The following is a 71,427-nucleotide window of genomic DNA, read 5'->3' as shown; positions in this document are numbered from 1 at the left end:
CGTGAGTTACTTATCACAGAAGGTGATGAGTGAGGTATCCGTATCCCGGAGGCGTAGGAGTCCCTCGGCTCGGTCGGCCTTGCCTGCGTAAGTGTACTCCATCGTTTTCAGGATCCCACTTTCGAAGTAGTCGAAAAGCACGAAAAATGTTCTGGCAGAAAGACTTTTTCCTAGGAAAATTTTGACGCAGAGGGGGTGCCCCCCTTCTAGCCCCCGAGGGAGGGTCGGGCTTTGCCAAGGCAAGGCTGACCCTTCCTTGATGGTTAGACTTTATTTGCGTATGTAAACGAGGTATATGAACGACTTGAAAACATCTTAAGGGTAGAAGCGACATAGCCGTCGGATGTTCCAAGCGTTGCTGTAGACCTCGCCTTGACTGTTGGCCAGCTTGTATGTTCCGGGCTTCAAAATCTTGGTGATGATAAACGGCCCTTCCCAGGGAGGCGTGAGCTTGTGACGCCCTCGGGCGTCTTGTCGTAGCCGAAGCACCAAGTCGCCCACCTGGAGGTCTCGGGACCAAACCCCTCGGGCGTGGTAGCGTCGCAGGGACTGCTGATACCGCGCCGAGTGTAGTAAGGCTACGTCCCGAGCCTCTTCCAGATGGTCCAGCGAGTCTTCTCGGTTGGTCCGGTTGCTTCGGTCGTTGTACGCCCTCGTCCTCGGGGATCCGTATTCTAAGTCTGTGGGCAGGATAGCCTCGGCCCCATAGACTAGAAAGAACGGCGTGAAGCCCGTGGCTCGGCTTGGCGTCGTTCTCAGACTCCAGACCACTGAGGGGAGTTCCTTCATCCATCGCCTGCCGAATTTGTTGAGGTCGTTGTAGATCCGTGGCTTGAGTCCTTGCAGAATCATGTCGTTGGCACGCTCTACCTGCCCATTCGTCATGGGGTGAGCTACGGCGGCCCAGTCCACCCGGATGTGGTGGTCCTCACAAAAGTCCAGGAACTTTCTATCGGTGAACTGGGTGCCGTTGTCGGTGATGATGGAGTTTGGGACCCCGAAGCGATGGATGATGTTGGTGAAGAATGCCACCGCCTGTTCGGACCTGATGCTGTTTAGGGGTCGGACCTCGATCCACTTGGAGAATTTGTCGATGGCGACCAGCAGATGCGTGTAGCCCCCGGGTGCCTTCTGCAAGGGACCGACGAGGTCCAGACCCCACACAGCAAATGACCAGGTGATGGGTATCGTTTGCAGAGCCTGAGCGGGCAGGTGAGTCTGCTTCGTGTAGAACTGACACCCTTGACAGGTGCGTACAATCCTAGTGGCGTCGGCCACCGTGGTTGGCCAGTAGAAGCCCTGTCGGAAGGCGTTTCCAACAAGGGCCCGAGGTGCTGCGTGATGACCGCAAGCCCCCGAGTGTATTTCTTGCAATAGTTCCTGACCTTCGGCGATGGATATGCATCGCTGGAGGATGCCTGAGGGGCTGCGGTGGTAGAGCTCCTTCCCGTCACCCAGCAAGACGAACGACTTGGCGCGCCGTGCCAGTCGCCGAGCTTCGGCTCTATCGAGGGGTAGCTCTCCTCGGTGGAGATATTGCAGGAACGGGGTCTGCCAGTTTCGATTAGGCGGGACCCCATTCCGCTCTTCCTCGACGCGCAGTGCCTCACCCTCGGGGGCCGAGGGTGCCTCGGGCTGGGCCGAGGGCGCCTCGGGCTGAGCCAAGGGCGCCTCGGGCAGGGCCGAGACCTTCTCGGGCTCAGGCGTGTCGTCGGTCTTGACTGAGGGTTGATGTAGGTCTCGGGAGAAGACGTCCGAAGGGACCGTTGTCCGCCCCGAGGCTATCTTAGCCAGCTCGTTCGCAGTCTCGTTGTATCGTCGGGCGATGTGGTTGAGCTCGAGCCCGTAGAACTTGTCCTCTAGGCGCCGAACCTCATCGCAGTAGGCTTCCATCTTCGGGTCGCGGCAATGGGAGTTCTTCATGACTTGGTCGATGACAAGCTGCGAGTCGCCACGAGCGTCGAGGCGTCGGACCCCTAGCTCGATGGCGATGCGCAACCCGTTAAACCAGAGCCTCGTACTCCGCCACGTTGTTGGACGCCGGGAAATGGAGGCGCAGCACGTAGCGGAGGTGCTTCCCGAGGGGTGAGATGAAGAGCAGGCCCGCGCCCGCTCCTGTTTTCATCAACGACCCGTCAAAAAACATGGTCCAGAGTTCCGGTTGGATCGGAGCTGCTGGAAGTTGGGTGTCGACCCATTCAGCCACAAAGTCCGCCAAGACTTGGGACTTGATGGCCTTCCGAGGGGCGAACGAGATTGTCTCGCCCATGATCTCCACCGCCCACTTTGCAATCCTACCCGAGGCCTCTCGGGACTGGATGATCTCCCCCAGGGGGAAGGATGACACCACAGTCACTGGATGAGACTCGAAGTAGTGTCGCAACTTTCGCCGTGTTAGAATTACCGCGTATAGTAGCTTCTGGATTTGCGAGTAGCGGATTTTGGTCTCGGACAGTACTTCACTGATGAAGTAGACCGGCCTCTAGACGGGTAGTGCGTGCCCCTCTTCTCGTCTCTCGACCACGATCGCGGCGCTAACCACCTGAGTGGTAGCGGCGATGTAGATCAAGAGGGCTTCTCTAGCAGCGGGGGGCACCAAGATGGGCGCGCCTGTAAGGAGCGCCTTTAGGTTCCCGAGGGCTTCCTCGACCTCGGGGGTCCAAGTGAAGCGCTCGGTCTTCCTTAAGAGGCGGTACAGAGGTAGGCCTCTTTCGCCGAGGCGCGAGATGAAACGGCTCAGAGCCGCAAGGCATCCCATGACCCTCTGTACTCCTTTCAAGTCCTTGATGGGCCCCATGTTGGTGATGGCTGCGATTTTCTCCGGGTTGGCCTCGATGCCCCGCTCGGAGACGATGAACCCCAGGAGCATGCCTCGGGGGACTCCAAAGACACACTTCTCGGGATTGAGTTTTACGCCTTTCGCCTTGAGACACTTGAATGTCATTTCAAGGTCGGAGAGGAGGTCGGAGGCTTTCCTCGTCTTGACTACGATGTCATCGACATAAGCCTCGACCGTTCGACCAATGTGCTCTCCGAACACGTGGTTCATGCACCTTTGGTATGTCGCACCCGCATTCCTCAAACCGAATGGCATAGTAACGTAGCAGTACATGCCAAAGGGTGTGATGAAAGAAGTCGCGAGCTGGTCAGACTCTTTCATCCTGATTTGGTGATACCCTGAGTAGGCATCGAGGAAAGACAGGGTTTCGCACCCAGCAGTAGAATCCACGATTTGATCGATGCGAGGCAGAGGGTAGGGAACTTTTGGACATGCTTTGTTTAGACCAGTGTAGTCTACACACATCTGCCATTTCCCTCCTTTCTTTCTCACAAGCACAGGGTTGGCAAGCCATTCGGGATGGAATACCTCTTTGATGAACCCTGCAGCCATTAGCTTGTGGATCTCCTCGCCTATGGCTTTGCGCTTTTCTTCGTGGAATCAGCGCAGAGGCTGCTTCACGGGTCGGGCTCCAGCTCGGATATCCAGCGAGTGCTCAGCGACATCCCTCGGTATGCCAGGCATGTCCGAGGGACTCCACGCAAAAACTTTGGCGTTCGCGTGGAGAAAGTCGATGAGCACTGCTTCCTATTTGGGGTCGAGCTCGAAGCTGATCCGGACTTGCTTGGAGGCGTCGTTGTTGGGGTCGAGAGGGACGAACTTAACCGTCTCAGCTGGCTCGAAGTTGCCGGCGTGGCGCTTCGCATTTGGCGCCTCCTTGGAGAGGTTCTCCAGGTCGGCGATGAGGGCCTCAGATTCGGCGAGGGCCTCGGCGTACTCCACGCACTCCACGTCGCATTCGTACGCGTGTCGGTACGTGGAGCCGACGGTGATGACCCCGTTGGGGCCCGACATCTTGAGCTTGAGGTAGGTGTAGTTGGGGACGGCCATGAACTTGGCGTAGCATGGTCTCCCCAGCACAGCGTGGTAGGTCCCTCGGAACCCGACCACCTCGAACGTGAGGGTTTCCTTTCGAAAGTTGGAGGGAGGCCGAAGAAGACGGGCAGGTCGAGTTGCCCAAGGGGTTGGACGCGTTTCCCGGGGATGATCCCGTGAAAAGGCGCCGCGCCGGCCCGGATCGAGGACAGATCGATCTGCAGGAGCCCGAGGGTCTCGGCGTAGATGATGTTGAGGCTAGGACTGGGCGTTCGGGTTTACCCGAAATTTCGGGTCGGGCTTTTCGGGTTTTTTATATTTCGAGTTTCCAACAGTTGAACCCATACTCGTACCCAAACTTTCGGGTACCCGTAATTTCGGGTACCCGCAAATTCGGGTTTGGGTTTGGATAAAATTCGGGTACCCGCTATTATAAATCATACACAAGTTCACATGCTAAGGCAACTCGACGTCTCGGCGTAGCAGCTGCAGGTCTGCAGCTCAAGGCAGCAAGGCTCCAAGCAGCAAGGCTCCACTCGATCACCTGCCACCTGCTAGGCTAGTACCAGCAGCAAGGTAATAATTAGCACTTCAGCAGGATTAGCTAGCCCGGCTGGCCGGCTGGCGGTTGTGCCTGTCGGCCTGCTGCTTGGGAGGACTGGTTGTGGCTGGTGCGCGACTGTGCTTGTAGCCGCTTGGCCGGCTACGCCTGCCGCCTGGGAGGACTGGCTGGTGCGCCTGTAGCCCAGCCTTGAAGACTTGGAGTTGTAGTGGCGAACTGGCGATGGTTGATGGAGGGGGCGCTGCCGTAGCCTAGCCGCCGCTGGTACCGCGTCAGGTACAGCCGGAGTGCTGGATACTTGGATAGGGATTCACGGTCAGGGAGCTAGGGTTTGGTTGCATAGTAGGCTATCAACTGGGCCGTGGCCCATGGGCTGTGACGCTGTTGGGCTAGTGGCTGGTGCTTGCTGGCGAATTTCGGGTAGAATGGGTACTTTGGGTACCGCGGCTTAATACCCGATTAGACCCGCACTTAGTTCGGGTATTCAGTTTTGTTACCCGTTGAAGCGGTTCGGGTAACGGGCTTCGGGCTAAATGGGTACGGGTTCGGGTATTTTGGGTAACGGGCTTCAGGCTCGGGTTTTATGCCCAGTCCTAGTTGAGGCTGCTGCCTCCGTCCATGAGGACCTTGGTAAGCCTGATGTTGCCGATGACGGGATCGACAACGAGCGGGTACTTTCCTGGGCTCGGCACGCGGTCGGGGTGGTCGCCCTGGTCGAAGGTGATGGGCTCGTCGAACCAGTCTAGGTAGACTGGCGCCGCCACCTTTACCGAGCAGACCTCCCAGCGCTCTTGCTTGCGGTGTCGAGCCGAGGCGTTCGCCAGTTGCCCACCATAGATCATGAAGCAGTCGTGGACCTCGGGGAACTCCTCTGCCTTGTGATCCTCCTTCTTATCGTTGTTGTGGGCTCTGCCACCTTCTGTCGGTGGCCCGGCCTTGTGGAAGTAGCGCCGAAGCATGACGCACTCCTCAAGGGTGTGCTTGACGGGACCCTGATGATAGGGGCATGACTCCTTGAGCATCTTGTCGAATAGGTTGGCGCCTCCGGGAGGCTTCTGAGGGTTCCTGTGCTCGGCGGCGGCGACAAGGTCTGCGTCGGCGGCGTCGCGTTTCGCTTGCGACTTCTTCTTGCCCTTCTTCCTCGCACCGCGCTGGGCGGACGCCTCGGGGACGTCTTCCGGCTGGCGCCCCTGAGGCTGCTTGTCCCTCCGGAAGATGGCCTCGACTGCCTCCTGACCAGAGGCGAACTTGGTGGCGATGTTCATCAGCTCGCTTGCCCTGGTGGAAGTCTTGCGACCCAGCTTGCTCACCAGGTCGCGGCAAGTTATGCCAGCGAGGAACGCGCCGATGACATCCGAGTTGGTGATGTTGGGCAGCTCGGTGTGATGCTTCGAAAATCGCCGGATGTAGTCCCGCAGGGACTCTCCCAGCTGCTGGCGGCAGCCTCGGAGATCCCAGGAGTTCCTAGGGCGCACGTATGTGCCCTGGAAGTTGCCGGCAAAGGCTTTGACCAGGTCGTCCCAGTTGGAGATCTGCGCAGGAGGCAGATGCTCCAGCCAGGCTCGGGCGGCGTCGGAGAGGAACATGGGAAGGTTGCGGATGATGAGGTTGTCATCGTCTGTTCCACCCAGCTGGCAGGCCAGCCGGTAGTCCGCGAGCCACAGTTCCGGTTTTGACTCCCCCGAGTACTTGGTGATAGTAGTCGGGGTTCGGAACCGGGTCAGGAACGGCACCCATCGTATGGCCCGGCTGAAAGCTCGCGGACCGGGTGGTTCAGGCGAGGGGCTCCGATCCTCCCCGCTGTCGTAGCGTACCCCACGCCTAGGGTGGTAGCCTCGGCGCACCTTCTCGTCGAGGTGGGCTCGACGGTCGCGGTGATGGTGCTCGTTGCCGAGGCGACCCGGGGCCGCAGGCGCTGTGTTCTACGTGCGCCCGGTGTGGATCGAGGCTTCCCGTATGAATCGGGAAGTCGCGGCGCGATGCTCCGAGGGGTACCCCTGCCTTCGGGAGGCAGAGCTCTCGGCTCGTCGGAACGCGGCATCTTCCAGGAGATTCTTGAGCTCTCCCTGGATATGCCGCCCCTCGGTGGTGGAGGGTTCCGGCATCGCTCGGAGCAGTATTGCTACTGCGGTCAGGTTCTGGCCGACCCCACTGGAAGCCGGGGGTAGCCTCGCCCTGGCATTGTCGGTGATGCGGTGCTGGACGTCCTGGGCCAGATGACGCGCTTCTCCGGCCGGTGCTCGGCCTGCCCACTCCTGCCCGATATTTTGCCGAAGCTGCACAAGTTGTCCTGCTTCCTCGTCGAGCCTGGCCTGCATCTCGCGGATTTGCTCGAGCTGTGCGTCCTGACCCCCTGCAGGGACTGGGACCACAGCTAGCTCCCGAAAGATGTCAACGCGAGGTGCGGGCCTAGGGGGATCACCGTCCTCTGGCATACCAAGATGGTTGCCTTCGTCGAGACCCCCTAGATCGACGTGGAAGCATTCGCGACTTGGGCCACAGTCCTCGTCGCCGAGGTGTGGCTACTATCGGTGCAATTGGAGAGGCAGTAGTCACATGCGGTCATGAAGTCCCGCATGGCACTGGGGTCACCGAGCCCGGAGAAATCCCAACCAGAGTTGGGCTCGTCATCTTCCTCGGAACCCAGGGGCCCGTAGGTCGAGACGGCCATCAGTCGGTCCTAGGTTGACCGCATATGATACCCCAGAGGGTTTGGACATGCCTTTATGAAAGCGTCCACCGAAGCGGGGTCGCTTGGTGGGTCGCAGCTGAATCTAAAAGGCATGGGATGGGAAACGGACGATACCTCTTGATCGACGGGTGGTGACGAAGTCGCGTCAGGGACGGACTGCACCGTTGTCTGAGGTACGAGGCTAACGCCCAGCAAGTCCTTCGCGAGCGTGCTGGCATCGTCCGTCTGCTTGGGGTTGGCGTGTTGCGGGGAAACGACGCTCGTCTTCATCTCAGACGTGAGGTCAACGCCCGACGTGTCCCCCGTTGGGGCGCCGACGCCGTCGACTCGCTCGACAGCCGACGAGGTGCCGCCTCCTGCTTGGCCATGCCTGCCCCGCCTCCTCCTCCGTCGGCGGGGAAGGTGATGGGACAAACCTAGATGTTGCTCTTCCGCCATGTGGGGAAGATGTCGTCGACTCCGCCGCCATCGGGCGGGCTGACGGCCGCCATTGTCGTTGTCGCGCGGCGGAGGAAGGAGTATCATGTCGTAGCTGCCGTCGAGGGACATGAACTCAAGACTCCCGAAACGGAGCATCATTCCGGGTTGGAGAGGTTGCTGGAGACTACCCATCTGGAGCTTGACGGGAAGCTGTTCGTCAACACGCAGCAGGTCCCTACCTGGCGTGCCAACTGTCGGTGTTTCGACCCCGGGGGGCCCTGGACCGACGAGTAAATTGTCGTTGCGTGTCCCAGCCCAGATGGGTCAGCGCGAGACGGAACACAAAGGGGGGAGAAACAGCATGGGGAAACTGCGTCCTTTGTGTTGTCCTGCGCCCAGGGCGGATGCGCTTGCAGTAGGGGGTTACAAGCGTTCGCGTGGGAGAGAGAGAGAGTGAGAGCCTTGTGCGTCGGCCCGTTCTCCCGCGCGGCCACCTTCTCGTATGAGAGCTCTGGACCTTCCTTTTATAGACGTAAGGAGAGGGCCCAGGTGTACAATGGGGGGTGTAGCAATGTGCTAACGTGTCTAGCAAAGGGGAGCTAGAGCCCTATGTACGTGCCGTCGTGGCTGTCGGAGAGGTTTCGGCGCCCTGTTCATGTGATGTCGTGGCCGTCGGAGGAGCGCTTGAGCCCTGTGGAAGTACAGCTATCGGGGCTGTCGGATCCTTGCTGATGTCTCCTTGCTTCCGTAAGGGGCTGAGAGCCGCCGTCGTCATGGAGCACGCGGGGTGCCATCATTACTTGTTTACCGGGGCGAGCCGGATGGGACGCCGGTCTTGTTCCCCGTAGCCTGAGCTAACTAGGGGTAGGGTAATGATGCCCCCCCCGAGACGTGGTCGGTCCGAGCCCGAGGTCGGGCGAGGCGGAGGCTCCTCTGAGGTCGAGGCTGAGTCCGGGCCCGGGGGTCGGGCGAGGCGGAGACCGTCGTCCGAGGTCGAGGCTGAGTCCGGGCCCGGGGGTCGGGCGAGGCAGAGACCGTCGTCCGAGGTCGAGGCTGAGTCCGGGCCTGTGGGTCGGGCGAGGCGGAGATCGTCGTCCGGAGTCGAGGCTGAGTCCGACCCCAGGGTCGGGCGAGGCGGAGACCGTCGTCTGAGGTCGAGGTTGAGTCCGATCCCTGGGGTCAGGCGAGGCGGAGTCCGTCTTCCGAGGTCGAGGCTGAGTCCGAGCCCTAGGGTCGGGCGAGGCGGAGTCCGTCGCCCGGCGTTGAGGTTGAGCCCGAGCTCTGGGGTCGGGCGAGGTGGAGCTTCCTATGGCGCCCGAGGCTGGACTTAGCTGCTGTCAGCCTCACTTTGTCGAGTGGCACAGCAGTCGGAGCAGGGCAGGCGATGCTGTTTTCCTGTCAGGTCGGTCAGTGGAGCGGCGAAGTGACTGTGGTCACTTCGGCCCTGTCGACTGAGTAGCGCGCGTCAGGATAAGGTGTCAGTGGATCCTAGCATTAAATGCTCCTGTGATACGGTCGGTTGGCGTGGCGATCCGGCCAAGGTTGCTTCTCCGCGAAGCCTACCCAGGCTGGGCCTCGGGCGAGTCGAAGGTGCGTCCGTTGCTTGAGGAGACCCTCGGGCGAGGCGTGAATTTGCCTTGGTCTACTGTTCCTGCCCGAGGCTGGGCTCGGGCGAGGCGAGATCGCGTCCCTTGAGTGGACGGAGCCTTGACCGGAATCGCGCCCATCAGGCCTTTGCGGCTTTGTGCTGATGGGGTTTACCAGCTGAGATTAGGAGTCTTGGGGGTACCCCTAATTATGGTCCCCGACAGTTAGGGAAGTTGAGCAAGCTGTGGAGCAGTCTAGATTTGGGCACCTTTACAGGTTCGTGTAAATATTTGGTGTCTTAGTAACAATAAAAGATTAGGGTGAAGGATCAGGCTCAAGTGTGGAGAAGCTCCATGGAATCTGAACTTTCAAGTGGGAAACTTCCAATTGGATGAAAAGGCACCATCACTTGGTAAATAACACAAAGGTACAAAATGAGGTATTATCACTCTTATTATCAGTATTTCTACCTTGATTCCCTCTGATGTTTTTGTTGCATTTTTTAAATTAGTAAGGGGGAGTAATGTTAGTGTGATTGCATTTCCCTGCTTCAACTCGGTTGTCCCATGACATCAAGCTATGTTCATGTTTGTAATGTGGTTTTGGTGTTTGATGTCAAGTGGGAGAACTGATGCATTAAAGCCTACCTCGACCTGAGAGGAAAGCTTATCTTAAGGGTGAAGGTGTTTTGTGTGCTAAAGGGCTCAAAGCTCAACCTTATGATGAGGATGAGCTCACCTTGTTTAAGGTGGGGTTTCCTTGAGTTCCTTTTGATCTCAAGGGGAGAATACCTTAGTAGTTTTGATAATTCTTATCAGGTGCTTATTGTTGCTTATATGGTGATAATGCATTAATAGTGTTGATTCTATTGCTAATTGATGCTTAATCTTTCAATTGGTATCATCTGGTGTAGCATCGTCTTTTAGTTGTTTTTGATCTGTAGACATTTGGTACCTATGGTGTTATTTGTTTATCCTGTGATAGTGAGAGCACCTAGAGGGGGGTGAATAGGTGATCTTGTAGAATCAAACACTAAATAGCCACAAACTTGATTATTAGAGTGTTAGTACGACTAAGTAGCTTTGAAGCGAGTTCCTGTGAACACAACAATCACCGAGAAAGCAACACAAGAGACACGCGATTTTTATCCCGTGGTTCGACCAAGTAACACTTGCCTACTTCCATGTTGTGGCGTCCCAATGGATGAGAGTTGCACTCAACCCCTTTCAAGTGATCCAATGATCGACTTGAATACCACGACTTTCTTCCTTATAGCCTTTCTCCCGTTTGCGAGGAATCTCCACAATTTGGAGCCTCTCTCCCTTACAATGATGATCACAAAAGAAACACAGAAGTAAGGAAGGATAGCAACACACACAAGACTCAAATGCGCAGCACAACCACGCACACAAGTGAAGACTTAAGCTCAAACGACAAAACAGGGAGTTCACAACTCAAATGGAGCTCAAATCACAAACACAGTGAATCAAATGCGTGGGAGCGAAGTCTGGATGTCTTAGTATGCTCAGAGAATACTTGGTGTCATGCTCCATGCGCCTAGGGGTCCCTTTTATAGCCCCAAGGCAACTAGGAGCCGTTGAAGATCATTTTGGAAGGCATTTCTTGCCTTCTGTCGAGTGGTGCACCGGACAGTCCGGTGCACCACCGGACAGGCCCTGTAGCTGTCCGGTGCGCGATCTCCTTCCATATTGGGCGCATCCGACCATTGCTCCTCTGGGCTGGTTGGCACACTGGACACTGTCCGGTGCACACCGGACAGTCTGGTGCATCCAGCCGACCGTTGGAGCTGGCCACGTGTCGCGCGTTGATCGCACGGACGACCGTTGGCCGCTGGCTCAGTTGGCTCACCGGACAGTCCGGTGCACCACCGGACAATCCGGTGAATTATAGCCACGTCGCCTTTATCATTTCCCGAGACCGACGAGTTCATCGCGGATGACTCACCGGACAGTCCGGTGCACCACCGGACTGTCTGGTGATTTATAGCCATACAACTCTGTTGATTCCCGAGAGCAGGCGTATCAATGTCGGCCAGCCTAGGGCACCGGACACTGTCCGGTGCGCCACCGGATAGTTCGGTGTGCCAAGCCGAGCTGGAGTTGGCAGCACACAACCAACTCTTTCCCATTTCTTTCCTCCTTCTTTTGTCACTGTTTCTGGCACTTATACAAACACATTAGTATTCAAAAACAATGTACTAAGTCTAGAACCATACCTTGTAATATGATTTGTATTTCTCTCTTTGTTTAGCACATAAGAACTTAATCAATCGTGTTTGGCATTTAATCACCAAAACATTATAGAAATGGCCCAAGGGCACATTTCCCTTTCAATCTCCCCCTTTTTGGTGATTCATGCCAACACATCAAAAAGCAACAAAAGAAGTGCAACATCAATGCAAATGAAAACCAAATTCTTTTTATTCAAGATTTGACATATTTGGATCATTCTTTGCCACCACTTGGTTTATTTTTGTAAATCAAATTCTTTTCCCTATCTCTAAATCAAACACACTTGTTTGTACAAATAAAGAGGTATTCCAAGAGTGAAATTGATCAAGTGTCAAAAACTCCCCCATTTTCCCGTAGTCAAAAATTCTCCCCCATAAGAGACAACACTTTGTAATAAGAGTATTTTGACAAAAACAAATTTCTAGCTCTTCTATTTTCAAAAGTCACAAGTGGTTGGCTGATCCATTTGCTTTGGCCTTAATTTCTCCCACTTTGGCATTAAGCACCAAAACGGGATCATTTTTGGCCCTCTAACCCCATTGCCTCACCAAAAATGTCAATTAAGAGCAAAAATGCAATGAGAGCATAAGTATGAACTTGGAATTAAATACACTAATACCAGAGTGCAGTGGAAGTCTTTTCATCGTCCAAGTTCACTTTTCCCTTTCAATGCACCTTTGAGACTACATCAAGTGTACTCAAACAAACAGGTAAGTCTCAAAGGGTCAAGTTGTAGCACACCTCCCCCTTAATATGTGAATCATTTGCATATAGACTTGCGAGGTCCGGGGATCACTTGTACAACTTGAGCACCATAAACAAACAATAATTGATTTTAAATGCACAAAGTAACATGATCAAAGGCATAGACTACATGTATGCTATAGATCAATCCAAGTTACACGAATCTAAGACATTTAGCTCAGTACGCAACCTGCAAAACCTTTTCTCATCTAAAGGCTTGGTGAAGATATCGTTTAGCTGGTTCTTGGTGCTAATGTGGTACACATCGATATCTCCCTTTTGCTGGTGGTCTCTCAGGAAGTGATGCCGGATGTCTATGTGCTTAGTGCGGCTGTGTTCAACGGGATTATCTGCCAAGCGGATTGCACTCTCATTGTCACATAGGAGTGGGACTTTGCTCAGATTGCAGCCAAAATCTCGGAGGGTTTGCCTCATCCAAAGTAGTTGCACGCAACACTGTCCTGCGGAAACATACTCGGCCTCAGCAGTGGATAGGGCAACGAATGTCTGTTTCTTGGAACTCCAGGACACCAGGGACCTTCCTAGAAATTGGCACGTCCCTGATGTACTCTTCCTATCAATCTTGCACCCAGCATAATCGGAGTCTGTGTATCCAATTAAGTCAAAGGTAGACCCCTGTGGATACCAGATCCCGAAGCAAGCCGTAGCAACTAAATATCGAAGAATTCGCTTAACGGCCACAATGCGACATTCCTTGGGGTCGGATTGATATCTAGCACACATGCATACACTAAGCATAATGTCTGGTCTACTAGCACAAAGATAAAGTAATGAACCTATCATGGGCCGTTATGCCTTTTGATGAACGGACTTACCTCCTTTGTTGAGGTCGACATGCCCATCGGTTCCCATTGGTGTCTTCGCGGGCTTGGCGTCCTTCATCCCAAACCTCTTGAGAAGATCCTGAGTGTACTTCATTTGGGAGATGAAGGTGTTGTCTTTGAGTTGCTTCACTTGGAACCCAAGGAAGTAGGTCAACTCACCCATCATCGACATTTCGAACTTTTGTGTCATTACCCTGCTAAACTCTTCACAAGACTTTTGATTAGCAGAACCAAATATTATGTCATCGACATAAATTTGGCAAACAAAGAGATCACCATTGCATGTCTTTGTGAAAAGAGTAGGATCGGCTTTCCCAACCTTGAAAGTGTTCGAAATAAGGAAATCTCTAAGGCATTCATACCATGCTCTTGGGGCTTGCTTAAGTCCATAGAGCGCCTTAGAGAGCTTACATACATGGTCGGGATACCTGTCATCCTCAAAGCCAGGGGGTTGTTCCATGTATACCTCCTCCTTAATTGGCTCGTTGAAGAAAACGCTCTTTACGTCCATTTGAAATAGCCTAAAAGAATGGTGAGCAGCATAAGTTAATAATATTCGAATTGACTCTAGCCTAGCCACAGGAGTAAAAGTCTCCTCAAAATCCAAACCTGTGACTTGGGCATAACCTTTTGCCACAAGTCGAGCCTTGTTTCTAGTCACCACTCCATTCTCGTCTTGCTTGTTGCGGAACACCCACTTGGTTCCCACAACGTTTTGCTTTGGACGTGGCACCAGGCTCCAGACTTCATTCCTTTTGAAGTTGTTTAGCTCTTCCTGCATGGCCAACACCCAGTCCGGATCCTGCAAGGCCTCTTCTACCCTGAAAGGCTCAATAGAAGAGACAAACGAGTAATGCTCAAAAAAATTAGCTAATCGTGAGCGAGTAGTTACTCCCTTGCTGATGTCACCCAAAATCTAGTCGACGGGGTGATGTTTTTGGATCGTCGCTCGAACTTGAGTTGGAGGGACCCGTGGTGCTTCTTCCTCCGTAACTTGTTCGTCCTATGCTCCCCCTTGATCATGTCCCTCTTCTTGAGGTACCTGTACATCGTATTGAGTTGGGGGATGCACCATTGTCGAGGAAGAAGGTTGATCTTGTTCCTGTAGTTCCTGTGGTCGCACATCACCTATCGCCATCGTGCGCATTGCGGCCGTCAGAACTTCTTCATCTATGTCATCAAGATCAGCTTGCTCTCTTGGAGAGCCATTAGTCTCATCAAATACAACGTCGCTAGAGACTTCAACTAATCTCGATGATTTGTTGAAGACCCTATACGCCTTTGTATTTGAGTCATATCCTAGTAAAAACCCTTCTACTGCCTTGGGAGCAAATTTAGAATGTCTACCTTTCTTCACCAGAATGTAGCATTTGCTCCCAAATACACGAAAGTAAGAGACATTGGGTTTGTTATCGGTAAGGAGTTCATAGGAGGTCTTCTTGAGGAGGCGATGTAGATAGAGCCGGTTTATGGCATGGCAGGCTGTGTTCACAACTTCCGACCAAAACCGCTCAGGCGTCTTGTATTCTCCAAGCATCGTTCTTGCCATGTCGATTAGCGTCTTGTTCTTCCTCTCTACCACACTGTTTTGCTATGGTGTGTAGGGAGCGGAGAACTTGTGCTTGATTCCTTCCTCCTCAAGAAACTCTTTGACTTGTAGATTTTTGAACTCTGACTCATTGTCGCTTCTTATCTTTTTGACCTTTAGCTCAAATTCATTTTGAGCCCTCCTTAGAAAGCACTTTAGGGTCCCTTGGGTTTCTGATTTGTCCTGCAAAAAGAACACCCAAGTGAAGCGGGAAAAATTATAAAAAATTACAAGACCATACTTACTTCCCCCGATGCTGAGGTAGGCAACGGGTCCGAAGAGGTCCATGTGAAGAAGCTCCAATGGTCTTGATGTTGTTATCACATTCTTGCTGTGATGAGTGCTTCCCACCTGTTTTCCTGCCTGACATGCTGCACAAGGTATGTCTTTATCAAAACAGACATTGGTTAGTCCTAACACATGATCTCCCTTTAGAAGCTTATGAAGGTTCTTCATCCCAACAAGTGCTAGACGGCGATGCCAAAGCCAGCCCATATTAGTCTTAGCTATTAAGCATGCATCTAGATCGGCATTCTCTTTCGAAAAATCAACTAAGTAGAGTTTGTCGTCTAATACACCCTTAAAAGCTAATGAACCATCACTCCTTCTAAAGACAGATACATCAACATTTGTAAACAGACAATTGTAACCCATGTGACACAATTGACTTACAGACAGAAGGTTGTACCCAAGTGACTCTACTATAAATACATTCGATATTGAGTGCTCGTTAGTGATGGCTATCTTGCCCAAGCCTTTGACCTTGCCTTGGTTCCCATCTCCAAAGATGATCGTATCCTGGGAATCCTTGTTCTTGACGTAGGAGGTGAACATCTTCTTCTCCCCCGTCATGTGGTTTGTGCATCCGCTGTCGATAATCCAGCTAGAGCCCCCGGATGCATAAACCTGCAAGGAATTGAAGCATGGGTTTTAGGTACCCAACTCTTGTTGGGTCCTACAAGGTTAGACACAATAACTTTTGAAACCCAAATACAAGTCTTGTCTCCCTTGCATTTGGATCCCAACTTCCTAGCAACTACTTTTGAATTCTTACATGAAAGTACAAAAGAAGTGTTGCAAGCATGATAAACAGTAGAAGGTCCATTGCACATTCTCCTAGGAGCATGAGACACAACATGTTTTCTCCTAGGCCTACTTCTACCATGAACAAAAGTGGAACTTGATGCAAACATAGCATGAGAAGTATGATAACTAGGTAAAATAGCATGATCATAGCATCTATCATTATAAGCATTCCTAGAAAGTTTCCTACCATAAGTATAGGCATGTTTCTTTTGGGAACTACTAGCCATAGGGGCCTTCCCTTTCTCCTTGTTGAGAACGGGAGTCCTTTGGCTTGTTAAGTTCTTGGTCTCCTTTTGAAAACCAAGTCCATCCTTTATTGAGGGGTGTCTACCAATAGCGTAGGCATCCCTAGCAAATTTTACCTTATCAAAATCAACTTTATAAGTCTTAAGTTGAGCATTAAGACTCGCCACCTCATCGCTTAATTTAGCAACAGAAATAAAATGTTCATCGCAGGCATTAACATCAAAGTCCTTACATCTATTGCAAATAACTACATGTTCTCCACATGATCTAGTTTTATTGACTTCCTCTAGCTTAGCATTTAACTCATCATTTATTTTCTTTAAACTAGAGACAGATTCATGGCAAGAAGATAACTCAGAGGATAGCATTTCATTTCTTTTAGTTTCTAAAGCAAGGGATTTTTGAACACTAACAAACTTGTCATGTTCCTCATATAAAATATCCTCTTGCTTTTCTAGCAGTCTATCCTTTTCATTAAGAGCATCAATTAATTCATTAATTTTCTCTACCTTAGCTCTATCTAAACCCTTAAACAATTCAGAGTAATCTACTTCATCATCAGAAGATTCCTCATCACTAGAAGAAGAGTACTTAGGAGTATCTCGAATACGTACTTTCTTCTCCTTAGCCATAATACATGTATGGCGTTCGTTGGGGAAGAGTGAAGACTTGTCGAAGGCCGAGGCAGCCAGTCCTTCATCATCGGAGTCGGATGAAGAGCAGTTAGAATCCCATTCCTTTCCAAGATGCCCTTGCCCTTCGTCTTCCTGTAATTCTTCTTCTTCTCCTTCTTCCCATGTCTTTCTTGTGCCTGGTCATTTTCATTATCAGGACATTGAGCAATAAAGTGACCAGTCTTACCGCATTTGAAGCAGGAGCACTTTCCCCTTGTTTTATTCTTGTTGGGGATACTCTTTGCGTCCTTTTAGCGCGATCTTGAAACGCTTGATGATGAGTGCCATCTCATCTTCATTTAACTTGGCAGCCTCCACTTGTGCCACCTTGCTTGGTAGCGCCTCCCTGCTGTTGGTTGCTTTGAGAGCAACGGGTTGTGGCTCGTAGACGGGTAGTGGACCGTTTAGTGCATCGTCCACATATCAAGCTTCTTTCACCATCATGCGCCCGCTCACGAATTTTCCAAGGATCTCCTCGGGCGTCATTTTGGTGTACCTGGGATTTTCACGAATAAGGTTGACAAGATGGGGGTCAATGACAGTAAATGACATGAGCATGAGTCGGACGACATCATGATCCATCCATCTTGTGCTTCCGTAGCTTCGGATCTTGTTGACAAGGGTCTTGAGCCTATTGTAGGTTTGTGTTGGCTCCTCTCCCCTGATCATCGTGAACCTTCCCAATTCGCCTTCCACCAGTTCCATCTTGGTGATCATGGTGGCGTCGTTTCCCTGATGAGATATCTTGAGGGTGTTCCATATTTGTTTGGCGTTGTACAAACCGCTCACCTTATTGTATTCATCCCTGCAAAGAGATGCTAGCAAAACAGTAGTGGCTTGGGCATTTTTATGAATTTGTTCATTTATCATCACAGGGTTATCAGTACTATCAAAACTCATCTCATTCTCCACAATTTCCCAAATACTAGGATAGAGAGAAAATAGATGACTACGCATTTTATGGCTCCAAAATGAATAGTCTTCTCCATCAAAGTGTGGAGGTTTTCCAAGGGAAATTGATAGTAAATGCGCATTTGAATTGTATGGCATGCGAGAATAGTAAAAAGAGTAGTTCTAATTGACCGTTTTCTTTTTCGACAAAGAGTCGTCGTTGTTGTCTCTTGGTGAAGAAGAGGAGGCATCGCTGTCGTAGTAGATGATCTTCTTGATGCGCCTCTTCTTCTTCCCGTCCCTCTTCTTGTGACTCAAACCTGAGTCAGTGGGCTTGTCGTCTCTTGGCTCGTTGAAGAGGGACTCCTTCTTGTCGTTGATCACCATCCCCTTTCCCTTAGGATCCATCTCTTCGGGCGGTTAGTCCCTTAGATGAAGAGTACGGCTCCGATGCCAATTGGGAGCACCTAGAGGGGGGGGTGAATAGGTGATCTTGTAGAATCAAACTCTAAATAGCCACAAACTTGATTATTAGAGTGTTAGTACGACTAAGTAGCTTTGAAGCGAGTTCCTGTGAACACAACAATCACCGAGAAAGCAACACAAGAGACACATGATTTTTATCCCGTGGTTCGGCCAAGTAACACTTGCCTACTTCCACGTTGTGGCGTCCCAATGGACGAGAGTTGCACTCAACCCCTTTCAAGTGATCCAATGATCGACTTGAATACCACGGCTTTCTTCCTTATAGTCTTTCTCCCATTTGCGAGGAATCTCCACAATTTGGAGCCTCTCGCCCTTACAATGATGATCACAAAACAAACACAGAAGTAAGGGAGGAGAGCAACACACACAAGACTCAAATGCGTAGCACAACCACGCACACAAGTGAAGACTTGAGCTCAAACGACAACACAGGGAGTTCACAACTCAAATGGAGCTCAAATCACTAACACAGCGAATCAAATGAGTGGGAGCGGAGTCTGGATGTCTTAGTATGCTAAGAGAATACTTGGTGTCATGCTCCATGCGCCTAGGGGTCCCTTTTATAGCCCCAAGGCAGCTAGGAGCCGTTGAAGATCATTTTGGAAGGCATTTCTTGCCTTCTCTCGAGTGGTGCACCGGACAGTCCGGTGCACCACCGGACAGGCCCTGTAGTTGTCCGGTGCGCGATCTCCTTCCATATCGGGCGCATTCGACTGTTGCTCCTCTGGACTAGTTGGCACACCGGACACTGTCCGGTGCACACCGAACAGTCCGGTGCATCCAGCCGACCGTTGGAGCTGGCCACGTGTCGCGCGTTGATTGCGCGGACGACGGTTAGCCGCTGGCTCAGTTGGCTCACCAGACAGTCCGGTGCACCACCGGACAGTCCGGTGAATTATAGCCACGTCACCTTTTTCATTTCCCGTGACCGATGAGTTCGTCGCGGATGACTCACCGGACAGTTCGGTGCACCACCGGACAGTCCAGTGATTTAAAGCCGTACAACTCCGTTGATTCCCGAGAGCAGCCGGTTCAATGTCGGCCAGCCTGGGGCACCGGACACTGTCCGGTGCGCCACCGGACAGTCCGGTGTGCCAGGCCGAGCTGAAGTTGGCAGCACACAACCAACTCTTTCCCATTTCTTTTCTCCTTCTTTTGTCACTGTTTCTGGCACTTATACAAACACATTAGTATTCAAAAACAATGTACTAAGTCTAGAACCATACCTTGTAATATGATTTGTATTTCTCTCTTTGTTTAGCACATAAGAACTTAATCAATCGTGTTGTGCATTTAATCACCAAAACATTATAGAAATGGCCCAAGGGCACATTTCCCTTTCAGATAGATACTTATGTGTTGATTGTCTATATGGTGTTTCAATTGGTACCTTTATGGTGTATAGTGATAGGTTGGTATCCTAGTGATATATCTGTCTATTTGGTATCTATATGCATTAAGACTCGCCACCTCATCGCTTAATTTAGCAATAGAAATAAAATGTTCATCGCAGACATTAACATCAAAGTCCTTACATCTATTGCAAATAACTACATGTTCTACACATGATCTAGTTTTATTGACTTCCTCTAGCTTAGCATTTAACTCATCATTTATTTTCTTTAAACTAGAGACAGATTCATGGCAAGCAGACAACTCAGAGGATAGCATTTCATTTCTTTTAGTTTCTAAAGCAAGGGATTTTTGAACACTAACAAACTTGTCATGTTCCTCATATAAAATATCCTCTTGCTTTTCTAGCAGTCTATCCTTTTCATTAAGAGCATCAATTAATTCATTAATTTTCTCTACCTTAGCTCTATCTAAACCCTTAAACAATTCAGAGTAATCTACTTCATCATCAGAAGATTCCTCATCACTAGAAGAAGAGTACTTAGGAGTATCTCGAATACGTACTTTCTTCTCCTTAGCCATAATACATGTATGGCGTTTGTTGGGGAAGAGTGAAGACTTGTCGAAGGCCGAGGCAGCCAGTCCTTCATCGTCGGAGTCGGATGAAGAGCAGTTAGAATCCCATTCCTTTCCAAGATGCCCTCGCCCTTCGCCTTCCTGTAATTCTTCTTCTTCTCCTTCTTCCCATGTCTTTCTTGTGCCTGGTCATTTTCATTATCAGGACATTGAGCAATAAAGTGACCAGTCTTACCGCATTTGAAGCAGGAGCACTTTCCCCTTGTTTTATTCTTGTTGGGGATACTCTTTGCGTCCTTTGAGCGCGATCTTGAAATGCTTGATGATGAGTGCCATCTCATCTTCATTTAACTCGGCAGCCTCCACTTGCGCCACCTTGCTTGGTAGCGCCTCCCTGCTGTTGGTTGCTTTGAGAGCAATGGGTTGTGGCTCGTAGACGGGTAGTGGACCGTTTAGTGCATCGTCCACGTATCAAGCTTCTTTCACCATCATGCGCCTGCTCACGAATTTTCCAAGGATCTCCTCGGGCGTCATTTTGGTGTACCTAGGATTTTCACGAATAAGGTTGACAAGATGGGGGTCAATGACAGTAAATGACCTGAGCATGAGTCGGACGACATCATGATCCGTCCATCTTGTGCTTCCGTAGCTTCGGATCTTGTTGACAAGGGTCTTGAGCCTGTTGTAGGTTTGTGTTGGCTCCTCTCTCCTGATCATCGTGAACCTTCCCAATTCGCCTTCCACCAGTTCCATCTTGGTGATCATGGTGGCGTCGTTTCCCTCATGAGATATCTTAAGGGTGTTCCATATTTGTTTGGCGTTGTCCAAACCGCTCACCTTATTGTATTCATCCCTGCAAAGAGATGCTAGCAAAACAGTAGTGGCTTGGGCATTTTTATGAATTTGTTCATTTATCATCACAGAGTTATCAGTACTATCAAAACTCATCCCATTCTCCACAATTTCCCAAATACTAGGATGGAGAGAAAATAGATGACTACACATTTTATGGCTCCAAAATGAATAGTCTTCTCCATCAAAGTGTGGAGGTTTTCCAAGGGAAATTGATAGTAAATGCGCATTTGAATTGTATGGCATGCGAGAATAGTAAAAAGAGTAGTTCTAATTGACCGTTTTCTTTTTTGACAAAGAGTCGTCGTTGTTGTCTCTTGGTGAAGAAGAGGAGGCATCGCTGTCGTAGTAGATGATCTTCTTGATGCGCCTCTTCTTCTTCCCGTCCCTCTTCTTGTGACTCAAACCTGAGTCAGTGGGCTTGTCGTCTCTTGGCTCGTTGAAGAGGGACTCCTTCTTGTCGTTGATCACCATCCCCTTTCCCTTAGGATCCATCTCTTCGGGCGGTTAGTCCCTTAGATGAAGAGTACGGCTCCGATGCCAATTGGGAGCACCTAGAGGGGGGGGGGGGGTGAATAGGTGATCTTGTAGAATCAAACTCTAAATAGCCACAAACTTGATTATTAGAGTGTTAGTACGACTAAGTAGCTTTGAAGCGAGTTCCTGTGAACACAACAATCACCGAGAAAGCAACACAAGAGACACACGATTTTTATCCCGTGGTTCGGCCAAGTAACACTTGCCTACTTCCACGTTGTGGCGTCCCAATGGACGAGAGTTGCACTCAACCCCTTTCAAGTGATCCAATGATCGACTTGAATACCACGACTTTCTTCCTTATAGTCTTTCTCCCATTTGAGAGGAATCTCCACAATTTGGAGCCTCTCGCCCTTACAATGATGATCACAAAACAAACACAGAAGTAAGGGAGGAGAGCAACACACACAAGACTCAAATGCGTAGCACAACCACGCACACAAGGGAAGACTTGAGCTCAAACGACAACACAGGGAGTTCACAACTCAAATGGAGCTCAAATCACTAACACAGCGAATCAAATGAGTGGGAGCGGAGTCTGGATGTCTTAGTATGCTAAGAGAATACTTGGTGTCATGCTCCATGCGCCTAGGGGTCCCTTTTATAGCCCCAAGGCAGCTAGGAGCCGTTGAAGATCATTTTGGAAGGCATTTCTTGCCTTCTCTCGAGTGGTGCACCGGACAATCCGGTGCACCACCGGACAGGCCCTGTAGTTGTCCGGTGCGCGATCTCCTTCCATATCGGGCGCATTCGACCGTTGCTCCTCTGGACTAGTTGGCACACCGGACACTGTCCGGTGCACACCGAACAGTCCGGTGCATCCAGCCGACCGTTGGAGCTGGCCACGTGTCGCGCGTTGATTGCGCGGACGACGGTTGGCCGCTGGCTCAGTTGGCTCACCAGACAGTCCGGTGCACCACCAGACAGTCCGGTGAATTATAGCCACGTCACCTTTTTCATTTCCCGTGACCGATGAGTTCGTCGCGGATGACTCACCGAACAGCTCGGTGCACTACCGGACAGTCCGGTTACAACTCCGTTGATTCCCGAGAGCAGCCGGTTCAATGTCGGCCAGCCTGGGGCACCGGACACTGTCCGGTGCGCCACCGGACAGTCCGGTGTGCCAGGCCGAGCTGAAGTTGGCAGCACACAACCAACTCTTTCCCATTTCTTTTCTCCTTCTTTTGTCACTGTTTCTGGCACTTATACAAACACATTAGTATTAAAAAACAATGTACTAAGTCTAGAACCATACCTTGTAATATGATTTGTATTTCTCTCTTTGTTTAGCACATAAGAACTTAATCAATCGTGTTGTGCATTTAATCACCAAAACATTATAGAAATGGCCCAAGGGCACATTTCCCTTTCAGATAGATACTTATGTGTTGATTGTCTATATGGTGTTTCAATTGGTACCTTTATGGTGTATAGTGATAGGTTGGTATCCTAGTGATATATCTGTCTATTTGGTATCTATATGGTGTTTACTCTGGTTGTGTGCATTTGAATGTCATACGCATCACAGTTTGATTCCTGACATAATGCACCCCACGGATGCTAATATGTAGTAATGATTCACACTTAGCTTAAGTATTTAAGATTTGGCATCTGAGGCCAAAGTTGAGATTTTCATATAAGCAAGCATTATATAGCATAGAATTCAAATTTGTGCTTTGATTTTTAATCTTATGTAAGCTTTATTTGTATTGCCATCAATAACCAAGAAGGGGGAGATTGAAATCTCCCTTGTGGGTTTTGGTGGTTTGGTTGACAACCCAATTAAAGGATTGACATGTGTGTTAAGTGTTGTACATGTGCGTAGTGTAAAGCTTGCAGAGTTCAATGCAAGAAATCAAGTGTGATGATCCAAAGGTTGAGATGAATATGGACAATGGACATCACAAGCTAAGTGAAGGTGAACATTGATTATGTGCGACTCTCTATGCATAAACTAGGGACAACTAGTCAAGCCAAGGATGGAGGTAAGACGAACTTCGAGGTATCGAGTGCACGGGAGAAGGTCAAGGAGGGCGAGGTGCCTAAAGTTAGTGTGAAGAAGAAAACTTGCAAAGTCAAGGTTGATCGACGAGAAGAGCTATGGTGCATCGAGGATCGCTACCTAAGGACATGACTTACAACCAATAAGGTAATACCTATAGTTATGTGGTGTAAGTCATAAGGATCAAGATCAAGCTCAAGAAGTAGGACAAGGTCACTAGAAGGAGGAGGAGTGTCAAAACCAGAACCTAGAAACAACCCACAAGAGCTAAGTTCACTCTGACCTTTAGTTAGGGTTGTTCCCGTGTTTGACCTTTAGTTAGGGTTGTTCCCGTGTTTGGATATGTTCTATGTGATCATTACAGGGTGTTGGAGCTCATAGATGATAATCTAGATCAAGTCAAGTCGACTTGATGGTTTGGAGTCCAACATCGACCTCAAACAAGCCAAAAAGGGCAAAACGATGAAGAAGGTTAAATATGCAAGGTTTGAGCATTCAACTAAGTTGCATACACTTTCTACTATGCATATGGCACTTTGATGTTGCTCTTTAACCATGTTTGTAGATAAAGTGTAATTTGGGGCTCTATTTAAGGTGAAACATAAAGGCTAAGAAGAGAATTGAAAGGGGTAACTTTTTGGGACTTATTCAATTGGATTATGCTGTAATCATGTGTGTCTAAGTCACAGGTAAGTCCTGCAAAGAGTTGAGATGATTTGGAGAAGAATTAGAGAAGATAACTCTCAATGTAGCCTGTCTAGACGCACCGGACTGTGAACATTAGTGGTCCGGTGGCGCACCGGATCTGCTAGGCAGTGGGGCTAGATGATGGCTTCGGTAGCCTGGTGCACCGGTCAATGTCCGTGGTGCACTGGATTGCATGTACGGAGGAACAAACTGGTCTCGTGAATTATTTTTATAATTCACCGCACCGTGAATAGTATCGGTCCAATCACTGTGCACCGGACTGCCTGTCCAATGGCTCTCTCCAATGGGATGCGGTGACAAACGACTAGCTTAAATCACCGGACAGTCTGATGGTGCACCGAACCAATCCGATGCCACTCAGCTATGAAAGGTGGCCAATCAGATCCCGGACTCAGGGCAAGTGGACCCGGTTCGGGGGTGCACCGGACCAGTCTGGTGCCCCAAAGCAGATGCAGTTTTCAACCTTTTAAAGAAGGAAGTGGCAACGAAACTGCATCTCCCGCTTGAGGTTGGCCTCGGGCTGTCCAAAGCTGGTCTTGGGCAAGACGAAACTGTGTCTTCCGTCCTCTAAATGGTCTTAGGCGAGATGGAACTACGTCTTCTGCCCAGCGCTGGTATCCAAACATTCAAATCCCGCATCCTATGGGCTACGTTGGAGTTGATCCGAACAACCAATCATGTCCATAGAGATCGGTTCTGGCATGAAAGCCTACCACTTATCTCATTCATCCCGTATATAGAATTGCTACGTAGGAGCAACTCCAGTAGTTCTCTAAAAGACTTCCTAAATCAATAATTTAGGTAGTTAACATGAAAACTATTCTCCAACAGTTCTCTAAATGAACTTTCTAAATTTAACAACTTGTCATCTAACCTCATTTTCTCTCTACATTTGGCAACCATTTAACAACTCCCTAAACAAAAATGTTGACTACATTATATAGTTTTTGTGACTTATTTTTTATGTGGATAAATACAAAATAAAATTACAACCTATATTTAGAGAACTCACATTTTTTTACTCCAAAAGTCATTTAGCAACTTTTTAAATCTGTGATTTAGGGCCTGTTTGGCATGGCTCTAGAGCAAAACTCTAAGGGGGAGCTGGCTAGAGCATGCCAAACACCCTAACTCCAGAGTTGTAAACTCTATGGAGTTTTTGGAGCTGCAGTACAATTTTTTGGAGTACCTCTTTTGCTGCTCTGAAAACTCCAAAAAAACAACCTAGTCATGGAGTTTTGAGTTATTTACCCGCCATTGTCACTGGTTATGAGAAACAATCTAAACTCTGGAGCAGAGCTGCTCCACCCAGAGTTAGAGTAGAGCTGCTCTGGGGTGGAGCAGAGTCATGCCAAACACACCCTTAGAGAGCTAAAATTTACATAACTATTGGAGTTGCTCTAAACAACCTCTAATTTTCTTATTATATTTGCTATAAGCGATATATGGTTAGACCGATCGAACAATCAAACATACAACATGATTTATAGGAACGTAGCCTGACCGGAGATTGGAATTCTCTGCAGTTAAACTGTCGCGTCGAACCGACGGGCACAAAGGCCACACGAGTGACGGCTGCACTCTGCAAACCACTGCAGAAGAAGGTGTCGCCTGACGGACCCTGGTCCGGGCAATTACAGCCCTAGATAGCCCCGCCCGCAAAGACTCAACAATCCTCAACGGCCCTCCGCCGTCTGGGCCCACTGCTATGGCAAGAAGCGCCATCCGCCGTGCCGTGCTCGCCGCCCCCATTTTGAAGCCGTCGCTCTCTCTCGCGGTCTCACACTCTCACCCAAGGCCGGCATCCCGCTCGGTGACTGTGCCGTTCATTTCCGCCGCGGTGAGTTGTCTGCGCCCCTCTTCTACCGTCGAATTTGTGTGCTTCTCCGGCTCCCCCCCCCCCCCCACTCCGGCCGTTCCGTTTTGCCGAAGCTAGAAGGTAGCTCTCCTGGTGAGTGCGAGTCTCCGTCGCCCCCCAAAGCCCAAGCCAACCCATCGCCGCAATGTCCAACACGACGGTCGACGGGTCCGACAGCGACGCCGACGCCCTGCGCTCCGCGTCCGCCGGTCTTGCGCTATTCCCGTCGCCCTCCCCTTCCCTTCCAATCCTGCAGCTCCTGCCTTTCCCTTTCAATCCTGCTTCCTGCCGGCTGCAGCCCCTCCCCTCTCCTTTCGATTTTGCAGTTCCAGGCGAACGAACCTCTAGGTGACGCGTTTGCCGTCGACCGACGTCGCCGGCGGTATGGACGGCCATGGCCTTGTGTGCATGGACGATAAAGCCCATATGGCCACATCCATGCATGGACTCCACGGCTCCACCCCAGGCGCCGACGAGCAACCCCGCTCCGTGCGAAGCTCCACCTTCGCACGTTCGATTTCCCCTTGGTTTGCTGTGTTGTTTTGAGCGGTGAGTTCGGTCGAGACTAGCCCGCTTTGATAGAGGTTTAGCTGTCTTAAAAAAATAGCCTTGGCTCGTGGAATTAGCTTTTTTAAAACCAAAACTATTATCAAAAATCATTTGGCACATGGCTTGTAGGATTTTTCTACAAAATAAATCTTGTCTACTTATCTTTTTATATATTCAATAACGTTACAACCAACCTTGAATTTAACATATTTTGCACACATACTAAAAAGGCGATTACCAATAATTATTTTTGTACATCAATTAAAATAGAAAAACTAATATTGTTAATTCGTTGATGCCAGATGGCTAAAGAAGCCAGACCACGCTTTCCCCCTTCCCTAAGCCATGGCTACACCGCTAGGCATTCCTTCGAGCAGATGGGCGGCGCCCTGTATGAGCAGAGGCGCACAATGTAGGAAGCAGAGAAGGAGCATATCCACACATGGTTTCAAAGGCGTCGCCTAGACGACGCCTAGGCGTCCAGGCGGCCAAAATGTCTAGGCGTCCCCGTCGCCTAGCCAAGAGTCGGCAAGAGGGGAGGGGGAAGAAGCCTAGCAGAGACTTTGGGGAGCGGGATCGGCGGCGCAGAACTCGGGGGAGCGGCGACGCAGGGAGTGCCGAGCTCGGGGGAGCGGCGGTGCAGAGCTCGGGGGAGCGGCGACGCTGAGACTCGGGGGAGCGCCGCCGAGCTTGGGGGAGCAGGAGCAGCAATGCATGGTTGTGGACGAGCGGCGACAGTGAGATGGGAGCAACTCAGCAACCCTAACCGCAGGATATATGGGCTGCCTGCCTGGTGGGCTGGGCCATCTCTTCTACCCCTTCCTTCTTTTTTTCTTTCTCCCTTTTTCTTTTTCTTCCTCATATATGTTGTTGTTCTGTCTTTTCTTTAATTGGTAAGGCGTCGCCTTGCTCGCCTTAGTAAGCGCCTAGGCGTCCAGGCGGTGGCCTAACGCCTTGTCTCGCCTTACCGCCTTAAGAACTATGTATCCACACCTCGTGAACATGTGCCTGATGGAAACAGAGAAGGAGCCGAGCCTACGAAGGCTGCGTTCGTACATGAGATGGTCGGAGAATGTGCCTGTCCATGGGCGTCCAATGTGATTGAGGAAAGGATAGCTCCTCGCCTAGCAGCACCGTGGCTTGGGAACTCCATCCGCCGATTCCGGTTCCGATCCACCGATTTCTGTGCCAGGAAGTCGAGCCTCGGACTGGGAACGACTAGTCGCCGCTAGCATGTGGGCTGGCACCCCTCGGCCATGGTCGCCTCACCTTGCAGAGAAACGTGCCGCACCGACCGCTAGGACGGATTGCCTAGACGCCGATGGACCTCGACCGACGCCATTGTTTTTTTCGTGAACGCTCAGGAAAGCTGCGTATCATTAAATTAAGAGAAGAAAACAATCTAAAATGGACCAAAGTACAATGCCAAAAAAGGTAGAACACAAGACCACCAAACTCCTGCTGCGCACAGAACTGCAGCCTCCTTCTGCGCATGAAAACAACAGGACACAAAAGGAGTCAAACAACAAAAAGTGCCAGCAGGCCCCACACACACAACTGCACACAACTGCTCTTCACTAATCACCCAGAAGATCCCTGGACCTAATAAAGGCAGCACCAAGGCCCAATGCCTCAAGATGCTTGGCACCGGCAAGACTCCAGCAATCTAACTCATCTAAAAAACTATTTTATTCCGTTTATGGAAGGTCTGACACCATAAAAAACCGCCTTATTACGATGAAGCCATAAACACCAAGCCCCTAAGATGATGATACTGTTAAAGCCTCTTCATTTGGATTTGTGCACTTGCTTACACACCTTCCTCCACCACCGGCGCCATTGTGAAAGAGATCCTGATGATGGGAGGGGGGTTTTCGCAAAAATGCCACAAGCCAAAGCTAGGTTAGCCAGTTTTTTTTGGCTTCACCAAATCTAATAGAAAAGGGGAAGTGCTTTTGACCAAAAGAACTATGGGAAAATGACATTTGATACGGCTTATGGATTTAGGCGCGAAGCCGCATGGAAGAAGCCATGCTAAAGGGGCACTAAGGGGTGTTTGGTTCTGGGGACTAAAGTTTAGCCTGTGTCACATTCGGATGTTTGAATGCCTATTACGAGTATTAAATATAGTCTAATTATAAAAATAATTGCACAATTGAAGACAAAACGTCGAGAAAATTTTATTAAGCCTAATTAATCCATGGTTAGCAAATATTTACTGTAGCATCACATGAGCAAATCATGAACTAATTAGGTTTAATAGGTTTGTCTTATCGTTTAGTTCTCATGAGGGATGACAATTTGACCCACAGATTCAGATATTCGTCGGATATCCCACCCGACGGAGCTGGGTATGGATACATTTTTTGACCCGTGGGTCAGATTCGTATCCTACCCGAAGTCAGGCGGCCACGGATTAGGATATTACCTCCCACCCGCGGATTATCCGTTGGATATCCGAAATCGGCTCATAGTTTATTTTTTTGGCCTAGTCCAGATTACACAGCAAGGAGCAAACCCTAACTTCATGAATCCCATGTCTAGTGTTCCCAATTACCCACCGTTGACCCCCTTAGCCTTGTTGGCTTTCTGCGCTGTGCCTCGTGCCCCCTTCCAAGTCCCGCAGGCCACAGCACCGCGACGGCTAGCTCCAGTGCCCCTGGCTGCAACACGCACCCCGTAGGCCACCCCTTCCTACGCTTGTGGTTGTCCACCCCTTCCAGTCCCCCAACGGTCCTTGGCTTTCCACCCCTTCCATGTTATCATGTTGAGAATATTGTTTGTTAAAAGACATGTGTATTGTATAATGCTTTTATTAAGTTTTTAATTGTGTGTGATGGTGAATTGGGAAGAAATTTGATTAGTTATGCTATTGAATTGTTGAAAAATGATTGTATCTGTCATATCCGACGGATGTCCGAAATTTGATGGACACGAGCATGGATATAAATTTCAACCCACAGGTATGGTCGCGGGCGGATATTGATTGCAACCGCGGATATGGTTGCGTCGGATATTTGCAATATCTAATCCGAATCCGATCCGTTGCCACCCCCTCATTCGTGTAAATAGTGTTGTAAAAACTATATTTAATACTTCTAACTAGCATCCAAACATTCGATGTGATAGGGACTAAAGTTTAGTCGAGGGAACCAAACAGGGCCTAAGGGGGTGTTTGGGTTTCCCGACTAAAGTTTATTCCGGGGGTGTTTGGTTTTCCTGACTAAAGTTTAGTTTGTGTCACATCCGATGTTTGATTGATAATTATGAGTATTAAATATAGTCTAATTATTAAATTAATTACATAGATGAAGACTAAATGATGAGACAAATTTATTAAGCTTAATAAATCTAAGATTAGTAAAAAATACTGTAGCATCATATGGGTGAGTCATGGACTAATTAGGCTTAGTATTTTCGTTTTGTCGTTTAGTCCTCATCTGTCTAATTAGTTTTATAATTAGACTACATTTAATACTTTTAACTAGCATTCAAACATACGATGTGACAAAGACTAAAGTTTAGTTGGAGTATCCAAACATGGCCTAAGAGAGTGTTTGAGATTGCCCTAGCTATATTTTTTTTGATTAAAGATATTTTTAAACTATTTATATTCTAGGTGACCGCACGTTGCTACAATTTCATTTATGCTTGAGTATATAGTATAGTCATGTGTGTTCCGTTGGCTAGACAGGTGTGAATATCGGTTTGAAGTTAACAATCCCGATTTGTGCGTAATTTTAGCTTTTTTACCATTTAAGTATGAGTTAGCATGGAGAGGTGAACGGAAGGGTTGACAGTGGAAATTGGTGTAGTTTAAAAAATATCTTTAATCTAAATAATACATAAAATGGCTTATCTAAATACATTCTAAAGATTCACAACTCTAGATCTACGATTTTCTGCAGCACCTAATGAGCTGTTCCATTAACTCCACCAAAATTTCTGGAGTTGGAGCAGTGCCAAACAGGGCCTACGACCGAAACAGAACTGACCGAGGCCGAATTTCTCGGTCTTGAGTCTTGGCGATTTTATTAACCTATCGTCTTTGTCCTGAGTCTTGACGATTTTTATGAACTGATGATCCCTATTTTCAGCTAATCAAAATTTGGAAATAATGGGAAGACAGAACTGGTTCGGTCTGACCCAATGCCCACCCTTCCCTACACAGATATTTTTAGTTTTATGATCTATATTTTCTAACACAAGTACACAACATCCATCAAATGATTTTCTATTGTTACAGTAACTGTGCTTTAGAGTCCTGTAATCTGTTTGCCACTCTGTGGTTCCCTGAAATGGCTGACCTTGTCATACAATTCTTTCAGTACACATATCTAACAGGGAACCACTTTGAAACTTGAATATATTGGCGTTGCTATAGTGGAGTAACATGGCCTTCTGCACTATGTATACCATTCATCTGTCCGTCATAGGTACTTTTCCCACTCCTTGTGCTTCTAAATGCACAGTATAAGTTTCTATTTCCATCTGCTGTTTGATAACTTGATCACCATTTGTAATAATTGCATAAGTTTTAATTGTTGTTTGTTAATAAGACGTACCTGGGTGTACATAATGAACTAGATTGTCATAATTTCAATTATTAGGATTCAAAACTTGCTTCCTAAATTATTTGTTTAAAATGCCATAGCAATCAAAGTATTTTTGGAATATGGACACATTTGGTATTCTGAGCAGCTTTTATACAATCAAAAAGATTTCTTGTAAAACATGTCCTGCCAGTTCAGCAATGGACATACTTATGTAATCGGCATGGCTCCTACTGCTTTCATTATCATCTATGCTTCGTGTATAAGTATATCACTTCTCGTGTTTGTTAATTTAGAGAATGTTTCTTTGTTAATTTCTATCTACCATGATTCTCCCTTTTAATTCCTAGATTGACCCTGGGTTCTATAATTAAATTGATACCCTTTTTATATAATTTCTGTATTTGAATCAGCATGCTATTCCATGTGCTATGAGAACTATTGAGCCATGTAGTTCCTAATTTTTGTTATTTTCTGCAGTTTTGTTGGCAGTCACCTACATGCATGTACCAGTTACTGCTATCATCGTTGTTCCAACCTCTAATTGTTATACATTTGATAATGAAAGCCGTCTTGTTGATTTTGTATCCATACAATCATGCTCTTCACTATGCACCATGTACTTTGAAACTAGATGAAATTCTTTCATGTTGCTCTCCTAAGCAGCTTTCAGACACATCTGATTGGAAATGTTTTCGAATATAAGGAACAGGTGAATATCTGAAATCCATTATAAATGTTAAATTATTATCTTCTAGTCAATATATTGTTTTCATAGTGCATTTGAATATAGCCTAACAAATTTTTTATTGTAATTATCAGGGCTCACCTCGCTCTGATTTGGTTGTCGAATTCTGCAAAGATGTGCAGAAAAGATCTCAAGAGGTAAGGCAGTATGACATATTGACATACAATTTTTCTAGTCCTAACTAGAAATTTTTGATGTTATCTCCATTTAATTTTAAGGTCATGAAGTTTAACTCATTAAGTCGTTATGTTTTTAAAAGGTGTGGTATTAGTAGTTTAGTAGTTCAGTAATAGTACTCCCTCCATCCTAAAATAGTATTCATATTAGCTCTTTATTTTTATGTCTATATTCAAATGTATGATGATGAATCTAGACACATATAAAACACATACATCGAGTGTTGTATGAATTTATTAATTATCTAAAACAAATTTTAATTTGAGACGGAGAGAGTATTATTTAGTTCTAGTAAAATTTTTAGTCTCACAAGATAAGAAATGAATTAGGGACAAAAATATTAAACTCTTTTTATGTAGTTTTTGATTTTTAGTAATTAAGTTGCTATTCCTAAAATTATAGGAAAATTATGGCAATTTTTTTCTCGAACACGCAGAAGAACTGCACATCATTATATTAAGTAGAGAGAAAGGTCTAAAGAAGACCAAGAACAAGGGCTATACAAAAAGAGGGGTGAGAAAAAGAGAGGAAAAACAAGAAGAAAAAAGAGAAAGACAGCTAAGACAAAAAAAACCCCAAATCAAGGCCACAACCTTCTCAGAGCCTTAGCACCTGCCAATTCCTAAAGCCTGGCATCCTCATGGATCTGTTGTAGAACTGTACTCGTGTTTGGAGAGACACCATAAAAACACAAGCATTTCTGTGCTTCCAGATCCACCAAGCCACAAGAATAACCAATGTGTTGAAACCATCTCTGTGCAAAACTGGCACAAGACCTTCAGCCATACTCCACCAATCCTGGAACATAGATATCTCCAGCCCTGGTGCCACAAGCTGCAGCCCCACTTTGCATAAGATCTGCTGCCACCATATATTCCTGGAGAAGACACATGAAATCAAGATGTGTTGAATTGTCTCCTGCTGTTGATCGCAGAGAACGCATTTCCCCGGGTGGTCAAGGCCTCTACGTGCTAGACGATCCGCTGTCCAGCACCTATTAAGGGAAGCAAGCCAAATGAAGAATTTGCACTTAGGGGGCGCCCAACTCTTCCATATCCTTTCACCCGGCTCAAATTCCACAGAGCCAGCCAAGAAACGTTGGTAAGCTGTTTTAACATAGTACTCCCCCGAAGCACCTGGAAGCCAACGGAAAGCATCAGGTACTCCAGGTTGCAACTGAATATTCTGTGTTAAGTCCCAAATTATTAAGAATTCGACAATCACTTCTGTCGGTAAACTGCCAGAGATGTCACCAACCCAACTGTTATCCCTGAGGGCTTGCTGAACTGTTTTCCTTTTCCTCATTCGTATTGAAACTCTATTTAACAGGGAAGGGGCAATTTCTGAGATACATTGGCCATGCAGCCAACGGTCAGTCCAAAATAGCGTTCCAGCACCATCCCCCACTATGGAGCATAGTGAGGCTGAGAACATGGCAATGACATTAGGATGGACTTGTACATCAAACTCAGCCCAAGGCCTGTCTGGCTGAGTTTTCTTGAGCCACAACCACCTCAGGTTCAATGCCCAACCAAGAATTTCAAGATTGTGTATTCCCAAACCTCCTAGACTTAAGGGTTTACATACCTTATTCCACCCCACAACACAATGGCCACCTCTGACATCCTTTCTGCCCTTCCACAAAAAACCTCTTCTGATTTTGTCAATAGCCTTGACCACCCATTTAGGGCAAGGAATCACAATAAGGTGATAAATAGGGATGGCAGTGAGGACAGATCTGACAAGTGTTCGAGAAAAAAAAGATCTGACAAGTGTTAGTCTTCCAGCTTGGTTGATTAAAGGAGCCTTCCAACCTGGCAGCTTGTTAGCAACTTTATCAATAAGTTCCAAAAACACATTTCTAGGCATTTTCTTAACAGAAAGAGGAAACCCCAAATATTTGCAAGGAAAGCCTATTATGTTGCAAGGGAATAAAGATTGTGCCTCACCAACACATTGATCATTACATTGGATAGGGAGTCATACTGCATTTACTGGCATTGGTTTTTAAGCCTGAGGCCTCCCAAAAATCCTTAAAATCTCCTTGATCACTGTGATCTCTCTTCTGTTTGGCTGTAAGAAAAGTACAACATCATCAGCATACAGGGACATCCGTTGACAATTTCCATGTCTCAATAGAGGCAGCAACAGTCCCCTTTCTTGTGCTTTTAGAATAAGTGAATCCAAGGCATCCATTACCAGGATGAAAAGCATTGGGGACAAAGGGTCCCCTTGTCTAAGCCCTCTATGATGCTTGATAATCTCCCCTGGTTCCCCATTCACAAGTACTCTTGTTGAAGAAGAGTACAACATTTTAGAAATGATGCTGCACCAAACAGGACCAAAACCCAAATGCCTGAAGATTTCAAACAAGAAGGGCCAAGATACCGAGTCAAAAGCTTTTCCAATATCCAATTTCAGCAGGATACGGGACACCTTTTGCCTATGAATAGCCCTTGCAGTCTGCTGAACCGAAATAAAATTATCATGGATGCTTCTTCCCTTCACAAAGGCACTTTGATTTTTTGACACCAGAACAGGGAGCCTAGGTGCAAGTCTGGTGGCCAACAGCTTAGTTACAATTTTTGCAAAACTGTGTATCAGACTTATTGGCCTAAAATCTTTAACTTCCAAAGCCTCATTCTTTTTAGGTAATAAGGTCACATAAGCTGAATTAAGGAGATGCAGTTTAGAAATATCCCCATGCAGCAATCTGTTAATAGCTGCCATAAAATCACCCTTAACAACTGGCCAGGCCTTTTTATAAAATCTCCCAGTATAGCCATCAGGCCCAGGGGCTTTGTCAGATGGGAGGGCCTTGATAGTATTCCAGACCTCCTCCTCACTGAAGTTTTGGTCCAGATCATGTAAGTTCAAGGCCGGCCTATGGAAGGCATCTAGATTTAGAGTAGAGTCCCTGTAAGATACTGTCCCAAGAAGATGATTATAGAAATCCCACACTGCCTCTTTTTTATCTTCCTGCTCGAACAATAATCTGTCCCCGACCTGCAACTTCCCAATGAAGTTTTTTCTCTTCTTATACCTGGCCTGTCGATGAAAATATGAGGTATTGGCTGTTGGAATGTGAACCCTAACCCTAACAGGGGTTCCTTGACGACCCATTTGGGGCACTGAAGAGCTATAAAATAGTAGATATGGGCTGCCGAAAGCACTGATTTAACCAAGGTTGTCCTCCCAGCTGGGTTAATTAACGCAGCTTTCCAACCAGGTAGCTTATCAGCCACCTTATCAATGAGCTCCAGAAAAACACTTCTAGGCAGCTTCTTAATAGAAAGGGGTAAACCCAAATACTTGCATGGAAAATCCACAACGTTGCAGGGGAACAGATCTTGTGCAGCACCGAGGTCTTGCTCAACACAACGAATGGGGTCAGGCTGCATTTGTTTATGTTTGTGACAAGACCAGAAGCCTCCCCAAAGATCCTCAGAATTTCTTTGACCACCCGCCGTGACTTCGTTCCTGTTGGGCTTCAAATAGACCACGACATCATCGGTATAAAGATTCTGATTTGGGACATGTCAAAAAATTCTGATTTTCCTTTTTGGCAGCACATATGTTCGACTTGGTCAATTTTATGTTTGACCATTTGAACCTACATGGTCCTCACTAGATGTTGAAATTTGGGACATGTCACCATCTGGATAATACAATGCATTTGTTCATTCTTTTCAGGGTTACCTTGAATTTGGACGCTTTGTTAGTCCTCACTCTTTTCTAACTGGTTCAGGTCCTATTGACTATATTCAGGTAACACTTTCATACTTCAAATTGATTGTATATGATAAAAAGAGTGCATATCTTTTCTGTTCAAAACTGTTGACTTATGATTTTTATCAAATAGTAGCATGTTGTTTAGGTTGCGTTGAAACTAGAGTGCCATCCATTCTTGCTAGGAGTGCTCTACCTTCGTAGCTTAATCATACATTCTCTAATTTCTCACATGCAATTTCAGAAAATGCATAATGGAGATTTAGTGCACTGTGAAACTACATTCCACAAGATGGGTCGTACAGCACAGGTTTGTGTCTAATTTCTGGTCAGATTCTTTGTTACCGTGACTAATGTCGTTATTTCTTTTTTTATACCAAGACTACTTTAAAGTGGTGGAGTAATATTGTTGAACTTATTTCAGGTAAACATCATATGTGGACATTGCTCGAACAAAGTGTGCAAAGGTTGTTATATATTGTGTTTTCTTAGTCAAATTGTCAAATTCGAATAGTTTTTTGCGTGTTACTGAGCAAATATAGAAAGATCACTATTCATTTTCTCGAAGACACCTTATGGGGTGGAAAGACTAGTTCCTGCTGCATAGGTTTAGTATGAAGTAGCCTTCTTACTTGCACAGATATTTGCTTTCACTTCCTAGCAATGGTTATATTTTTTTCTCAGACATGCAAGAGAGCTGCATGTCTTAAAATCAAGAAGACAGAAAGAATCAAAGAAACTCATCCAAGCCCTTGCGTCACAAGCATCGGTTGCTGAAGAATACTAGACAACCAACAGACCACCCACGCAACCAGGCTATGGCCAAATGTGCCTGAGGCCTTTGACCGCTGCCATATACACCACATGTTTGCCTCATCTAATCTCTTGCACTACAGTGCTAGATTCAAGACCCCCCTTCCCGTCCTCCAAAAACACAAGTATTCCTAATTTCCTTTGTTTCCAAATCCACCAACTGACCAACACTAGTAAAAAATTTAAACCCCTTTGGTTGTTGTAAGAATACCCGTCTAGGGTTTGGGGTCTTCCCCGTGTATTGACTATCTCACCCCTCTGTAATGGGCCTGGCCCAGTTTACTCAACCTATTAATATATCACCCAACCCCTGTTAGGGTTAGGGTTTACATTCCAACATGGTATCAAGCTAGATTTAGGTTTTTTTTCCAACAGCAGCCACAACCGCCGTGGGGGGTTTCCTACACCCCCTGCAGCCGCCGCCGGCCCCCAGCCGTCGGACTCCCTCCCGCCGTCGGCCCCCAGCCGCCGGCCTCCCAACTCCGGCCCTCCCTCCCTCCCTGCCCGCCGCGCCGCCTGCAGGCCCGGCGCTCCTTCTTCCCCAGCCGACGGCCTTCCATCGCCGGCCCTCCCTCCCTCCCTGCCCAGGCGCGCCGCCAGGTGCACCCGCACCCGCCCCCAGCGCGCCGCGCCGGCCTGCCTTCTCCCCCGCCGCCGGTCCGCGGTCTCCAGCCGCCGGCATCCCTCCCAGGCGCGCCCGCACCCGCCCCCAGCGCGCCGCGCCGGCCTCCCTTCTTCCCCGCCGCCGGTCCGCCCCCTGTGCCGCCGGTCTTCATTCCTCCTGGTCGCCCCGCGCCGTGCAGCCGCTGAGGGCCGCCGCCCCGCGCCGTGCAGTTGCTGAGGGCCGCCACCTCCTCTCTCCTTCACAGCGCGACCTTCCTCGCGCCACCCGCGCGCGACCAGGCGCCAGGACTGCGCCGCCGGCCCTGCTGCCAGGGGCGCCCGCGCCGTTCCTCCCTCTGCCGGCCGCTGTCTCTCCTGCAGCGCCACCGCTCAGCACCTCCTGCCGGCGCGGCCCTCTGCAGTGCCCGCCGCTTCTCCGTCGAGAAGGGCTCGCCGGAACAGCCTGCTCCCCCTGCGCGTCCTCCTGCCGTGCCGCAGTGGGTCGGCCTGGTCGGGGCAGCAGCCGTGACCGTGCAGCCCGTTCACCCCTTGTGTGCCCTGCTTCTGTGTCACAGTGGCCATCCGCGCCCTCGGCTTCGCTGCGCCGGTTGAGCTCCGTCCCGGTTCTATGGCGTCACCCCCGCCACACATGAGCTTTGCCTCGCCCGCCACTTCCTCCCTGTCTCCGCCCGTTTCCGTCGGGATGGCTGTGCGCGTCCTTCTCAACGATGGCCAGCTTGTCCGGGGCACCTTCGTGCACTTCGATCCTACCATGAGCCCTGTCCTTTGTGACTGCGTCGAACTCCACCCCCAGGCCGGCCGTTACGTGTCCGGGCCCCTTGTCTTCCCCGTGCAGTGATCGCCTCCCTGGCCATTGAGCCCTCGTTCCCTCCCTCCCCTCCCAGTAACCACGTCAGAGCTCCTCCTCTGCTCTATCCGCGCATCCTACGGCCTCCCCACTGTCTCCCTCTCCCACCGATTGGGTGGTCGACTCCGGGGCCTCCTTCCACACTACCCCCACAACTAGTTCGTTATTCCACTCCCATCCACCACACCCCTCACATCCTTCCTCCATCGTCATTGGCAACGGTTCCACCCTCCCGGTCACCTCAGTAGGTGCATCGGTCCTTCCAGGACCATTCCGCCTTAACGACGTCCTTGTTGCTCCTGGACTGACTCATCCCCTCCTCTCGGTTCGTCGCTTCACTAGTGACAACCAGTGCTCTATGGAGTTCGACCCCTGGGGTCTCACCATACGCCACCTCCCCACACATGCTGTGCTTGCTCGCTGTGATAGCTCCGGCCCCCTCTATTCTCTTCACTTGCCTTCCACTCCCCACACCAGAGCAGCCTCATCTCCTGCCCTTACTACTACCACCACATCACATGCTCTTGCTACTACCACCACCTCCTCCGCCATTTGGCATCGTCGCCTCGGGCACCCCGGACCTGACGTCATGTCCCAACTTGCCGGCCACTCTGACATATCCTATACTCGGGGCTCTTCTGAGCGCCTCTGTCATGCTTGTCAGTTTGGCCGTCACTCCCGTCTTCCTTTTTCCACTTCCACGTCTAGGGCTGTCCAGGCCTTTGATCTTGTCCACTGTGACCTCTGGACGTCTCCTGTCCTTAGCCTCTCCGGCTACAAATACTACCTGGTCATTTTGGACGACCACTCCCATTTCCTTTGGACTTTCCCCCTTCGGCTGAAGTCCGACACGTTTACCACCCTCACTCACTTCTTCGCCTGGGTATCCACCTAGTTCCGGCGCCCGGTCCGTGCCCTGCAGTGCGACAATGGCCGCGAGTTCGACAACAACGCCTCCCGTTCTTTCTTCCTCACTCACGGCGTCCAGTTGCGTCTCTCGTGTCCCTACACCTCTGCTCAAAACGGCCGGGCCGAGCGCATGATTCACACCACCACCAATATGATCCGCTGCCTTCTATTTCAGGCGTCTCTCCCTGCCACCTACTGGGCAGAGGCCCTTCATACCGCCACGCATCTCCTCAACCGTCTTCCCTCGAAGGCGGTGAGCCACCCTACACCTCACTTCGCCTTGTACAACACAACCCCTTCCTACGACCACTTGCGCGTGTTCGGCTGTGCCTGCTACCCTAACATTTCCGCTACCGCCCCTAACAAGCTTTCTCCTCGCTCCACTCGCTGCCTCTTCCTCGGCTACTCCCCTGACCACAAGGGGTATCGGTGCCTGGACCTCACCTCCCACCGCATCATCATCTCTCGTCACGTCGTCTTCGACGAAGATGTGTTTCCCCTTGCAGGCTCCACCCCACCCACCGACCTTGACTCCCTCCTCGAGTCCGACCCGGTTCCCCCCCACCCCCGGCGCCCCGTCTTGCGCCGTTACCTGCTCCTCGTGCAGCCATGACGCCACAGCTCGCGCCTATCTCCGCGCCACGCGCGTCGCCGTCGACCTCGCCTGCGCCACGCACGGCCACGTTGATCATGCCTACGTCATGCGCGGCCCCGTCGATCCTGCCTGCACCACGCGCGGCCCCGTCGACCACACCTGCGCCACGCGCGACCCCGTCGACCACGCCTGCGCCACGCGCGACCCCGTCGACCACGCCTGCGCCACGCGCGGCCCCGTCGACCACGCCTGCGCCACGCGCGGCCCCGTCGACCACGCCTGCGCCACGCGCGGCCCCATCGACCCCGGCTCGCTTCGCCAACCCCACGCTTGTCTACCACCGCCGCGGCCACGCCACTACCTCCGCGCCCCCCGACTCGGGCCCGTCGACGAGCGCGACCCGCTTCGCCGACCCCGCCGTCGTCTATCACCGCCGCGAGCCGGCCACACCCGCCGCTCTCGACGCTTCGGCGGTTCGCTCCGAGCCGTCCGTATACCACCCGGTCGCCATCCACCGCGACCCCGGACACGTCCACCCGATGGTGACTCGGCGCGCCGCTGGCGTTCTTCGCCCCGTCGACCGGCTGATCCTAGCAGCTGATACGTCCAGCACTCCACCCGACGCTTCCCCGGTGCCCTCCTCCGTTCGCACTGCCCTTGCCGACCCACACTGGCGTCGTGCTATGGAGGAGGAGTACGCGGCCCTCTTGGCCAACCACACCTGGGACCTGGTGCCGTGTCCACCAGGTACCAACGTGGTCACCGGCAAGTGGCTATTTCGCCACAAGCTGACCTCGGATGGCTCCCTCAACCGCTACAAGGCCCGCTGGGTCCTTCGGGGCTTCACACAGCGCCCCGGAGTGGACTACGATGAGACCTTCAGCCCCGTCGTCAAGTTCGCCACTGTTCGCGCCGTTCTCTCCCTCGCCCTCTCCCGCGACTGGGCGATCCATCAGCTCGATGTCAAGAATGCCTTCCTCCATGGCACTCTGACGGAGACTGTCTGCTGCAGCCAGCCCACCGGCTTCGTCGACGCTGACCGTCCGGATCTGGTCTGCCGGCTGAACCGGTCCCTGTACGGCCTCAAGCAGGCGCCACGGGCATGGTACAGTCGCTTCGCCTCCTACCTGGCCTCCATCGGCTTCGTTGAGGCCAAGTCGAACACGTCCCTGTTCATCTACCGGCGCGGCGACGACACCGTCTACCTCTTGCTCTACGTCGACGACATTGTGCTCACGGCATCCACCGCCGACCTTCTACGCCGCACGATCGTCGCCCTTCAGCGGGAGTTCGCGATGAAGGACCTGGGGCCCCTACACCACTTCCTCGGCATCACCGCCGAGCGCCGGCCCCAGGGTCTCTTCCTCCACCAGCGCCAGTACGCCATCGACATCCTGGAGCGGGCTGGCATGTCTGACTGCAAGCCCTGCTCCACGCCTGTCGACACTCAGGCGAAGCTCTCTGAGGACGACGGGCCTCCGGTCGTCGACGCGACGTCCTACCGGAGCCTCACCGGCGCACTCCAGTACCTCACCTTCTCCAGGCCCGACATCGCATACGCCGTCCAGCAGGTGTGCCTACATATGCACACTCCGCGGGAGCCCCATCTCACCGCGCTCAAGCGGATTCTGCGCTACCTCCGCGGCTCCCTCGACTACGGCCTCCTTCTCCGACCATCCCCGACGTCGGAGCTCGTGGTCCACACCGACGCTGACTGGGCTGGCTGTCCCGACACGCACAGGTCCATTTCCGGTTACGCCGTGTTCCTGGGCGCCAACCTCGTCTCTTGGGCCGTCAAGCGTCTGCCCGTCGTCTCTCGCTCCAGCGCTGAGGCCGAGTACCGTGCCGTGGCCAACGGCGTGGCAGAGGCCTCCTGGCTGCGCCAGCTCCTCCACGAGCTCCACAGTCCCCTCCAGCGCGCCACCCTCGTCTACTGCGACAACGTCAGCGCGGTCTAACTCTCCACCAACCCCGTGCAGCATCAGCGCACGAAGCATGTGGAGATCGACCTGCACTTCGTCCGCGAGCGTGTCGCTGCCGGTGACGTTCGGGTTCTCAGCGTCCCCACCACGCTGCAGTTCGCCGACATCTTCACCAAGGGATTACCGTCGAGTGTATTTTTAGACTTTCGATCCAGTCTCAACATCTGTACAGGATAGAGTTGTGACTGCGGGGGGTGTAAGAATACCTGTCTAGGGTTTGGGGTCTTCCCCGTGTATTGACCATCTCACCCCTCTGTAATGGGTCTGGCCCAGTTTACTCAGCCTATTAATATATCACCTAACCCCTGTTAGGGTTAGGGTTTACATTCCAACAGTTGTGTTTATCTAATTGCCACAAAACTTGGTTACCACCAAGCAATTAAGGGCATGTTTGGATGCCAGCCTCATGTTGCTAGGCCAAACATTGGTCGTTTTGATTGTATGCAAACCTAATGACATATCGTTAGGATGGTAGTCAAGCTTTGGCTGGCTCTAATTCAGACATAGGCGACTTAGTTTTTGCACCCAATCTCTAGCCGATCATGGCCAATTGATTTGTGCACCAAAAATTGAGATGGGGCTCCCGCGGGGTGTGCATGTGAAGGCACACCTGCTGGACCGCGTAGGCAATGTCAGGACATGTGAAGATGAGGTACTTTAGAGCCCTAGCTAGACTCCGGTAGGCCATCATGTCGTCGTCGAAGACCTTCGCCTGAGTGTCAACTGGCGTGGAGCAAGGCTTGCAGTCGGACATGCCAGCTCGCTCCAGAAAGTCGATGGCATACTGACACTGGTGAAGAAAGAGGTCATGGGGGCGACACTCCATGGTGACTCGCGCTACAGGGCGACGATTGTGCGCTGGAGGAGGGCAGCACTGGACGCCATGAGCATGATGTCGTCGACGTAGAGAAGAAGGTAGCCGGTGTCATCGCCGTGCCGAAGGATGAACAGGGATGTGTCCGACTTAGCCTCGACGTGATGGAATAAGTCTTTGTGGTCCTCTGCATGTGAGAGGATAGCATCTTAGACTAGCATCTTAGAGGACAACATCTTTTAGAACAACATCTTAGACTAGCATCTTAGCATATGCTTGACGTCTTGACGAGCTATAAATATGTAACCCGAATCCCTCAGGTTGGTATGGCATTGTGTGAGAAATAAACTAGAAAATTGACCTAACTCCTAGTGTCATCCTCTCGATGAGAGCAATAGCTCTGCTACTTACAATTGGTATCGGAGCCAAGTTGTCCTATAACCTAAACATATTCTGCTCATCTCCTTCCCATGCCCCTCCCTGTCCTCAGTGGGCACCAGGAGCACTGACTGTTCCTACACATCCCTTCTCTCCTACACAGACGAGCGACAGTTCATCTGAGGCAACCTCTTCGCCACGCAATAACCCTCATTAGCGTGCCATGTCTGAAGGACAGTCTCAGCGCTCGGTCGCCTCGAGTGCGCAACACTGGCAGGAGACCAAGGTCGCAATGGTAGAGGAACATGAGCGAGCAGCGGCAGCGACTGCAACAACGGCGGCGAGGGCGGCAAGGCTGGCGGCGGTGGAACTGGTAGCAGCAAGGGCGGAAGTACAAGCAACAACGACGGTGGATGCAGCACGTGCGACAGCAGCAGAGCTCAAGGCTCTGCGCGGCAGTAGCACCAGCAGCTCTGCCTCTACCGACGGCGGCACCAACGCCGAGTTCAGGCTGGCAAGGGACGCAGCATGAGAGCAGGCGGCGTAGTGGGCAACTGCGCATCCCCATGGGCGCGGTGGCGACAGCCCAAACAGGCGCAAACGCATCGGCGGGCAAGCATATCATCCGTCCCACACTTGTGAGCGACTAGTCACATGAAAAACCTACACTACACAAGTCTTCCAAATTCTATCACAAGGTTCAAAGGTAATTGATCCCACAAACATACTTTCATAGGCAACTTTGGTTGAATATTGACCATTGTCAAAAAACCTAAAGAAGTGTTTATCTTCTACATCAGGTTGAAATTCAAAATGCTTCCGAATCAATCTACTAATTCTTCGTGCAATTCCATTGGAAAATTGGCAGACTAGTTAAAAGCACCATTCTTATCCAACAAGGGTCATCAGGTAGATGCTCTCTCTATATATATTGGTGTGCATATGCCATATACGGTTGGCAAGCACTATTGCTTCTGTTACTAGGATGATAATTGGTGAAATAATTATGAAAAGGTCAATTCTTGCTAGTTTTGAATCCAAAGATAGCACAAAGTTCTATTTCAACCACATGCTAATGAGAAAGCATATGTTGACATTGAAAACTGTGCAGATGAACAAGGATGCATTTGCAACATATCTTACCATGAACGAATGTGCAGGTAATCATGAAATATTTGATTTATTTACATTTTAAGTGAGATGTTTCCTGCTAATGATTGGTGTGAATGCTGAGATGTCCACATCAGTTTAAACATAACTATGAAGTTGTAGATGTTTCTCAGATAACTGTGGATTTGAAACCTGATTCAAAAAATATTGTAGATGTTTCTTAGATAACTGTGAATATGAAACCTGATTCAAAAAAGTTATGTGACGACTTTAAATACATCTTAGTGTCTTTTTTTTTGATGAGATTACTGTAGGGGGAGCCCTACAGTGTTCTTTTATATCTTAGTGTCTTTTTTTATCGAACACGCAGGAGACCAAAGCAAACCATACTACACCAGCACAAGGGCGATGAGGTAGGAGATACCTCTAACCTTGGCCAAACCCCAAATATGCAACTCATTGCCAGTGAGTAGTAAGGATCTAGCCAAGCTATGAGAAACATCACCAAACGCATACTTGTTACGATGAATCCCCAAGGTCCACATGCCAAGAATGACAATGGAATTGAGGCCTTTCTGTAAAGATACCCAGCCTTCAAATCAATTCTTTCTTAATGCCCACCAATCATCAAAGATCTCCCCGATCTATAGGGCAAGGAATTGCAGTCCGACTCTTTGTAGACGTTTGAACCAGAGCTTTCTTGCAAAAACACATGACATGAGCAAATTGTTGATAGATTCTTTAGCCTAATCATTGTTGGGACTTGTGTTCCTGAGATCGTAGTTGTGTTGCATGGGAGGATGGGGACCAAGACCCTATGCTTGGGCACCGTTGTCTTACGGTTAGGGTTGAAGGAGGAAGCCAAGAATTAGGGAGCGGCACTGTACTGTTCACGCATGACCCGTGGATGAAAGTACCACAGATGAATAGTACGTGGTTTATGGGAAGCTTGGCAAGATAATTGTATGCTTGAGTCTTTATTCATGATCTAAGGGCCTTCACATATGCTGTAAAGAACCCACGCGTATCCATGTAGAATTCTAACTTACCAAACCAATCTATATGTATCCATATCCATCTAGGACTCTAACTTAACAAATCAATCTGTGTCCATCTAGGACTCTAACTTAGCGAACCAATCTGCTATATTTTAGGAAACTAATCTAGAAAAACAAGGAAACTTAGCCACATGGGCATTTATGCTGCTCAACATATTGGATACTAACCATAAAATCTCTCCCATCCTCCAAAAACAGCTCATCCTCAAGTTGAAAGTTGGGGTAGGAGAGCTTGAACTGGTTGAGCAACTTCCAAGTCGCATCTGCTTCAGCCACACCAACCCAATGCACTAGCACATGCCACACCACGACAGAGTTGGGCATGCAAGATCTTCAGTGGTGCGGTAGAAGACAACCATGCTCCATTAGCGGAAGGTGTGGAGGCCCCACGGAGGATCACCGTGAAAGGGTTTTAGAAGGCCGACATGAAAGACCTTGTGGATGTGGGTGCCTTCTGGAAGCTGAAGACGGTAGGCCACAACACCAATGCGTTCGATGATCTGAAATGGCCCACATAGTGGGGCCCAAGCTTGACGTTGGGCCGGACCACCAAGAATGTTGTCGGTGAAGTAGACGCAACCATACCTAGTCGCTGACGAAGAACTCCATGTCACGATGCTTTGCATCGTAGTACGGCTTGGCATAGGCCTGCGCCTAGAGGAGGCAGTCACAGACCTCCGCCAGGAAGAGATTATGCTGACGGAGCATGTCGTCGACGGTCTATGTGCAAGCCGTGCCCACTACAAATGGAGCAATCATGGACAGTTCCCGACCGTAGACCACCTGAAACGACGTCACACATTGGGCGGTGTGGAAGGACATGTTGTAGCAGTACTCCACCCATGGAAGCAGTCCACACCTAGGTGCGGGGTCGATTTCTTGTGATGAGGCGTAGGTACATGGTGATAGTCTTGTTTGTTGCCTCCAACTAGCCGTCAGTATGAGGGTGAAAGGCGGTGCTCATGCGTAGCTTGACGCCAGTTAGCTTGAACAAATCACGCCACACGATGCCAGTGAACTTTGGGTCACGGTCGCTGACTATCGACGTGGGAAACCCATGAAGGCGTACAATCTCGGCGAAGAAAGTTAGACGATGGAGGAGGCAGTGTAAGGGTGGTCGATCGCGATGAAGTGTGCATACTTGGAAAAGCGACCAATCACCATCACCGTCATGATAACAGACCTGGGTGGACATGTCCAGCTGCTAGAGGAGATGGACCAGGCGGAGGGACTCGGTCTTGTTCCGCTGGCACGTTGTGCAGGTGTGGACGTAGTCACAGACGATGGCGCGATTGTGCTCGAGGTAGAAGTCAGCGCGCAAGCGCTGTAATGTCTTTAGAATCCCTTCGTGACCGGCGTGCGCCTCTTGCATCACCTGAGGCAAGAACGCGGACATTGGCTGCAGGATGACGCGAGAGACATGGAGCAGGAGCATGTCGTGCTCATGCCATGGCTCACCGAGCTCGCTTCGGGAGCTGCTCGCGGAGGCGGGTGCTTGATGGGTCAGAAGCTTCCTCCCGAGCTAGGTCGGCGTAGAGTAGAGATGGCTGCCATGGTTGTTGTGGTGGGAATGATGTTGGTGTGGAATTGTTCCAGGGACCAAAAATTGACATTTGCCCAGAGCCCATGTCTCCTAGGGACCAAAAACGACGGCTCTGGTTATTGCTGCTCTATTTTGTTAAAATACATAACTGTGGCATTGTTTTATTTCCTATCATCTTCCACTGTCATCATAAATGTTTTTTTCCATCAGGGTGATTGTCGAACTAGCTATTCGTTGTGTTAAAAGTGGTCCCAGAGTATTTAAAGGTTTCACGGTGGGCTTCCATCCCCGCTCATCAGAAATTGTAAGTTCCTCTTGGTTTGTTTGTTAATCATTGCTTAAGCTAATATGACAGGTCTCTTTGGTCTTAGGTTTATAATGGATTCACTCAGCCTGGATTTGAACAACCTCACCATGGATTTAGGTACTATTTTCTGTCAAAGTGTTCTTCAAATTTAGTGAGACAAAATTGATTGTTTGTCCTGAAGCTTGCGGTTATCTTTATAAGTCTGCAAATGCGAAATGGTAATATTAATTGTGTTCATGCAACTAATCTTCAGAATGTAACTTTCAGCTTTGTAGTAGGCCTCACTTTGTTTTATAAGGGTCTCCTTAAGATGGAAATCTATAAGTGTTATATCAATTCTGTGGTTATCACAGCTTATCGACCAGGATGCTTTTATAACTTCTAGTTAATCATTCAGAATGTGGAAGAACTACTTTATAGGTCAACATGATTCCCATATGTGGTGCCTAGCTGGGGCTTCTAACCTCATGAAGCTCCTCCTAAGGGAGGCTCCTGCCCCTTAGGCTGGGTGTGGTCCAGGGATGTTTTTAGGGTGGTTGTGTTTAGTTGCTGTGTAGTGTGTTTCAAGTGTGCAAGGGGGGGTGTTATAACCCCCCATTGTAACAAATTCTTTTCTTCCTTAATGAAATAACACGCAGTTTTCCTGCGTTGTTCTAAAAAAATTAGCATGCAATATCAAAAGGGGCCTAGACAATAAGACTGATAGGCAACCTCTAGATAACAAGACTTATATTTATTCAATTAATTGCTAAAGTCATGCTATTTCTCACTTCATCTACACGAACTTCAAACATAAGCACCATGCCCTTTCTTTTGACTACTATTGTTTTCTATAATGTATTATTTTAAATCCTTCAACTTTATGGGACTTTACAAGTATTTTTCAATATAATTCTACACCTATACTTGTTAGTTTTTAAGGTTTGACTAAATCTTGTTCTAAAGAACATGTTTTTTATGAACGAGAGGGAGTTTATAAGCTGGATGTCCGTGTCAACTTTTTGAGTGTGATATTTCTATATGAACAGGATGCTAGTAGTTTATGTGAGTAGGTGCTAGGACATCTATGTAAATTAGTTAGCATGTGTTGAGCACCATTTTGAGTGCACGGACGGTCCGGTCCTGGGGCCGGACGGTCCGCGGTCTGGACAGTCCGCGCTTATGGGCCGGACGGTCCGCGCAGGCGCAGAACAGATTAGGGTTCCGAGTTTCTTGCTATGTTTGTTGGCGAAAATCTCGGGATAAGCTCGGAAATTAGTTTGTAAATGTTAGATTACCTGTCTAGGGTTTGGGGTCTTCCCCATGTAATTACTATCTCAACCCTTTGTAATGGGCCAGGCCCAATTACCTAAGTCTATTAATACTACACCCAACCCTGATTAGGGTTAGGGTTTCCATTCCAACTTGGTACCAGAGCCAGTTTCTCTTCCCTCCCACCCACAGCCGCCGGGCTGCTTCCCCACAGCCGCCGGGCTGCTCCCCCCTCCCAGCCGGCGGCCTCCCAGCAGCCGCCTCCGCCCGGCTCTCCCACCGGCGGCGCGCGGCTCCACCCTCCCCGGCTGCGCCCGCCAGGAGCTCCTGCAGCCGCCCCGCTCTGCACCTCTGCTAGCCGGCCGCCGCCACCTGCTCGTCGCGCGTCACGCCCCGACGCGCCCGGTCGTGGACCGCGGCCGAGCGCCCGCCACGACACCGACCGCGCGTAGCCTGCTCGTGCCGTCCCGGCGGCTGAACCGTCGCTCGCGCCGCGCCCGTGCGCTCGGCCGCCAGCCGTCCCCGCCCGCCGAGCGCGCCCCTTCCCCACCGCGACCCCGGCGCCCTGCGGCCTGCCGACCGCGCCCTCTCTGCCCCGTCTTGTCGCGTCGCCCAGGACGCCCGGAACGCGCGTCCAGCCATGTCCTGAGCCGCGCCCAGGCGCCCTGCACCGGACCACGTGGCTCGCACGTCTCCTCCTCTGCTTGGCCACGCTGCTGCTGGCCTCGCCTTCTTCCTCCAACCCCGGCGCCGCGCGCCCTCTCTGCCGGTCTCCTCCGTCGGCCGCTGGTCCCCAGCCGCCCTTCTCCCTGCCGCGTGCGCTCCCTGCCGCGGCTCCCTGCCTCGCCGCCCGACCCGATCCTAGCGGCTGCGCGCGCCCTTCTTGACGACTCCCATCACTACTCGCGCAGCTGCGCTTCTCCTACCAGTGTCATCTCCTCCCACACCGGTTCCATGGCGTCACCCCCGCCATACATGAGCTTTACCTCGCCCGCCGCTCTCGTGACTGTGCGTGTCCTCCTCCACGACGGTCAGCTCATCCGGGGCACGTTCGTGTCCTTCGATTCAGTCTGGAACCCTATTCTTCGGGACTGCGTCGAGGTCCACCCTCAGGCCGGCCGTCACGTCCCTGGTCCGCTTGTCTTCCCACGTGCTGCGATCGCCTCCCTAGCGGTTGAGCCCGTGTCATCTCCCTCCCTTCCTAGTGCCTCTCTCGGGGCACCTTCTTTGGCCCTCTCCGCTCACACCGTACTTCGCCAACACCACCTCCCCGAACCACCACCGATTGGGTGGTTGACTCCGGGGCCTCCTTCCACACTACCCCCACCACTAGTTCGTTACTCCACTCCCATCCACCCCACCCCTCACATCCTACCTCCATCGTCGTCGGCAACGGTTCCACCCTCCCGGTCACCTCAGTAGGTACATCGGCTCTTCCAGGACCATTCTGCCTTAACGACGTCCTTGTTGCTCCCGGACTAACTCATCCCCTCCTCTCGGTTCGTCGCTTCACTAGTGACAACCAGTGCTCTATGGAGTTCGACCCCTGGGGCCTCACCATACGCCACCTTCCCACACATGCTGTGCTCGCTCGCTGTGACAGCTCCGGCCCCCTCTATTCTCTTCACTTGCCCTCCACTCCCCACACCAGAGTAACCTCATCTCCTGTACTTACTACTACCACCACATCACATGCTCTTGCTACTACCACCACCACCTCCGCCATTTGGCACCGTCGCCTCGGGCACCCTGGACTTGACGTCATGTCCCAGCTTTCCGGCCACTCCGACATATCATATACTCGGGGCTCTTCTGAGCGCCTCTGTCATGCTTGTCAGCTCGGCCGTCACTCCCGTCTTCCTTTTTCTACTTCCACGTCCAGGGCTGTTCAGGCCTTTGATCTTGTCCACTGTGATCTCTGGACATCTCCTATCCTTAGCCTCTCCGGCTACAAATACTACCTGGTCATTCTGGATGACTACTCCCATTTCCTTTGGACTTTCCCCCTTCGGCTGAAGTCCGACACGTTTACCACCCTCACTCACTTTTTCGCCTGGGTATCCACCCAGTTCCGGCGCCCGGTCCGTACCCTGCAGTGCGACAATGGCCGCGAGTTCGACAACAACGCCTCCCGATCTTTCTTCCTCACTCACGGCGTCCAGTTGCGTCTCTCGTGTCCCTACACCTCTGCTCAGAACGGTCGGGCCGAGCGCATGATTCGCACCACCACCAACATGATCCGCTGCCTTCTCTTTCAGGCGTCTCTCCCTGCCACCTACTGGGCAGAGGCCCTTCATACCGCCACGCATCTCCTCAACCGTCTTCCCTCGAAGGCGGTGAGCCACCCTACACCTCACTTCGCCCTGTACGGCACAGCCCCTTCCTACGACCACCTGCGCGTGTTCGGCTGTGCCTGCTACCCTAACATTTCCGCTACCGCCCCTAACAAGCTTTCTCCTCGCTCCACTCGCTGCCTCTTCCTCGGCTACTCCCCTGACCACAAGGGGTATCGGTGCCTGGACCTCACCTCCCACCGCATCATCTCTCGTCACGTCGTCTTTGACGAAGATGTGTTTCCCCTTGCAGGCTCCACCCCACCCACCGATCTTGACTCCCTCCTCGAGTCCGACCCGGTTCCCCCCCACCCCCGGCGCCCCGTCTTGCGCCGTTATCTGCTCCTCGCACAGCCACGACGCCACAGCTCGCGCCCATTTCCGCGCCACGCGCGGCGCCGTCGACCCCGCCCGCGCCACGCGCAGCCACGTCGCTCATGCCTGTGCCACGCGCGGCCCCGTCGATCCTGCCTGCGCCACGCGCGGCCCTGTCGACCCCGCCTGCGCCACGCGCGGCCCCGTCGACCCCGCCTGCGCCACGCGCGACCCCGTCGACCACGCCTGCGCCACGCGCGGCCCCGTCGATCCTGCCTGCGCCACGCGCGGCCCCGTCGACCCCGGCTCGCTTCGCCAACCCCACGCTCGTCTACCACCGCCACGGCCACGCCACTACCTCCGCGCCCCCGACTCGGGCCCGTCGACGAGCGCGACCCGCTTCGCCGACCCCGCCGTCGTCTATCACCGCCGCGAGCCGACCACACCCGCCGCTCTCGACGTTCCGGCGGTCCACTCCGAGCCGTCCGTATACCACCCGGTCGCCATCCACCGCGACCCCGGACACGTCCACCCGATGGTGACTCGACGCGCCGCCGGCGTTCTTCGCCCCGTTGACCGGCTGATCCTGGCAGCTGATACGTCCAGCACTCCACCCGACGCTTCCCCGGTGCCCTCCTCCGTTCGCACTGCCCTCGCCGACCCACATTGGTGTCGTGCTATGGAGGAGGAGTACGCGGCCCTCTTGGCCAACCACACCTGGGACCTGGTGCCGTGTCCGCCAGGCACCAACGTGGTCACCGACAAGTGGCTATTTCGCCACAAGCTGACCTTGGATGGCTCCCTCGACCGCTACAAGGCCCGTTGGGTCCTTCGGGGCTTCACACAGCGCCCCGGAGTGGACTACGACGAGACCTTCAGCCCCGTCGTCAAGTTCGCCACTGTTCGCGCCGTCCTCTCCCTCGCCCTCTCCCGCGACTGGGCGATCCATCAGCTCGATGTCAAGAATGCCTTCCTCCATGGCACTCTGTCGGAGACTGTCTACTGCAGCCAGCCCACCGGCTTCGTCGACGCTGACGGTCCGGATCTGGTCTGTCGGCTGAACCGGTCCCTGTACGGCCTCAAGCAGGCGCCACGGGCATGGTACAGTCGCTTCGCCTCCTACCTGGCCTCCATCGGCTTCGTTGAGGCCAAGTCGGACACGTCCCTGTTCATCTACCGGCGCGGCGACGACACCGTCTACCTCCTGCTCTACGTCGACGACATTGTGCTCACGGCATCCACCGCCGACCTTCTTCACCGCACGATCGTCGCCCTTCAGCGGGAGTTCGCGATGAAGGACCTGGGGCCCCTACACCACTTCCTCGGCATCACCGCCGAGCGCCGGCCCCAGGGTCTCTTCCTCCACCAGCGCCAGTACGCCATCGACATCCTGGAGCGGGCTGGCATGTCTGACTGCAAGCCCTGCTCCACGCCTGTCGACACTCAGGCGAAGCTCTCTGAGGACGACGGGCCTCCGGTCGCCGATGTGACGTCCTACCGGAGCCTGACCGGCGCGCTCCAGTACCTCACCTTCTCCAGGCCCGACATCGCATACGCCGTCCAGCAGGTGTGCCTGCATATGCACACTCCGCGGGAGCCCCATCTCACCGCGCTCAAGCGGATTCTGCGCTACCTCCGCGGCTCCCTCGACTACGGCCTCCTTCTCCGACCATCCCCGACGTCGGAGCTCGTGGTCTACACCGACGCTGACTGGGCTGGCTGTCCCGACACGCGTCGGTCCACCTCAGGTTACGCCGTGTTCCTGGGCGCCAACCTCGTCTCTTGGGCCGCCAAGCGTCAGCCTGTCGTCTCTCGCTCCAGCGCTGAGGCCGAGTACCGTGCCGTGGCCAACGGCGTGGCAGAGGCCTCCTGGCTGCGCCAGCTCCTCCACGAGCTCCACAGTCCCCTCCAGCGCGCCACCCTCGTCTACTGCGACAACGTCAGCGCGGTCTAACTCTCCACCAACCCCGTGCAGCATCAGCGCACGAAGCATGTGGAGATCGACCTGCACTTCGTCCGCCAGTTCTTCTTGAGTATTTGGCGCTCCGAAAAGGCGTCAACATACTTTTTGGCGACTCCGCTGGGGACAACACATATAGACCTATCAAATCGGCCCTCAATGGCCGGCTCAAAAGATAGCTCGGAAGTTTCCACCAGCAACATCATCACACCGACATGGGAAACCTTGCCGACTGAAGAACAACTCCTGTTCGAGGAGCGCCAGGAGCAGCTGATCCAAGAAGCAAAGGCGAAGTTCCTGGCCGATTTCAAAGTGGACAGGAACAACAAAGTCGTTCGACAACGGGCGACAGATCTGGCTTCGCTCCGACCTACTACGATTACCCCCGATGTAAGTAGCACTAACGAACTCCAATCTCTTAAAGCTTACATAGACGAACAACGAGAACAGTTACAACGTATCGTAGGGGATATACAAAATGATCATAAAAGGCTAGTGCGTGTACTTAATAAGTCTACTATGGCAAATCTTCCTTCGCACGAGGTTGAATTGAGGGAATACACACATAATTCATCGGCTACAGGTTGTCACGACCAGTCACAACCCCTTTATGGGATGCCGATGGACATATACCCTGGGCAACGACAGCCTCCCACGCACATCGACGATAAATTTGCTGATCTGCGCATGTCCGGACCGTCCGCACGTGGGCGCGGACCGTCCGGGCCAGCGGCGGCCGATCCCATTTTTAGAAGCGAATTACCGAGACCTGCACCCAAGCCGCCACATGCCGTGCAAACCCTAGATAGCCCATGACCTGCTCACCGACTGCAACCCAGCTCTCACTCCGATGGAGGAGAGGCTGAAGCTGAGTCGCGACAGCACGACGGAGGAGGTGGATGCTACACAGTACCAGCGTCTTGTGGGGAGCCTTCGCTAACTCGTCCACACACGGTCTGACTTGGCATACTCCGTCGGCTACGTTAGTCGGTTCCTGCAGCGACCGACGACGGAGCATGAGCAGGCTGTGAAGAGGATCATCCGCTATGTTGCGGGGACTCTCGACCACGGTCTCTACTACCCGAGGTGCCCTGGGGGCACACCTTGTCGGGTACAGCGACAGCGACCACGCCGGTGACATCGACAGTAGCAAGAGCACAAGCGGGATCCTCTTCTTCCTTGGCAAGTGCCTCATTAGCTGGCAGTCGGTCAAGCAGCAGGTGGTGGCCATGTCCAGCTGCGAGGCCGAGTACATAGCGGCCTCCACTGCTTCGACTCAGGCGCTCTGGCTGGCTCGACTGCTCGGTGATCTCCTCGGGAGAGACACTCGAGCGGTGGAACTTAGGGTGGACAGCCAGTCCGCTCTGGCATTGGCCAAGAACCCCGTGTTCCATGAACGGAGCAAGCACATCCGGCTGAGATACCAATTCATCCGAGACTGCTTGGCAGAAAGGAGCATCAAGGCGCGCTACATCAGCACCAATGATCAGCTTGCAGACCTGCTCACCAATCTCCTTGGGAAGATCAAGTTTGTTGAGCTTTGCTCCAGGTCCGGGATGGCCCAACTTTCCCACAAGACGACGCCCAAGACTTAGGGGGAGAATGATAGAATAAGTCTTGAGCATCTAGAGGACAGCAGTAGCTTTTGACTGTCCTCTGTAGTCCTTTAGCATCTAGAGAACAACTTGACTGTCCTCTGTAGTATCTTTAGCATCTAAAGGACAACAGTCGCTTTTTGATTGTCCTCTGTAGTCCCTTTAGCATCTAGAAGACAACAGACGCTTTTGACTGTCCTCTGTAGTCTCTTTAGCATCTAGAGTACAATCCTGTTGTGTAGTGTGTGTGAGAAGGTGTGGTAGTGCAGCCTCTAGGGCTATAAATATGGGTCTCCAACCCTTAGATGGGTATGACATTGTGTAGTGTTTGAGGAAATAAACAGAAAAATTGCCCCAACTCATAGTGTCATCCTCTTGATGAGAGTTAGAGTCCCTCTACTTACATCCGCCACCCGGCCGGAGATTTGCTCTCCGACATTTGGCGCGCCAGGTAGGGGGCTAGGCATTAGGTTTTTGCTTGTTTCCTTACCCAAGCATGTTGGTGCAGATCATTGAGCACCGCACCGAGATTTCGGTAGATTTTGCGGTGGAGGGAGAAGCTGCTTCCTCCACACCGCAGGTTCCCAATCGCCAGTACCAGGCACTGCAGCTGTGCACGCCGCACGACAGTACACGGCTACGCAAACTTTCCGGACTCAATCGAGGGCATCTCCGGGGGCGTTGTCGGCAGCCAGGGAGTTGTTGCAACACCCTCCAAGCTCCACGGCCTCACCAGGGGCCATGAAGCAATGGCGGGACGACGTCGACCGACAGCTCGGTATGGCACATTCTACTTTGACCAGGTCGAGGACGCGGTCATCCCTACGCCAACACGAGGCGTCGGCGTCTGTGCGCTCGCCCTATGTAAGGGGCGCATAGACCAACGACCTCCGGGCAGAACTCAACCGCAGGCGTGCGGGAGAGGATGCCCGGGTCTCTTTGGAAAGGGCGCGCGAGCGCCGCCAAAACATCGATGGTCGCAACCTCGATCAAGATTTTGCTGCGGTTGCACCGCAGACACCGATGGGCACCCGGTCCCAAACGGGTGTCCCCTTGGCCGGTGTGGGCTGCGCCGCCCTTGCGGATCATCTCCGCGCAGCGTCATGGTCACCCAAGTTCCGGCCGCACCTGCCGGAAAAATACGACGGAACATCGAACCCGTCGGAGTTCTTGCAGGTGTACGTTACCGCCATCACGGCAGCAGGTGAAAATACCGCTGTGATGGCAACATACTTTCATGTGGCCTTGTCTGGACCTGCCCGGACCTGGCTCATGAACCTCACCCCGGGGTCAGTCTACTCCTGGGAAGAGATCTGTGCGCGGTTCGTTGCGAACTTCGCCAGTGCTTACCAGCAGCACGGTGTGGAGGCCCACCTCCATGCGGTGAGGCAGGAGCCTGGGGAGACTCTCTGGAAGTTCGTCTCCCGCTTCACCAAGGTGCGAGGTACTATACCTCGTATTTCTGATGCTTCCATCATCACGGCCTTCCGACAGGGAGTACGTGATGAAAAAATGTTGGAGAAGTTGGCCACGCATGACGTGGAAACTGTCCCCACACTCTTCGCTCTGGCCGATAAATGCGCCAGAGCTGCTAAGGGCCGTGCATGGCACTCAGCCCCGCAAACCGGAGCTGCCCAGTCGGGTGGCTCGGGTGCCGTCCCCCTGGACGGAAAGAAGAAAAAGAAGAAGGACCGCGACTACTAGAAGCCACAGTCCACCGCTCTGGTGGTCGCAGCCACGACCGGGGGCCAGGGCGACCGCAACAAACACCCACGGCCGCAGAGGGGTAACAACGGCTCACGCCCTGTGCACCCCAACGGTCGCCACGGAGTGTCACGAGATCATTGACCTCGCGAAACGTGTCAGTGAGCGGCGCAAGCAGTCTTCCAAAGACGGCTCTCCACCTCGCCGCCGACCTGGCAAAGAAAAGGTGGACGATGGCGAGGTGGCCGCGGCAGAGCGAGATCTCGGGTATCTGTCGCCTGAGGGGGACCTGAAGGATGTCTTCGCCGGAGGCTCCTACTCCGGTGAAGACAACTAGGCGGACCCCAGGGGGACCCCGTGCTCCCCAGTCTACGGAGCTGAAGCATGCCTTCCTCCAGAAACCCTTCTGGATCCCCCGCGGGTCCAGGCTTCCGACAGGTACATACAAGAACTGTCGCAGCCAGAGACGGGGGCTCCCGTGTCAAATGCAGATGGGGACCCAGGGTCGGGACCTAGCCTTGCGGCAAGTACCAAACCAAGAAGGGCTCCGCAACTCTCCCCCAGCTGGGAAGGACCCTTCAAGGTAACAGGAACGCACCGACCCGAGGGTAACCATCTAGCTACGACTAAAGGAGTGCCTTACCCCGATGCTGAAACATCTCTGTAAGTTCTATCCATAGAGCAAGTCTGAGGGGTCGAATCTGTTTCCCTTTTTTGTAACTAGGTAACGCATACGTGTACGACAATCCGGTGGGGTCTGTCCCCGTAAGCCCGGTCTATTGGTCTGCACACATGCATGACGAGTTATAAAGAAAAACTGCCCCCTCAGTTGTGCCCCTATGATAGATCCACCTCACTGCTCCATGGTCTTACCTTGCAGTTTTTCAGATAATACTTTTTATCTAACCCACCCGTATGGTTCCTATCTGTCCTAACGTTACGATGTCTGAATTGAGCAGCCAGGCTTGCAGTCTAGGGCCCCCGATACGAAAGTTGGGAGGTCCGACAGCCTGGGAGCCGACCCTAAAGAACGGGACCCCGTTCCATGGGGTGGTCCGGAGCCCGTGTAGCCGCTCAGCCTGGTCCCGTACCGTGGGCATGCATGCTCCACCACTCCGTGACGGGTACTTAGTATTTGGGGCTATAAGTCCTGCGGGTCCGACAACCTCGGGACCGGAGCTAGAAAATGGGCATTAGTCTCCTGGGGTGGTCCAGAGCCCGTGCAACCGCTCAGCCTGGTCCCGTACCGTGGGCCTGCACGCTCCACCGCCCTGCGACAAGTGTCCTAGTATCTAGAACCGCGACCCAAGGGGGTCCGGACACGCAACTTGGCCACCCGGACTAAAACCTGCAAGTCCCGAGCATGTATCAAAGGACGGCTAATGTTAGACAAGGAACCCTATGAGGTGTACTACTAATGCTTCCTAGCTAAAGATGTGTACAGATCCAGATCCGGCGAGGCTGCCTCCCGAGAATTGTTGACAACCTTTTCAGAAACGCTGGTATCCAACCTCAACACATCAAGCCTGCATCCCAGGCGGAGGGCCAGATACTAAGGAGGAGTCAACAATATCGCAACAACTAGAACAAGTTGAAAATAGATAAGTGCTAATACTACTTGACAAATAGTACTCTTGAGTACCTTACAAAAAGCGAAAGTATTACATCTGTTTTCAAGTGGAGCACTAGTTCCATCTCTACTTCGCAGGAATGAACTACCTCCACACAAGTAGGGCCACGGGATAGCTAGCTCCGAGGAGCTCGCTAGCGGAGGCGACCACATCAGCACCGACGGCGACGACCGCCTCTGCACCGACGACTCGCCAGCAGCGACGATCACCTCAGCACGTACGCTGCTGCGGAAAGGTCCTCGCCCCCGTCTACCTACGGGGGGCGACAACGAGGCCATTAAAGCCAAAGAGTTGGAGGCTCGGCGGCAGGTGGCACTGATGGTCTCGCCAGCGGAAGCAACCACCTCTGCAACGGTAGGCGACGGCTGCCTCAGCGCGCGCGAAAAGGTCTTCACTCCCGTCCTCACTAAGGAGTGAGGACATCCAAGAACGCAGCCGCCGCCCCCGCGACGCACGACGCCATATACAACCCCTCAGTGCGGCCGACAGCGCGGGAGAAGCCGTGGGTGTGGCGGACCTGCGCACGGCGCGACCGTCGCCCGTGCGGTGAACGGACAACCACGCCTCGACCCAGCGTCGGAGGCAGCGTCGGAGGCGGCGCCGAGGCCACCCAAGCCGAAGCACCGGGCACGCGGTGGCTGGCGGCACCTGCAGTCGGCCAGCCCCGCGTACCCGAAGTTCGCCTCCTTCGCAAGGCTGGCGAACGCCCTTCTCCCCAGGATACTGAGGGAAGAAGCGGGCCGTCAGCCCATGCGGAAGGCGGGGCCCCAACTCGGCACGCCCTCCTCTCCAGCACGGATGATGAACATCCTTGAAGCTGAGGGCAGGAGGGAGGCCGCAGCCCGGCTTGCTTCTCCCCACCACGAGACTAGTGGTCATCCCTCTAGATGACCACTGGTGGGAGATTGCAGCCAGGCTGCGTGATGAAAATCCTTGAAGCCAAGCGATGGCGGAAGAATGCCAACCCCCATGGGGTTGCACTCCTCTAACAACAACAAGAAGAAGACAAGATTGGCGGCACCACCGCGAGCACGAGCTCTTCGGCGATGAGATCGCCGGAGGAGACGGCCCTGACGCGGATCCCTCCAGAGAACACCGGCGCACTCCATCTGGAGGCCCGGAAGGTGGAAGGGCGCGATGGATGCAAGAGGAGCGAGGCATGGCTACTACCCGAGAGATCGACCCCTTTTTAAAGGCAGATCTCCCCACTCGCGCCCCCGAATCGTCACGGGCGAAGTCTCCCCCGACGTGCACCAGGGTTCCCACCTTATGACACGGGGGCCAGGCCCCACATGTCATACAGACTGACCCGAAGAAGGAGCGTGCAACTGCCCCGCAGCTATGCGCCCCTTCATTTTCGGGGCAACCAGCGGTCAGGAAGGCGAACCGCCGCACAAGTAGCATGCAACCACCCCGCGGTTAAGCGCCCCTTCATCTTCGCCGTAACCAGCGGTTAAAAAGGCGAACCGCCACGCAAGAAGCGTGCAACCGCCCCGCGGTTGTGCGCCCCCTCAGCTTCGCTGCAACCGGCAGTCCAACACGGGGGCTCAGGCCCACATGTCATGCAACCGGCGCGCCGGTTACTAGGTGCGGAAAAATCGCACCGCCGCTTGCGCCAATGCCACGTCTTCTCGGGGCACGCTTGCGCCAATGCCATGTCTTCTCGGGGCCGTCGCGGGAGTCTGAAAAGATAAGTTTTTCAGAACAAGTGCAGCGACTCGAGGCACCCCGCGCGTGGCCCAACAATGACATTAAGTACAATGGTCACAGGCCAGTCAGCCGTGGGAATAGGCGTGGCAGACGACATGACCATAGGCGGGTCGGCGGTAATTGCGCCAACGGGCGCACAGGAGCAGCAGGCCAACCGCAAATCAGACTCTGGCCCAACCTACAGGCTCGCATCCTCCCCTGAGGCGGGCCCGGGGGCCACTGTCGGTACCCTGAATCAGGGGTACCCTCTTCTACAGTATGAAGACGATGCACACGTACGAGACCTCCAGGTCACACCGAGAGTGGCACCCGACCCCACCACATGGGCAGGCCTAAGGGCACCACGTGGCGAGGAAGGATAATACATCCCGGGAAGCACCGTTGGGTCCGGACCTCCGCAGAGGAACACCGGACCCCTGTGAAGTACGAGTCCGGAGCTCCCGAGGTGACATGCCGGGTCCCCCGGGTGGGTCCCAGGTCCCCCCCCCCCCCGAGTGAGGTCCGGGCCTTAGCAAGGTCCCGGGACGGGGAGGACCCCGACACAGGCAAGGGTTCGGTGCCGACACGTGTCCAGACCATGCCCTACGCTCCCCGCTCAGGCGGAGACCCGCCGCGACCGCATGGCTTGTGGCTCGTGACATAAGCCAACGGGCCGAGCCTGACGTAAGGCCCATACGGCTGTGCAGTCTTTGCATTTATTGCGGAGAGGACGCGCCGCCTGCCACCACGCTGACGGGCGACGCGCCCTCTCAGCATTTAATGCGTCCTGTCCAATCCGCCGGCAGACGGCGTCAGGGTCACCCAGCAGACGGCGCGCCTGACCAGTCTGCTGAGCGGCGCACAGTACTCATCATCCCTTCTACAAGAAGCTTCCCCTGCACGCCGAGGATACGGAGATCTCGGGCGTCAGGGCACAAGAAGATTGCCCCAGCAGCAAACATTTGTGGCTCCAAGCGCTATATTCTTTGTCCCTGGGCCCACTTGTCGGGGCCCAGTACCTTTGTGCATGCCCCCCTTCAGCTATAAAAGGGGAGGCATGCGACGGTACACACAGGCTTAATCTTTTAGACCCAATCTTAGTCTCACAAGCTCCACAAGCTATCAAGCAATACATCACACAGTGGAGTAGGACGTTACGCTCCGGTGGCCCGAACCACTCTAAATCCTTGTGTGTTCTTGTGTTCTTCCCACTTTTCCAACTAACAAGCAAAACGCTTAGGCCCCTCCTCATCTTAGGATTTAGGGCGGGTGCACTCCGCCACCCGGCCGGAGATTTGCTCTCCGACAACCTAGATTGTGAGCGACAGCGTGAGGTGTTCAAGGTTACCGCCTGGTGTTCCAGCCCAAACTCCATTCCCAGGGAGTTTAAGCTTGAAATTGTTGATCCGGTCACGACCAATGGTGGGATGCTGCGCCGTTCATTAGTCTACCCTATCCGGGTGTCGGTGAAGATCCTTGACCGACCAAACATGCTGCAGTCCCTACAGCTGTCACCTCCTCCGGCGGAGGACGCGGCGGAGGCGGCGTCGATCTAGGAGGTCGTCCTTTGGTATTAATTCTCCTAGAAAAAGTTCGACGGCTGCGGTCATGCCTCGGTTGTCGGTTCACCAGCGACTTGGGCCGCGCGTGCAGTCCTTTGTGAAGGAAGGATTCAGGGTGCCTCGCGCCCTCGCCTGCCGGTCCATAAACGGCTAGGCCCCCTGGGGATATTCAACGCTGAGAAAGGTGCAATCAAGAAGGTGAAGAGAGTTTGGATTCCCAAGCGGAAGTTGAAGTCATCTGTGTCTGTTTGGATTCCTAAGACATGGTCTGCTCTTGTGTCTCCACTCTCGGTTGCGGTTGATGATGCACTTTTGGAAGCTACTAGTTCTATTGTTGCTACTGAAGATACTTTGGCTGGCTCTCCCCCGACAATCTTATGTCAAGACTCAAGAGGTTATTCCAGTGGATGTTGGAACTTGTTCGGAAGCTGCTATTATTTCTGATGCTGTTGGAGATGTCCTAGCTACCTACCCCCTGGCATCTCCATCCCGGATTCCCATGGTTGAATCTGAATTACAGGACGTTACTGTCTACTCCGGGGGAGTGGGCCTTCCCATGGTTGAATCTGAATTGCAGAACCTTATGTCGCCAAGTCTGTTAGTTTATTCCAGGAAAAGACATCAAAAGTTACAACTGATTGACGGTATTGATGAGAATGGCAGTGTCGGGGCTGCAGCAGATGCTATGATTTCTCCAGCTTCGGCGACTGTTTTGGCTGCTGATGACAGTGAGGATGGTAGAAATATGGAGCAAATTGTCATGAAGATCTCTTCAGGGACAGATCACGTTGGTCAGGACCCCGTCATTATCGGGGATGTGGCAGATGCTATGGTGTCGCCAGCCACGGCAATAACTTTTACACATCCTGATCCTAATTTGGGTTTGGTTGAGCCTACTGCGGCTGTGGCAGACATTCTGATGTCTCCAGCTGTGGTGGTTCCCAGTCTTCTTTCTTCCCATTCTGGCGAGCAGGAGGCTTCCCAGTCTATGCAGAGAGAAGAGTTCCTTAAATATGTTACTCGACAACCTTGTAAATTGCTTCCTGCTCCTCCAGTCATCTTGAAGAAGAAGGATAACATAATGCCCTCCAGATCGGTACCACGACGCAGCCGCAGAGTTGCTGGAGTAGGCGTTGAATTTAATGCCTCTGATCTTGACAGACGTGCTACCAAGAAAATCATGAAGGCAGTTGGCATAATTGCTGATAATGTAGGAATTGACCAGAGGGCTCAAGAGGAGTATGCTGATCTTTTCAAGACATCTTTGTCTGATATTCATGTAAAAGCCCTTGCAGCCTTGTTTGGCTGGCAGCTTCCTGACCACTTGTAGGGTCTGGGATTGGTTCTGCTTTGTTTTTTCCATTTGGTTGTTCTCATCGCCCTTGTGTCAATGAATCCGGAACGTGTTCTGATATGGAATGTAAGAGGATTAAATTCCTCGGCTAGGCAAGACTCAGTCCGCTCTTTAGTTGGTTCCTCAAAAATTGATATCATTTGCTTACAAGAAACTAAATTGGATGTTGTTCCCAGCTCTTCCAAATTCTTTTCCAAGGCTCAAAAGATTCCGCTCCAATGTAGAAAGCTCTCATTTATTGTTACCTTTTTTTGATTAAATAAAATCGTGTTGTAGGGGTTTACCCTACAACCTTTCTCCTTCAAAAACAGCTGAGGCCCTCTCCCACCATTCCAAAAAAGAGATAGTATCTGGCTGTGGGGCTAAGCTATGTAGGCCAAACTTTCTTAGCAGGTTATACCAGAAGACTTGTGAAAACACATGACACTAGCAGGTGGTTGATAGTTTCTGAGACAATGAATTGGAAGAAATATGATGATTGATTAATGGGAGCAAATGCTCAAGTACATATAGATAAGGATGTCCACAGGAAAAGGAAACAATCATACACAATCCTATCAGGGAGATCCTTGCCTATTGAGACCAACTAACCAAACCAGGGGCAGACGCACAAGGCAACAAGCATGTGCAGCCATACCACCCTAAGCTGTCTAAAATAGCACATGCTAGCTATTTCAATACTCCTAGAATTTTTACTACATATTGTAGTCCTTACACTTTTAATAATTATATATCTGATTATATTCATCTATGTTAGAAAATAGAATCCGCTCTACTATTTCTATATTATTTTCACCAATATTCTATTTCCCTTGCAGCTTCCAGACTGAGCAGATTCATGTGTCTCTTTACCTTAGCGCCAAGTCCTCACTCTCAGGCCTTGTTGGGAAACCGACCTTCAAGGTAAAATGTAAAACGAATTCGGGGCTGTCAAAATATGATGGGTAATTGTATGGTTGTCCCTGTTTTGAACTCCAACTACCTATTTGGCCTCATTTTTCGACCACGCATCATTGCCCCTGATTGTGTAACTTGAAATTTTGCTTGATCTACCTCCATTTAGTCCACTTAACGTATTAAGTCAACGTCAAAAAACATTTCTGTGCCATCACTGTTCCAGCATTACCCTGCTCGTTTCCACCTGTTAGTGTAACCACATGCTCTATTGTAATGCCTCTATTGTAATGGGCCTTGGCCCACCTAACTATGTTATATTAATGCACTCCCAACCCTGTTCCGAACAGCAAGCCATAAGAATGTTGCATTTTACTAGGAGCCCAAATTTTCTAGATTCGCTTCTAAGGTTCAAAAACACTAGTTTGAAAAACTTGGTCTCCTCCCAAATGTAAATTCTTTCTATGGCTTGCTGATCTTGGAAGATGTTGGACAGCAGACCGTCTGCAGAAGAGAGGTTTAAGCCATCCTGACAAATGTGTTTTGTGCGACCAAGATCAAGAAACCATAGACCACATTTTGGTGGGCTGTGTCTTTGCCAGGAGCTTCTGGTTTCAGCTGCTGGGACAGGTCAACCTGCCTGGCTTTGCTCCTCAGTTGGGAGAAGTTAAAACTATGGAATGGTGGAGCAGAATCAGTGAGCAGCTGCAGGGGATTGGGCTTAATTTCTTAATTACCCTTGGGTTATGGACTCTCTGGAACCATAGAAATGGGTGCGTTTTTTACAGAGTTAAACCCAGTCTGGAGGGAGCTATTAGAAGAGCTGAAGAAATTGTTGTATGGAAGTTCGCGGGGGCTAAACACCTTGCCCTTATTACAGCTCCCATTCTAGGTGTCCTTCAGGGATCTGGTAGAGGGATCAGTCGCTAGCCACATAAGGAAGTTTGTTTGTGTCTGGGGCTGGACTGGTGTGTTGGGTCTGCAGTTATGGTGACCTTTTAGGTGGTCATCTTGTTTTGTTGTGGCCGGATGGCCATGATTATTTTTTCTTCTTCTTTCTTTCTTTCTTTTCTTTTTTGTGTTTGTATTTGGTCTATTTTTAGACCCTCCTTCTTTTCGTAATTCAATGATACACAGCTCTCCTGCGTGTTCGAGAAAAAAAATTGTAGAATGCTAGATAGGCTGATTTTGTTGTATATTTTCTAGAGCTAGAGAAACACAAAAAGTGCTGATCATCTTGGTCAGATAGAGTCACTTCATGTAGGATATCCCAAACTTGAAAAAATTGAAAAAGGCCAACCATTGACAAACATTTCATGTAGGATATCCCAAAAAAAGGGCGTACCCAATGCCGTAGGCTTCCCGCACTGTGCGGGGTCTAGGGAAGGGTATCTTTAAGCGCCAAGCCTTATCCGCATAATATGCAGAGGCTGGGCTTGAACCTGAGACCTTCCGGTTACAGACGGTAGGCTCTACCGCTGCACCATGCCCACCCTTCTCATGTTGGATATCCCAAAGTTGAAAAAATTGAAAAAGGCCAACCATTGACAAATTACCCTGGGTATCAGAAAACCATCTCTAGTCCCCTAAAGCATCAACCACAAATCTTTTTCTCTTGAATGTAATTTAAACCGCCTCGAACGTAGCTGGAGCAACATCAGCTATGCTACGACCCATCAGCTATCTGACGGACCAGAAACGGGTCGTCAAATCATTACCAACCATAGTAACGATTGCAATGGAAAAAGGATGTTGCTTTCTTGTGAACTAGTATCTCTAAGCCATTCCAAGTTCTCGGAGCCCCAGTTTTTTCTAACCAGAGCCAACGGACTTGCAGAGCCCAACTCATGAGCACAAATTTAGACACCTTATCCCTAACCACAAGACATGAACCACCATTAATTTGTTGTCTACCTTTCCATAAGAAAGCTCTTCTTGATTTATCGATTGCTTTGATGAACCATTTTGGGACCTTGATAACTAGCAGCACATGAATAGGAATTGCAGTCAAGACAAATTTCACCCAAGTAGCTCTTCCAGCCATTTTCATAAGGCCTACTTTGCAGGAAGTTTGTTATCTATCTTCTCGACCCATGACCAAGGAGCGAATTTTGTTAACTTTCTGTTGGAGATGGGTAACCCTAAATAAGTACATGAGAACTTTGAGCGCACACAACGGATGGTTTGCTCAACCACCTCCATATGGTCTGAACCGCGTTAAAAAGGAATTACACAACTTTTCTGCAGATTGGTGTGTAACTCTGAGGCATCTCCAAATCTGTTGAGAATATTCATAGCAAGTTGCATTTCATCCTCCGTAGGCTTGATAAACAGGACCACATCATCTGCATAAAGGGAGTTTCGTTGTTTTTGTAAACCATTAGCCAAAGGATGAATGGGCCCAAACTCACAAGCCTAAGAGAAGATGCTGTTAAGAACATCCATGACCAGAATGAATAACATAGAGGAGAGGGGGTTTCCTTGATGGAGACCTCTCACGTGACTGATGTCAGCCCCTGGCTGTCTATTGAGAATGATTTTAGTGGATGCAGTCCTAAGTGAATTAGAAATCATGTTGCACCAAATAGGACCAAATTCCAAGTGAGTCATCACATCTAGGAGACTGCCAAGAGACAGCCAAACACTTTCGACACGTCTAATTTTAGAAACAGAGTTGGTGTCTTGTTTTTGTGAAGGAGCTTGATTGATTGCTGCACTAGGAGGTAGTTATCATGGACACATCTTTGGGAGCCATCGCCTCATCTTTATTTGGGATTAACGTGAGATAAGAGAAAGGGCTTGGTGTTAACTGTTGCCATATTAATGCTAATTACAAGGCCAGTTGCACAGTTTACATGTAAAATTCTATCTGTCGCAGGTTAATCCAGTGAAAGGGCTTGGTGTTACACTTGCAGGATCAGGATTCAATGATGCCATGCCTAGTACCCTGTCTCCTACAGTTTTGAATGTGGATTGGAGATGTTAGTGTCTTCCTTGTGTATCCATTGTGATGCTTTATACAGCTTCAATAAGAATAACTCTGTTTTCTACGTTTTGTAGGTGAAATTGTTCGAACCAGTCCTTATGAGGTCCATATTTTTATCCCTGTGGAGGGCTATGACCCAATTGAATTTACACTAACGAAAAAATGTGGTTAGTCCTAGCCATAGAATTTTTTTTTCTCGAACGCGCAGGAGAATTGTGCATCATTATATTAAGAAGAAAGGTAGCACAACATTACAAGGCCAGCTCACGGCAGTCAGAAACGAAAATACACAAAAGTATCCATTGAGGACACAAGGACAAAAAACTACCACTAAATTAGATATCTAGGAAGGGATCAGTTAAGAGCAAAATGCCCTTAGCTCCTGCAATCTCACATAGTCTGCTCTCCTCTCTAGCTTGGATCAACACTTCAACCATATTTTTTCCTCGAACACGCAGGAGAACTGCGCATCATTATATTAAGAGGAAAAAAAGAGTCCAAGCTAGACCGAAACGAACAATACAACCATATTGGGAGACTCTCCATAAAAAACGCAACGGTTTCTATGCTTCCAAAGCACCCAGGCTCCAAGGATGATGAACAAGTTGAGTCCTTTTCTAACTGGATCCGCAACAGCCTCATCAGCGAGTCTCCACCATGAGGAGGAGGTTTCATTCAGATTTGGGGACAAATCTTGAAGCCCCACTTGACGCAACCAACGATACCAAAATTCTCTAGCGAAGACGTAAGAGATCAAAAGATGATCAATAGTCTCCACTTCCTGGTCACAAAGGGGGCACTTTTCCGGATGGTCCATACTGCGCCTGGCTAAGCGATCAGCAGTCCAACATCTCTTATGAGCCACCAACCACATAAAAAATCTGCATTTCGGGGGTGCCCAAGATTTCCAGATGTGCTCGAAAAGTTCAAATAGGACTGAACTGATGAACAACCCCTCATAGGCCACCTTGGTTGAGAATTTCCCATTAGAAGCAAATCTAAAAATATGAGAATCATCCACATCTGGTTGTAGCTCCACCGAGTTGAGAATATCCCATAGGGTATGAAAATCCATGAGGACCCAAACAGTGATGGCACCCTGAATATCCAACACCCAGGAAGTATTAGTAAGGGCATCCTGCATTGTCCTCCTATTAGCTCTTTGCTTAGGGATGGTAGCAAAAAGCCAGGAGCAAGATCAATAATCCTCTTTCCATGGATCCATCGGTCTGTCCAAAATAAAGTTGCAAACCCGTTTCCAACCACTGTTTCTACCGCCAAATAGAAAAAAAATCTCGAACCTTGTTAGGCACCTGGATAGAAAATGCTGACCAGGGCTGCTGAGGTTCCTTCTTTTGAAGCCACAACCATCTCATGTTGACCACTGGTTATGCCGTGTTCTTGGGCGCCGACCTCGTCTCCTGGGCCGCAAAGCGACGGTCTGTCGTCTCCCGCTCTAGCGCTGAGGCCGAGTACCACGATGTGGCCAACGGCGTGGTCGAGGCCTCCTGGCTCCGCCAGCTTCTCTAGGAGCTCCACAACCTCCTCCAGCGCCACCCTCGTCTATTGTGACAACATCAGCGCTGTCCCACTCCAATCTTGTGCAATATCAGCACACGAAGCACGTGGAGATCGACCTTCACTTCGTCCACGAGCGTGTCGCCGCCGGTGACGTTCCAGTTCTCAGCGTCCCCACCACGGTGCAATTTCACCGACATGTTCACCAAGGGGCTGTCGTCGAGTGTTTTTGCCGAGTTTCGATCCAGTCTCAACATCTGTACAAGATAGAGTTGAGACTGTGTGTGTGTGTGGGGGGTGTTAGAACCTCGTTAGGGTTTTGGGGTTAGTCTTTTTGTAAATACCTGTATACCCCTCTGTTAGAACCTCGTAAGGGTTTTGGGGTTAGTTCCCTTGTAATTACCTGTATACCCCTCTGTGTAATGGGCTTGGCCTAGCTAGTTGGCTTATATTAATGCACTCCCAACCCTGATTAGGGTTAGGGTTTCCCATAGGGAAGAAGGCCATGACCGCGGGGGTGGGGGCGTCGGCGGTGGATAGAGAGGCTGTGCCACGCGCGATGTGTGCGAAAGAGGCGGTGGGTGCCTCAGCCTACTAGCCGGAGTAGGAAACATGGCGGCGGCTGGGGTGGGCTCCCGTGGCAGCTGCTGCCGCTCAGGCGAGGAAGCAGAGCATCAACGCGATGTGGTGGAGACAACGCTCCATGGGTGGGGAGGAGAGCCCTGGATGGAGAGGAGTGTGGAGGGAGGAGCCAGCACATGCCGGGAGGGCTATCCCGCAGTGGCCACTGTAGCTCGGAAAAGAGGGGAAACGGTGGGCCACGTGGGGCTGGTCTGGAGGGAGGGCGTGAGGCCGAGTGACAGCACCACCATGGGGGGTAGGGGCGGCGGCGTGGAGGGTTTGCGTGGCGGTGTCACGTCGTGGAGGGGCAGCTCGGGCTCGCTGGGAAGGGGGAAGGCTGACACAGGCTCGTCGGGGAGGGGCAACACGAGGACAGGCGCACCAAGGGCGAGCGCGTCGGGGAGAGGCTGAGTAGGCGCGCTAGCAGAAGTGGAGGCATGGGTTGTGGTGGTGATAGCAGCCGAGATGCCGACCATGATGGGGGAGGAGGGGAGGCGACAGGTAAGAGGAAGAAGGTGGCAGCTGCAGGGAGGAGGGAGGGAGATGGCTCAATACCATGTTGGAGAGTGAAACCCTAACCCTAATTGTGTAGGGCATATATTATATATATCCAGGAATGTGGGCGAAGCTGGGGGAGGAAGGTGGCAGCTGTAGGGATGAGGGAGGGAGATGGCTTGATACCATGCTGGAGAGTGAAATCCTAACCCTAATTGGGTAGGGCATATATTATATATATCCAGGAATGTGGGTGAACGCCCATTACAATATACACAACACAATAACAGTAAAAGCCTTGTGAAAGTATTCCCGCCCTCATTTACCCTGTAACTTTGTCACTAAGAATGAGACTATATCAAGCATGACATACTCTGATAGAGATGGCAATTATGTTTTCTTGAAGACACAGGTGAGTTGCGTATCTTTGTATTAAAGAAGAGGAAATGGTAGAAACCCTGTTTCACAGCCACAAGCACACTCTTACTGTATAGTTCCCAAAGTACATTTTTGCCTGTGACAAAAATAAACTCGGCTGCAACAAGACCGAATCACTAGGTGCTGGAACACTAAAATGGGAGAGACCCCACACACCAGCCATGCCTCAAAGCTTGCTTCTTCAGCAAGCTGTAAGTCACCCACCATACTTATGGCAGTGGCATCAAACACACAACATTCCGATGCTTCCAGAGTCCAAAAGCCCAGAATGTTAAGAGAGCTGAGACCTTAGTAACCAGGTTCCTGGATCGAGGAACGGGAACGTGGTACGCGGTACGCTACTAAAAACTAGGTTTTAACACTACGAGAACGAGATAGTTCCCACGTTCCCGGAACGGAACGAACGTTCACAGAACGAGGAACATGACCAAGTTTCCAGTTCCCGGTTTTTAAGGTTGAGACCTTCCGCAACAGGCCGTTTTTTACCTCCCTAGCACTGCTCCACCAGTATCAGAGAACAAAATTCAGAGATGACAATTATTATATTTATCATAGAAGACAAATAGTTTCTGCAAATGGTGTGAGATAAGCAAAGTTTTTTTTGAAAGATCCGATAAGTGCATCATGATTGTGAACAGTCTTTCAATTTTCACTATTTTAATCCTTTGAATACATGAGTATGATATTTAATTCTGCATTATTTTCCTCATTTTGTATACCAGTATCTAGATGTTGCCTAATTATATGAATTTGTTTGTATATCTCTCTTCCTGTAGGTTACAGACAAGAAAAAGAGAGTGATCCCATGAAAGGCTGGGCAAAATTTGGAATTGTTTCTTGCGTGTATGTGTTTTTTAACTTAACAAGTTACCTTCTCAGTGATGGAAAATTTAATTGTGGATTGTCACATTCCCGTCCCCCTAAGGGCTAGTTTGGGAACCCCATTTGCCAAAGGGATTTTCATTTTTCCAAGAAAAATTAGTTCATTTTTCCTTGGAAAATTAGAAATACCTTAGGAGAATAGAGTTCCCAAACTAGCCCTAAAATTAGTGTTTCCATGATTAGCAATTGTTTTTTGCACATATGAATAATTTTCATGGTAATTGTGGTTTCTTTCGTTAATTGCTGTTACTGCTTACTGAAGCTCACTTTTCCCTGGTACTATTAGTACTTGCAGTACTATCCCTGGTAGCACAACTATTACTACCATTCTTTTTTGTTGCTCTTGCTGCAATTTTGTTGCCGTATTAGTGTTTGCTATTCTGACTGCTGTTCTGTCTGTGTGTAGGTTCATTGTCTTATCATGCATACTTTGTTGTGGAGGGTTCATCTACAAAACTCGCACATTGCATTTGGTATTTTTTAATTTATTACTTGAACAACAGACCAATACTATTCAGAGTTGGCTTGAAAGCATTTGATATTTCCCCCCTCCATTTCAGTACGGTTTAGATGCGCTGCCTGGTATTGCGGTCTTGTCTGCCCTATTGGATGCTGTGAGTGTTCACTTTGCCTTTACTGTTTTGTTGGCTCATCATTTTTTATTATCGTGCTAATCGATACATGATACTCCTTCTATTCTTTTTTATTTGTCATATTTTAGTATAAAAATGAACTAACCGGACGACAAATATTCGAGAATAGAGGTACTATTTACTCACTTATTTGTCTTAACCATTCATCAGGTTGGGAGACCAAGAGGCTACTTGCCTGCAGTTAATCCTAATGAAAACCATGCAAGCCATGCATCTTGAGAGCACGTGGTTGGTACCACACAAGTAGGAAGTAGCACAATGGATAAATCATAGGGCATATGGGCCAATGTGAACTAATGGGTATATTCTGAGGACTGTTTCCTGTATGTTTTCATTATATATTCAATTAATCTAGTCTCTACTTTATCAGACATAATTCGTTGACACATCCAGCATCAGCCTACCCAAGAAATTTTCCCTCTGCTACAAGCAAGTGAGCTCATGGAGCGTTGCTAATTATCGCACTATTAGTGTAGCTTTTATGCACAAGTTCTTTACATGTTCAAAAATGAAAAGCATATACACCATCCTTTGTATCACGCTTTGTAACATTTAATATCTTATTATCTTGCAGTAGAGTAGGATACTCAAAATTTAATTGAGCTCGTAGCATAGAGCTTACGTGTCATCAACATCAGAAAAGTCAAAAGATAAAAAAAAAATCCATAATCACGAACCGTTCCCTCCATGAAAATGTCCTTTGCAGCAACCTTAACCTGTTTTCTCAATAATACTCTTTCTGCGTGTGTGGATCCAGTGGTAGTACGAAGTGTCTGCATCCTTTGTACTGCTACATGAAAAACCAGGAGAGTAAAATGTTGGGAGAAATGAAACCTAAGCCCTAATTAGGTAAGGCTTAGTTTGGATACTCTAGTAATTAGTGGGATTGGAGTGGATTGACATGTATGTATTGAGAGAGTATTTGATCTATTGGGGATTTACACCCTCTCCAATCCCTCCAAAACACTCTAATCCCA

At 50.8% G+C, this 71,427-nt stretch overlaps 1 protein-coding gene across 4 annotated transcripts; it reads left to right on the top strand.

Moving 5' to 3' along the window:
- The first annotated feature begins 25,640 nt into the window (after nucleotides 1-25,640).
- LOC100275617 (uncharacterized) lies at nucleotides 25,641-71,024 on the top strand. Of its 4 annotated transcripts, NM_001149665.2 has the most exons (19): nucleotides 25,885-26,042; nucleotides 26,160-26,382; nucleotides 30,711-30,818; nucleotides 31,416-31,519; nucleotides 31,609-31,647; nucleotides 31,758-31,820; nucleotides 35,554-35,628; nucleotides 35,834-35,899; nucleotides 36,014-36,056; nucleotides 43,663-43,711; nucleotides 46,473-46,566; nucleotides 46,634-46,686; nucleotides 62,782-62,866; nucleotides 65,736-65,838; nucleotides 65,918-66,010; nucleotides 69,692-69,758; nucleotides 70,204-70,270; nucleotides 70,358-70,411; nucleotides 70,601-71,024. In NM_001149665.2, exons 3-19 carry the CDS (start codon nucleotides 30,776-30,778, stop codon nucleotides 70,667-70,669), a joined length of 1,167 nt encoding a protein of 388 aa, NP_001143137.2. In that variant the 5' UTR covers nucleotides 25,885-26,042; nucleotides 26,160-26,382; nucleotides 30,711-30,775; the 3' UTR covers nucleotides 70,670-71,024. The 4 variants fall into 4 exon arrangements, with proteins under 4 accessions (XP_008672572.1, NP_001393793.1, NP_001143137.2 ...); XM_008674350.3 differs by lacking the exons at nucleotides 25,885-26,042; nucleotides 26,160-26,382 and adding an exon at nucleotides 25,641-25,815 and having other exon boundaries at nucleotides 46,473-46,536; nucleotides 70,601-71,023; NM_001406864.1 differs by lacking the exons at nucleotides 25,885-26,042; nucleotides 26,160-26,382 and adding an exon at nucleotides 25,688-25,815 and having other exon boundaries at nucleotides 70,601-70,977.
- Nucleotides 71,025-71,427: the final 403 nt, after the last annotated feature.

Source organism: Zea mays, chromosome 3 (assembly GCF_902167145.1).
Source record: "Zea mays cultivar B73 chromosome 3, Zm-B73-REFERENCE-NAM-5.0, whole genome shotgun sequence".
Lineage (NCBI taxonomy): Eukaryota > Viridiplantae > Streptophyta > Magnoliopsida > Poales > Poaceae > Zea > Zea mays.
Note: the sequence above shows the minus strand (reverse complement) of the source record. Positions and strands in the feature narration are given on the sequence as shown.

Coding starts and splice junctions, on each gene's coding strand:
- LOC100275617 (NM_001149665.2), top strand. CDS start 30,776: ATGGCCTTCTGCACTATGTATACCATTCATCTGTCCGTCATAG. Junction 35,629..35,833: donor GTCCTATTGACTATATTCAG/GTAACACTTTCA, acceptor ATGCAATTTCAG/AAAATGCATAATGGAGATTT. Junction 43,712..46,472: donor TACCATGAACGAATGTGCAG/GTAATCATGAAA, acceptor TTTTTCCATCAG/GGTGATTGTCGAACTAGCTA.